Raw genomic sequence first — 72,089 nt, forward strand, 5'->3', positions numbered from 1 at the left:
TAATAGAGCGTCGTTGTCCGTTGTTCCATTTACTTCATGATCATCTCCAACATCACTGCCGTAGCCACTCTCTGTTTCGCTGTCCCTACGGTTGTGGGTAAAACAATATCTGCTATTGTCAGTAATTTTAGAAATTACTTGCTTTTTTGTTTCATTTGATATTTTTTTCGATCGTTCTATTGCTTTATCTAGCACTGGAAGGAAGCATTGGACATAATACCTATAATATTTTTCTTGTTCTCTAAGTGATTCTTCTAATTTAGTTAATACTTCAGGACTAGCATCTTTTTCAAATAACCTTTTACACTTCTTGAGGGTTCCATCTTGACCTCTTGGTTTTTCACGCTTGTGTTCTTCTTTTTTTACCTTTCTCTCTATAATGCCATACAATTGCTCGTCTTTTCTATCCTGCTCTTGCTTTTTATTTTTATCTATGCATTCACCTAATTTATCTGCATTAGTAGTTAGTGCAGTTATATCTATACCCATACTAAAACCTCAATATTAAAAGCTATTTAAGTTGTCAGCACTAAACTAACAACCAAGAAGTTTGACTTTTAAATTGAGCTAAACGTTGTATATGTATAGGTGGAAAGGCAGAAAACTAGTTTCTATTAGAAAATCTGTTATCATAGTCAAATCCTCACTTGAACAGTTGCTACTATTTTAACCATTTAATCTTAAAAAATAATAAATATAGCTAAACTGCGAAACGTGCTACTGGCTAAAATAGGATAAGAAACTATAGCTGCAAATATCCAAATTGATGTTTTTATCAGTCTTCCAGACTTGGTTTTTCTTTTAGTTTTTTAAGTCTTTCTTTATTTAGTATGGAGCTTATCTCTTCTACACTTTTATCAATATCATCATTGATTATTACATAATCATATTTATCACGTTTGCTTATCTCTTTTTGAGCTTCGGCTAATCTGCGCTCTATTTCGCTTGCATCATCACTATTACGCTTTTGCAAACGCAACCTAAGCTCTTCCATTGAAGGGGGAAGTATAAAAACACTTACAACTTTTTTTCTCATGAGCTTGAATAAGTGAAATGCTCCTTGCCAGTCTATGCTGAGTAAAACGCTTATTCCATTGCTTAAGTTTTGCTCTATAAAATTTCTTGGTATACCATAAAAATTCTCAAAAACTTTGGCGTATTCAAGCATTTGGCCAGCTTTGCATAACTCGTGAAATTTTTCTTCGGTAACGAAAAAATAGTCTTTTCCATTTATTTCGCCGGGGCGAGGCTTGCGCGTAGTCATAGAAACAGACCTAACTAAATTAGTTGATCGCTCAAGTAATTTTGCTGATATAGTAGTTTTTCCAGCTCCAGAAGGGGAGGATAGAACCAATAATACGCCCTCACTTTTTACGGTCATTTTTCTTTGCATTTTTTAACATGGTGCTTTTTGGATCAGAGTTTAAAAAGCTAGAACCTTCTAAATTAGAATTTGATAAGTTGGTGCCAATGAGAGAAGAGTTATCAAAGACAGTATAGCGCAAATCGGTCTTTTCAAAATTTGCCTTATTCAAATTAACGTTTACAAACTTTGCTCTACTCAATGTTGAATTAGAAAAATCGGCATTTTCTAAATTCATATCCTTAAATTCAAAGTAAGAATAATTTACATTAAATTTTTCACCCTGTGATATTTTCTCTTGCAAATCTTTAATCGAAGTTATAGCATTTTCTGAACCTGTGAGTTTCTCCTGCCCTTGATTGTCAATCAAAATTGAATTATCAAATTTGCAACCTGTTAAGTGAGCATCAACAACTGAACTTTTATATATGCTTGAAGAGAGAAAAGACATATCACTAATTGTTGAATTACTCAAATTGCTAAGAAAAAAACTAGTTTTCCTAAAGGCATTAGCGTGAAGCAAAGAAGATCTGAAATCGCTTTCAATAAAATTTGAATTAGTTACTTTTAAATTGGACCAACTCGAATTATCAGCTAATAAATTAAAGAATGTTGAATTTTCTATTTCACTGGAATCAATATTATGGCGAGAAAGCGTACTGTTATAAACTTGAGAGTCTTGGATTTTTATCTTATACATTGAAGTTGTAGAAAGGTCTGAATCTTCTATCTTTGCAGAGGTAAATAGTGAATGGTCAAAAAATGAGCCATTCATGTTAGAATTTGCAACTTTAGTATTATGAAACTTTCCGTGACGAATGTCAGCATTAGAGACATTAACTTGATGCAGTTCACTAAAACTAAAATCAATATTGGATAAATCAGCATCATGAAGATTTGCTTCAGAAACATATGCATGTTTTATCTTGGAACCATTTAGTATAGATTGAACAAAACTTGAATTATCGTCATTCACATAGGAAATTTGTGTGTTGCTTAAATTAGTTTCGTCGAAGTTACTGTCAATTATGATAGAAGAATTAAGGCAGGCATCGGAAAGATTGCTACCTGTAAAGTCTGATTCTTTTAACTCTGCACCATATATGTTAGCATTTTTTAATGAAGAAAATTGTATCTTTAATTTATATGCATCCACTCCAAAGAAACTTGCATTATTAAGGTTGTTTTTCTGCATAACAGTATCGTTTATTTCACTATCACTAAAATTTACGTGGCTAACATTCGAGTTTGATAAGTTGGAGAAATTCATTTTCACATTCGAGAAATTAGTATGCAAACCAATTACGTTGTGCATACTTACTTTTTTGAGATCGGAACTGATAAAATCAGCATAACTAACATTAGACTGATCAAATACGATATCTGTTAAGTTTGCAGAAACAAATTTTGTAAAACTCAAATTTGTACCTTTTATTTTAATGCCATGTAAATTAGCATTGGAAAAATTAGCACCACGTAAATCAACATCAATGAAAGACACATCGGATAAATCGGTGTTAGAAAAATCGGCACCAATCAGACTTACTCCATCAAAAACAGATTTACTTAGGTACAGTTGGTTAAAATTAGCTCCATTTAAGTTAGAACCAAAACCTTTCTTAAAATCTTCTGGCACGCCCTCTTTGTGGCACTGCACCAAAAATTCAGCAAAGTCTTTTTTACTGTAAGATACGTATTTTACATCATGCAGAGCGTTTAAAAAATCACTAATCTGATTTTTTTCATCATTTGTTTCGTTTCCATAACATAAATGACCAACTAAAATTAATATCAAAAATCTAATCATCTTGCTTATCACACTGCAACTCATTGTTTTCTTTCGTTTTCACAGCCCAATCGTACATTGCTGAGCTTTCTTTATTGTCTATTTTTCTATCCTCCAAAAGGTGTGGCATCATTTCGGCAATCGCATTTATTATCTTGACCTGCTTTCTTTCGATTGCTATATCAATTGGGGATTGAAAATTATTATTAACTACTCTAAGATCAGCACCTTGTAATAAGAGAAAGCGCACTATGTCTACCTCACCTTGTTTAACTGAATAAATGAGAGGAGTATCACCCAATTTATTTCTAAACCTTAGTATCTCTTGAATTGTTAATCCAATTTTTTCTAGCTTACTTATTACTCCTCTTAAGCAAGTTAAGTTGTTCTTCTTAATGCAGTAAAAAAATTGCTTACTGTAATCATCAATAAACACAGTTGTAGGAAGATGCTCATTAAGGCTATCATATTGTCGTTTATATATTGACTTGCTTTGTATGTCTTTATGACCCCATTCTTTTATTGGTTCTCTGTTTAGCTTTGTCCATTTTTGTAAACTTTTCTTTTCACTTTGCTCTTCTTCATCTTTTTTAGTTATAGGTTTTACTCTATTGCGGTCCTTGGAATTACTGTTTGTTTCTTTCACTTTTTTTTCTTCAGACTGATTCTCTACTTTTTCTTTTTTTCCCTCTAATAATTGACTCGCATCACTTTTTGAAAGTTCATTATCTTTTATATCAATCTTCTGATCAGCTTGTAGATTTTTTTGCGGGTTAGCTGTATTCTCATTTAAATCAGCACTTAAAGGCAAAGGCTCTGGTTTCAAATCTTTATTCACTTCTTTATTGACCACATTTGGTAAATTTTGAGCAAATTTGTCTGTGCTTCCTTCTAGCTGGTCATTTGGCAAACCTTTATCAATCCTTTCACCTTCACTTGTAGTTTTTTCAACCACGGAAGCTTTATTCTCGTTGTGTTGCAGCTTCTCTTTATCGGTAGTGTCGTCTAATCTTTTGCTCTCAGCCTCTTGTGTTTGTTTAGCATCGACGTTGCTTTTTAACTCATCTTTTTGATTTGTGCTATCTTGCTTCCTTACACCTACATTTTCGTTTTTATGAACTGATTCAATTTTCTTTTCTTCAAATTGCTCTACAGCAAATAGGCTCAGTGATCCGAATACAACAGCTAATAATATAAAATATAAAATATTTTTCATAAATATCCCAAGCATAAGCTTAATTAAAATGATACTATAATCAAATGATTAATCTACAGTAAAAAATGCCTTAGATAAAAAACCAATAGAAAGGATAAATTACTACACATTAAACCTAAAGTGCATTATATCACCATCTTGCATGATATAATCTCTGCCTTCAAAGCGAATTTTTCCTGCGTCTTTGCAAGCTGATTCACTTCCATACTTTATGTAGTCTGCAAAGCTTATTGTCTCTGCTTTTATAAAGCCTTTCTCAAAATCAGTGTGGATTACACCTGCTGCTTTATCGGCTGTTGACCCTATTTTTACTGGCCATGCCCGTGCTTCTTTGGGGCCCACAGTAAAGAAAGTTATCATACTCAGCACTTCATACATAATACGCGCTACTCCATCAAGGCCTGATTCTTGTAAGCCAAATTCCGATAAAAAACTCTGTTTTTCCTCTTCACTATCAAGATTTGCAATATCTGCTTCGAGTTTTGCTGAAATACAATAAAATTTACTTTTATTTTCCTCCGCCATTCTCTCTACCTTTTTAGATAATTCATTGCCAGTTATAACATTTGTATCTTCAACATTGCAAACGTACATAACGGGCTTTGTTGTCAGCAATTGAAGCGACTTCATCTCATCTTCATCGATATTCTCCAAACTTCTTGCAGGTTTACCTAATTTTAAAGTAGCCAGTACCTCTTGCATTAATTCAAGTTGTCTCTTTAGCTCTTTATCACCTTGCTTTGCTTTCTTTTCCAATTGAGGAAGCCTTTTTTCTATGCTATCAATATCAGCTAGGATTAATCATATAAAAAAACCTCTTGACGAGGTAAAGTACCGGTGACGAACCTGCATGCGAAACCCAAAATATCTGATATCAATTTTAGTGACGAAAATATGCTATATAGGTGTACAAAATTGCATATAAAAAATATTCTTGTTCGGCACGTGACTGATTTGTTTTTGTTTTTCTTGCACGTGCCGAACAAGAATATTTTTTATATGCAATTTTGTACACCTATATAGCATATTTTCGTCACTAAAATTGATATCAGATATTTTGGGTTTCGCATGCAGGTTCGTCACCGGTACTTTACCTCGTCAAGAGGTTTTTTTATATGATATCAGTTGTTTTTTTGTATATATTGATCTTCAATTATTTAAAACAGAACGCATAATATATAGAATATATGTATATGGAAGTAACCTCTGGACAGGCGATTCACATAGTTAGCAATACTTTAATTGTAAGGATAAACATCAAAACTCTTTTTTTCTTAACTCTATAGATTTTGACATTCAAGAAGGTGGAATAATTAAAAACCTTTCCAAAGACGTAAAGAATTTTTCGATAGCTTCAGTGGCTCTGAAGTTATACGTATTTTTAATTTACAAAGGTTTTGGAATTTGGTTAGTTTAAAAATTTTAATTAAAAATTTGCTCAAAAATGTATTTAAAATCCAAAATTGTTTTATAGTTGTGGGAAACCAAATTGTTTTAACAAATTAACAGATGAGAGGCCTATCCTTATGAGATTTCCACTATATAATAAATTATAAAAAAAAAACTAGAAAGGAAAGCTAACTTCAAGCGGAGCCGAATTTGATATACCCTTGCAGTTAAGCAGAAGCTTATATTATTATTATATATATCGGATCCTATAGAGTTGTCCGATCCTTATGAGAATTTCACCATCAACAAAATTTCTAATAACAAGAAAGGAAAGCTAACTTCGGACGGAGCCGAAGTTTATATACCCTTGCAGTTCAGTCGCAGTCCGCTAGGTGGCGCCACGCATCTTGTATTATTAGATATGTAGCGGATCGTATATAGTCGGCCGATTCTTATGAAATTTGGCATATTGAATTATTTTTCCCAAAATAGAATCTGTACCAAATCCCATCTTTCTAACTTAAAAAACACCAAAGTTATACCAATTTCGATCGTTCTATGACAGCTATAGGATATAGTCGGCCGATCCTTATGAAATTTTGTACATAAGATATTTTGGTCAAATATAACATGTGTGGAAAGTCCCAACCCTCTAACTTAAAAAACACCAAAGTTATGGCATTTCCGATCAATCAGTTATATGGCAGCTATAGGATATAGTCGACCGATCCCGGCCGTTCCGACTTATATACTACCTGCAAAGGAAAGAAGGGTGTGTGCAAAGTTTCAACTCGATAGCTCCAAAACTGAGAGACTAGTTTGCGTAGAAACCGACAGACAGACAGACAGACAGACGGACAGACGGACATGCTCATATCGACTCAGGAGGTGATCCTGATCAAGAATATATATACTTTATAGGGTCGGAGATGTCTCCTTCACTGCGTTGCACACTTTTGACCAAAATTATAATACCCTCTGCAAGGGTATAAAAATATAGACAAACAGACCCACTGGCTTCATTTTGAAAAAACTGTAAAAATCGAATTTCTTGAATAACTTCTGAAAGAAATGTCGGACCGGGTCGGTTGAAGTACCAATCTTCTGAGTCTTCTCATTAAGACATGAGACACTGAAACACAAAGCAGAATTACAACAAAAGTTGCCATCAAGCAAGACAGTTCTAGGTTAGTCGAGTGGAGAGCGTCGTGGTTCCTAACACAGAGGGCCTGGGTTCGAGACCAAGTTGAGTCAATGTTTACGTTTTGCTTTTCAAGCCCTTTTTTATTTGGATTTTATTTTTTAATAAATAAACTAAAATCTGAAAAGATATACATACTCCATATTTTTTAGGGTATTGACCAAATATAAGCAGACTCCAAAAAGCAAAGATGCCAATCAAATACATACACATGTACATATAAGTAAATGCAAGCTTCACAAGAGGCTGGACAAAATGGGTAGCTGCACTTACAGGACTATATCTTGAGTTAACGGATTTTGCCAGATATAAGCGATATATCGAAAGTTGCGTCATCTCAAAAGCTATCTACACGTGCAATAAAAAAAAAGGATCAGTCGAGTCAATTTTGAAAAATAATTTTTTTTCTAAAAAAAAAAGTTTATTTTCAGTGTATTTTTGTTTTTTTACTATATAGACGTTTGGTCTCAAAGAAAGTGAAATTGATATTTAAAAAACCATTTCAACGGTGTAAAGCTTTTTTTAATATCTTTCTTAATTATAAAGTTATGAATTTTTTCATTAACAAAGTTTTTTTAATTTTTTGACGTAAGCTAAAGGTATTTCAAAAAGTTGTAGAACAATAGTTGCTCATATGATAGTAACAAACATTTTCCAATTTTTTTCAGGATTTTTAAGATAAAAATAGTGCAAACAGACAAACCGACAAACCGACGCAAACTGGCTTCATTTTGAAGAAGAAGAAAAAATCGAATTTTTTGAATAACTTCTGAATGAAATGTCGGATCGGGTCGATTGAGGTACCAATCGACGCGTATTTAGCTCTAGAATGCGAATATATAAAAATATTCTATCTGGGGACTAAAATGTGTCCACCAGCCCCACTTTAGTGATAAAATTTTTTTTTACTTTCACCCTAATTTCTCCCAAACCAAATAACTTTTGGAATATGTTTCGACAAAAATTATCTAATTGAAACAATACCTTTCGATTGGTATATCATTCATTTAGATCGGTTGCCTACAGAAAATTTTTAATTCTTCGGCTATATATAGAGTTTCCTCGCGCACGCCTAGGCATGCAGGTCGTCACCTCGTGGACTTCCGTCCACAGTGATTCCATTTCTACCACTTCAGCATCTGATATTGGATCTATTTTACTGTGTACATGGCTGATATCGTCATCCGTAAAGCACCTGAGCAGATGAACGATGGCATCAACTTCTCTGATATGGCTTAAAAATTTATTGCCGAGCCCTTCACCTTTGCTCGCACCCTTTACCAGGCCTGCAATATCTACAACTTCTAATTGATTATAAATTATCTTCTCTGAACCGGCAATTGCTGCGATTTGTTTCAAACGCTGATCTTTTATCGAAATCTTGCCTATATTTGGCTCGATTGTGCAAAAAGGATAATTTGCAGCTTCGGCTGCACTTGACTCTGTAAGCGCATTAAATAAGGTTGATTTTCCTATGTTTGGTAACCCAACTATACCGCAGTTAAAACTCATATTTGCTATTTAAAGCTACAACTATTGCATAATTTAAAAATTTCTGCTATACTTAATTAGTTGCTTATTAATAATTTTGTTGGTATAGTAACATATAGCTCAAATTAAGGTAAAAACTATGGCTGAACCTAGGAAACGGAAGCTACCAAGTGATTTTCATGATGTTGAGGTTGGAATAAAAAGGCCCAGGATCTCAGGGCAAGAAATAACTCTTTTAAATAGTAACCCTTACCCTGACAATTTCTATGTAGGACAAGCAATTGGTAATGGAAGCTGTTTTTTTGACTCTTTCAGGCAAAGTCTAGAACAACAGACAGGAGAGCAAGTTACTGCCGAAAAATTAAGAAATGATTGTAGGGAATTTGCACAAAAGAATCCACCAAAGTGGTTTACAGATGCAATTGCCAATGGTTATGATAACAATGGCCAGCACCGTAGTGAAACTGTAGATGATTATACAGCAAACATTATGCGTAACGATAGGTGGGGTGATCCTGACGTTGAAGGCAGAATACTTTGTGAAAAGTATAAGGTAAAGCTACATGTTATAGAGAACCAGACTGTTGATAACCAAGATTTGTTTTTGCATGAATTAATAGACAATTCAGGTTCAAAAAGTGCAGGTGAATACAATAAAGTTAATTATGACGACAGTAGTGTTTTGCATGTAATAAACAAAGGACATGCTCATTTTGAACCATTGCTTGATAGAAATAAAAGTTTAGCAAAACAAGAGCAAGAGGAAACCAAACTTAAACAAGAGCAAGAACAAGAAGATTGCCTATTAGCAAAAAAACTGCAGCTAGACGAGATCTTAGAGTATTGTAACCTTTCAAAGGATATCTCTGAGAGAGCAGAGGTTGAGAAGAGGTTTGATGAGTTATTGGCAGAAAATGCTGATGGAAAAATTTGTGATGTTGTAGAGCAGTGCGTTAGTGATATAAAGCAACACATTCAACGCTCTGAGAAGCAGAAGTCTTTGAGTCCGTCATGTAGCATGGAAGAAGCAAAAATAGAAAGACTATCTCATCAACAGCAACAGCAACAAATACCTGCACAGTAAATTTTCATAGCCCTGTATATTTTTATATAGGGGTTTGTGCAAGCATTTCATATAATATGAACTTGCAGTATGTACTAACCTAAATGCAAGTTGACCAGGAGACTAGTTTAATTATTGATGCCATAGAGGAATTTGGTGGTGAGGCTAGGCTTGTCGGCGGATGTGTGAGAGACTCAATTTTGCAACGTGATGTCCACGACATCGATTTAGCTACTAATTTGCTTCCCAATCAAACAATTAAAGCGCTAAAACTCCGTAATATAAAAACTATTCCAACTGGCTTAAACCATGGAACTATTACTGCAATCTTAAATCAGAGGTCTTTTGAAATTACGACACTAAGGCATGATGTGAAATGTGATGGTAGGCATGCAAAAGTAGAATTTACTAATAATTGGCAAGCTGATGCTTCAAGGCGTGACTTTACATTTAACGCTCTATATGCAGATAAGCATGGCCATATATATGACTACTTTGGTGGCATTGAGGATTTAAAGGCGCGAAGGTTAAACTTTATAGGCAACGCTGAAGATAGAATTAAAGAAGACTATCTACGTATTTTAAGAGCATTTCGTTTTCATGCAAAAATATGTGTCGGAGATTTGAGTGATGAAATACTAAACGTATGCAAAGCTTATGTTGTGGTGGTACGTTCCCCCCTTTGTCTAGTAAAATGTTAAAAGCGGTAGAGCGAATAGCAAAAGAAGGGTTATTACCTAATTTTATAAAAGCTGCTCCAACAGCAAATAAAAAGATTAGTAAATTACCTGTCTTAACATATCCTGAGGAGCTCAATCCATTTCGATCAGCTTTATGCAAGATAAGGCTAAGTGAATATGAAAATGTGAAATTAAATGAATTCTTGGAAAAAGCTATTGCAGCTGAAAATCTAGACAAATTAAGTAAAATCGTCGATGAAGCTTTGGATTTAGGAATAAGAGTAAACGCTCGCAACGAAGATGGCTTTAGCTTCACTAACGTTACAATGTTTAAGATGTATCGTGATGAATTCAAAGAAAATAAACAAGAAGATATAATCAGAAAGTTAGCCTTACATGGAGCAGATTTTAATGTACAAGTTGATAAGAAAATAGCTGAAATGTATCAAAAAGTGCAAAAAGAAATTGAGCCACAAATATATAGTAGGCTCAAGAAACTTAGGGAAGTTGGAGAAGACGCTACTATAGAAGGAACTGTTGAAGATGTAGAAATCGATAATAAGACCTTCTATATTGAATTTTCACATAGCTGCATAGTTGATGTTGCCAAAGTTGTAGAAGGTGCAAAAAATTTGGGCTTAAGTAAAGGAGACTTAAACCTTGGCGGTAGTATCATAAAAATAGGTGATGGTGAAGTTGAGGTCAAAACTGGGAAAGACGGTAAAAGAAATTACGTAGATATATCCGATAACAGCGCTTTTACAGTAACACTTTGCACTAGCCTAGGAGAGCTAAATTTAATGGTATATCATGACACAGAAGACTATCATCAAGTACAAGTTGAGGTAGAAGATGAAGAAATGTGGAACGAGTTGCAAGAAATAGGAGAAATCGTAGGAAAGGGTTGTTTATTTGGTGGAATGTCTGTTAAAGAAGTAGTGGAAAAAGGCAGCTTTACTAGATGTGGAAGGTGGGGCGACCAAAATTCTAAAAGTAGTGAGACCTTTTCTTGGGTGAGCAAATTAAAAGATACCAAAACGACATCTGTAGGACGTTCTTGATTGGTGGCTATGTTTTTACATAGCCATAATTATTGCAAAGTAAAGTAGTTCTTGAAATTTAATCAAAATTACCATAAAAAATTTACCTTAACTAGCATTGCTTGTAGAAGTGGATTGAAGATATATTCAGGCAATATTATTTATTGGCAAGCGCTTTTATCACTGAATGCACAATATCACGCAACGTTTCATCCTTAATTTTCCTGTATTCCCTCACTAGCCTTGATATTTCTTCACTACCCACATCGCTACAAAAGGCCTTATCGTGTAAGTCTTCAGAAGCTTTGGTAAAAAAATATGACATATCAACGGACAAAGCTTCTGCCAAATTATACAATCTATCAATTACAAGCCTTACCTCTCCAGTTTCATATCCTTGTATATGCTGAAATGAAATTCCGAGCTTTTTTCCTAAGTCTCTTTGGCTAAAACCGCATATTAACCTTCTCTTCCTTATTCTTTCACCTATTTGTTTATCAATAGGATGTTGTTCATCTTGTACAATCATTTATTAATATATTAACTGAGGTATTGAAGCAATACTAACTCTCATTGTAACTTTGAGAAAAAGATTTTACCAATATATAAACTACGCTACGTAACCTTTTGCTTTTAATTTCATTATATCCTTTGACTAATTTTAGTATTTCTTCATCATAAGTTTCATGTGAGTCGACATGCACATCAGTAAAAAAATCAGCCACATTAATCGATAGTGCTTTTGCTAAGTCGTATAGCCTACTGGCCAAAATTTGGTTTGAACTATTTTCGTACCTTTGTATTTGTCTATACGAAACGCCTATTTTCTTTCCCAACTCAGTTTGTGTTAAACCACAGTATAATCTAAGTTCTTTTATTTTTTTGCCTAATTCCACCTTTCATTACTAATTTTAGCTGCTCAAGCTTATATTGAATTTTTTAATTTATGAAGTAGAAAAAAAGAAGGAAAGTTGGAGAACTTTCCTTCCGGTCTACAGATTACAATAAACCACTATCATAAAAACTAAAGTGGCTCTTCTGTGTTACGATTATGTGATCTATTAATTTCATTCCTACATTTTCGCAGGTTGCAGCTAATGTAAGTGTGTTATCCTCATCCTCCTTTGATGGTTCTGTATCTCCACTTGGATGATTATGTGAAATTGCAATAGATGATGCATCGATCAGTAATCCCTGTTTGATTATTTCTCTCACATATAGAGGTACTCTGTCTATAGTTCCACAGTCTTGAATATACTCGTATATCAAATGACCACTTCGATCTAAGTATATTACTCGCAAGCTTTCCTTTCGTGACTGCCCTATTGCTGTTTTAAAGTATTTTAGTAGCTCTTCTCTGTTATCAAGAATCGACAGCTTTTTTAACTTACCTTTCAGTATCCTATCGAAAATCTCTTTCAGACAAAAGATACTTGCTATTGCTCCATCATTCATTCCTGTAACATTTTTTAGCTCATGAAAGTCAGCGTTAATTACCCTTCCTAAACTACTAAAGAGCTCTATTAGCTTTTTGGCCACTTCTCTTCCTTCTTCACATTCAGATAGAGTACGTTCCAGTAGCTCATGGTCAAGTAAAGACCTTCCTCTACTTGATAAAATGCGAGTTTCCAATTTTTCTTTTCTCTCACTATTATTCATAAAAACCTCCAAGGTCAACATTATATACAAATTCAACGCCAGCTTTCTGACGCAGTAGTTCTCGAGGAATAACCCTTTTGAACTCTAAATTTGCAATGTTGTCCTTGTTGCTTTAAAAGCTGGAATACCATTTGCCATATGAATTTGTGCATTGACATTTACTGTGCTAATTCCCTGAAGCGCAACGGTATTTATATTTGCAATCATAATATATTATATAAAATTGTTAATATAATATATTAAAGAAGCGATGAAGTAAAGGCTACAGCAATTAAAGATGGCTTAACTTAGCAAAAAAGTGTAGTATTCTATCACTTTGCTGATTACAAATGTTTATAAGGATAATCACTTTTTTCTTACTATATTCAAGTACGGCTTTTTGTAGTGATTGTAATTTTAATTTACCATACTGTGGGCTCAGTTGTAATCTAGATCTATCATATAGAAATTTAAGTAATATAAAAAAATTATTGAATAACTACGATAAGTTTGTTGCGCTTACGTTTGATGATGGACCTTCCAACAATAGAATAAACGATATTATTAATGTTCTGGAAAGCTATGAAGCAAAAGCAACATTTTTTGTGCTTGGTGAACGTATAAATGAAAAAACGTCTGAAATAGTAAAGAAAATTCATGAATCAGGTCATGAGTTAGGCAATCACTCTTGGTCGCATAGGAAGTTGACATCACTTTCAAGTGAGGAACAATTGCAAGAATTGGAAAAGACAAATACAGCAATTAAAAATGCAATAAAACAAGATGTAAAATGGTTTCGTCCGCCATATGGATGTTATGACGATAATCTGATTGAAAATACTGATCAATTAAATATGTATTCAATATTATGGACAGTTGATTCGCTAGATTGGCAAGGTGATAAGCCAGAAACTTTAGTTGAAAGAGTTTTAAGTAATGTACATAATGGAGCAGTTATACTGTTTCATGATCACAATAACAGGTCAAACACAATTGAAGCTTTACCTCATATTATTAAAATACTAAAAAAATCAGGTTATAAGTTTGTGACCTTAAGTGAGTGGGAAAAAAGGGTTTGTAATACGGTAAAAGCCAGAAGTGTAACAATAAAAGAGGGGAAAAAAGTGCGTTTTGAAGGAATGTTATGTGGACAAAAAATAAAGTCTTTAACCGCAGAGCATTCATATTAGGTGGTATTCAGCTTACCATTTCCGCGGTTTTTAGTTGCAGGTTATATAATTTACAAATACGAAACAGACAAAAGTACGAAGCACTATCTAATAGTAATAGAATAAGAGTTGCTACTATTATGCCTAAGCGGAGCAAAATTTTAGATAGGAATAGCATTGAACTTGCGGTAAACAAAATTTCGTATGTTGTTTTGTTTGATGGTTCTGGTAAGGAAGTTGATTTGCAGACATTATCAGAAGTCGAGTCTAAAATAGCAAAATCGTCAGAAAAAATAACTGCTCTTTATAAACGTTATTACCCGTTTGGTTCAATGTGTTCTCATGTAATCGGATATACAAAAAGACAGCAAGGCATAAGCGAAGTAGGAATCAGCGGTATTGAATATACATATGATCATATATTGAAAGGCAAGTCAGGAAAATCTGAGCAGGAAATAAATTCTAAAAAACGCGTCATAAAAGAATTATCAAGCATACCACAACAAGACGGACAAGATGTACAACTGACAATTGATATTAATCTGCAAGAGAAAACCGCAGAGGTATTTAAAGATCACCAAGGCTCCGCAGTGGTAATTGATGTAAATAATGGAGAAATTTTAGCATTATATAATTCACCTTCTTACGATAATAATCTTTTTGCTAGCAGGCTATCAAATGAGACTTGGGAGAGCTTGAATGCTCCTTCATTACCGCTTGTGAATCGTGCGTTATCATATCAAATTCCACCTGGTTCAATATTTAAAGTAATAGTTGCGCTTGCGGGTTTAAAAGACGGGATAATAACACCAGAAGAGAAATTCTCGTGCAAGGGCTATATGAAAATAGGTGAGCGGAAATTTCGTTGTCTGAAAAGCAAAGTCCATGGGTATGTATCTTTAAATGAGGCAATGGCATTATCATGCAACACTTACTTTTATAATATAGGGAAAAAAATAAGTGTAGACTCTCTAGTAGAAATGGCCAGAAAATTTGGTATTGGAAGTGGGCCACTGATTGGAACGTTTAAAGAAGAAGCTCCAGGGTTGTTGCCAGATAGAGATTGGCGTACACGAAAGCTATATTCGCAGTGGTATTTAGGTGACACTATCAACTTAGTTATAGGACAAGGGTATATGCTTACAACATTCATGCGACAAGTTTTTTGGCGTTGGAGATGCTGCTACAGATAGTAAAGCAATAAATGAACCACTTGATAGCCTATATTTGATTGCTGGGCAGAAGCCTTTATCAACTTTTGCAAAAAAATCTATTTCTGGCTTCAAGATCAGAAAAGGTGCTACAGTAGGTTGCAAAGTAACTTTGCGTAGAGATAAAATGTATGAGTTTTTAGAAAGATTGATATATATTGCTTTGCCAAGGGAAAAAGATTTTAGAGGATTTAGTGTGAAGCAATTTGACGGTAATGGTAATTTTTCCTTTGGTATAAAGGAACATATCTCGTTTTTAGAAATAGACTATGATAAAATAAGTAAAATTAGAGGTATGGATATTAATATTATAACAAGTGCAGTTAGTGATAAGGAAGCAAAGGAATTATTACTGGCTCTTAAATTTCCTTTTTTTGATTAATTGAGAGGAGAAATATATGGCAAAAAAATCTATGATAGAAAGAAATCTTCGCAGAATAAAGTTGTGCGATCAATATAAAGAAAAAAGAGAAAAATTGAAATCTATAATAAATAATAAGAATTTGTCTATTGTAGAAAGGTTTACAGCTCAAAATAAATTAATTAAAAAATTGCCTAGAAATTCTTCTAAAACCAAAATTAGAAATAGGTGTGCTTTAACTGGGAGACCAAGAGGAGTATATAGAAAATTTGGTTTATGTAGAATTGTTTTGCGTGATTTATGTTCTTTTGGGCAAATTCCAGGAGTTACAAAGTCTAGTTGGTAAATATAATATAAGGAGTATATTGTGGCGTTATCTGATAGTATTGGTGATTTTTTAACAAGGATACGTAATGCTCAATTGGCAATGCATAGGGCAACAAGGGTACTATTTTCTAAGATGAATTCTTCTATATTGGAGATTTTAAAAGAGGAAGGGTATATCCTTGATTATGAAAAGCAAGTTGTAGATAATTTACCTTCTTTCATTGTAAAATTGAAGTATTATGAGAAGTCACCTGTAATTAGTGACATAGTTAGGGTGTCAAAGCCTGGTTGTCGTCGTTATTCTAAGTATAAGGACATTTCTAAAGCATATAATGGTCTTGGTATTTTTATTATATCGACACCCAAAGGAGTGATGACTGATTATAATGCACATAAGTTAAAGGTTGGTGGAGAAGTTTTGTGTCGTGTGTTTTAAATAATAGGAGAAATTCATGTCTCGTATAGGTGCTGCTCCTATCAATATTCCTGCTGGTGTTTCAGTTGAATATAATAATGGTAGTATGTTAATAAAGAGTGCTAAGGCTGAAAAGGAAGTTAGCTTGATCAGGGATGTTGTGTGTCAGATTATTGATAATCAGCTATTGCTTTCTGTTGATCAAGATAAAGATAATTATGATAAAATAAAGCCTATGTGGGGCACTTATAGGAGTAATATTAATAATATCATTAACGGCATGGTTGATGGTTTTTCTGTTAATCTTGAGATTAACGGTGTGGGATATAAGGCAGAGTGTGATGGTAAGTATTTGACTTTGTATCTTGGTTATAGCCATAATGTTAAATATAAAGTGCCTAAAGATGTTGAGATTAAGTGCATAAAGCCAACTCACTTAGTAGTTAGTGGTATGGATAAGCAGAAGGTCTATATGGTGGCGTCTGATATATGCAAAATTAGAAAATATGATCCTTATAAAGGTAAGGGTGTTGTAATAAAAGGCAAATTTATGCTGCGTAAGGTTGTAAGTAAAAAGAAGTAATAAAAATGAAAAGATCGTATAATTTTTTAAGTAATTCTGAAAAAAGGAAGTTACGTAATAGAGCGAAGCTTGACAAGAGCGCTGAACGTTTACGTATATCCATATTTAAATCTAATAGGCATTTTTATGTCCAGTTAATTAATGATGTAAAAGGAATAACTCTCACTTCAGCTTCTACTTTGGATGCTAAAATTAAGGATGTATGTAAAGGGAAAGTCAACGCTGAAACTATAAAACAGGTTTCTTCTTTAATGGTTGAGCGTCTGTCTGGCATGAAATTAGAGCAGCAGCTTACGTTTGATCGTGGAGCGTATAAATACACAGGATTAGTTTCTCAATTTGCTGAGGCTTTAAGAAGTTCTGGATTTGAATTTTAGAAGGTTTTGAATATGGCTATAAAGAATTTACAAAATAATAATGATTTATCAGAGCTTTTAGTTTCGGTACGAAGAGTGACAACGGTTACCAAAGGTGGTAGAAGATTTTCATTTTCAATTTTGGTTGTTGTTGGCGATGAGAAGGGTAGGGTAGGGTGTGGAATAGGTAAGCACGCAGAAGTTGCTGAAGCAAGAGTCAAAGCTGTAAATGCTGCAAAGAAATCAATGATTAGAGTGTACTTGCGTGAAGGTAGAACTTTGCATCATGATATTAAAGCTAAATTTTGTTCTGGTGAGATAGTTTTAAGAACCGCAAGAGCCGGAACAGGTATTATTGCTGGTGGAGCGATTAGATCAGTTTTTGAGGTGTTAGGTATAAAGGATGTGGTAGCTAAATCCACTAGATCAAATAATCCTCATAACGTTATATGTGCGGTGTTTAAGGCTTTTGATAGTATGTTATCTCCTCGTCAGGTAGCAAGCAAAAGAGGCAAAAAGATTAGCGAGATAGTTGGAAACAGGTAAAGTATGAATAATGCTGTAAAATTAAACTCTATATTTACTAAATTATCTAAGAAAAAGAAGCCTAAGTTGCTGGGTAGAGGTATCGGTTGTGGTAAAGGTAAAACATCCGGTAGAGGGCATAAAGGGCAGAAGGCTAGAAGTGGAGTTTCTATAAATGGTTTTGAGGGTGGACAACAGTCTATATATACTCGTTTGCCTAAAAGAGGTTTTAAGCCTATACGTAGGAGCATATACTCTATAATTAATGTTGGCGATATACAGCGCTTAATGGAAGCTAAAAAAATAGTGAAAGACTCTGTTATAGATAAGGAGAGGCTGTATAAATTAGGTTTTATAAAGTCTATTAAGGATAAAATTAAACTTCTTAATAAAGGTAAGTTGAGCGAAAAATTTGTGTTTCATGTTGATTTTGCGTCAGAAGCTGCAAAAAAATCTGTAGCTTCAGTTGGTGGTAGTGTGGAAATACTATCGTAAGTCATGGGCAATAAATCAGCATTTAATAGCTTGGATCCTACGTTGTTATATAAAGGCGATTTATTAAAGCGTATATTTTTTACGCTAATAGCTTTAATTTGCTATCGCTTGGGTACTTATGTGCCTATTCCTGGAATTAATCTTGATGTAATTAATGATATATTTCCCAAAGATGGCTCAGGCGTTTTTGGAGTATTTAATTTATTTTCTGGTGGTGCATTGGCTAGAATGACAATTCTAGCATTGAACGTTATGCCATATATAATGGCTTCTATCATTATTCAGTTACTTTCTTCTGCGATTAAAGGAATGAAGGAAGTTAAGAATGATGGAGAGTCAGGCCGTAGAAAGATGAATTCTTATATACGCTATCTGACCATAGTAATTTGTGTATTTCAATCAATTCCAATTTTGGTTGGATTGGAAGGGATGAATAGGGAAGGGGTATTGGTTGTAATCGAACCTGGTGTTATGTTTCGTACAATAGGTGTTTTCAGCCTTTTAGGTGGAACTATGCTTTTAATATGGCTTGGTGAACGAATCAGCGCTAGCGGTATAGGCAATGGTATCTCATTAATCATTTTCACGGGTATAATATCAGAGTTACACAGCGCTTTGTCATCTTTGTTAACGTTAAATAAAAACGGTAGCGTATCGTTATTTATTATCCTTTTTGTTTTGGTATTGTTTTTTTTGCTGCTACTCTTAGTCATTTTTGTAGAGTCTTCTTATAGAAAGGTTATTGTTCAACATCCTAAAAAGCAATTTAAAAGATTACATAATGACGATTTTACTTATATTCCATTGAAGATTAATTTATCTGGTGTAGTACCAACCATTTTTGCTAATGCAATTTTATTGACACCTATTTCAATTGCAAATTTCTATAAGGGGCACGCTTTTTCTGATTTTATTTTGAATTACTTTATGGCAAATAAAGTAGTATATATTGTAGCCTATTTGGTGCTGATAGTATTTTTTAATTTTTTCTATACCAATTTTATATTTAATCCAGAGGAAAACGCAGATTTTCTTAAAAAAAATGGTGGTTTTATACCTGGTAGAAGGCCTGGGAAACATACTTCTGATTACCTTCAAGATATAGTTTTTAAGTTGACATTCATTGGCTCTGCGTATTTGGTAGTCATATGTACTGTACCTGAAGTTATGAGATATTATTATGATATACCATTTATTTTTGGTGGGACGAGCTTACTGATTATAGTGAACGTTATTACTGATACTATTATGCAAATACAATCTTATATTTTTTCAAATAGGTACGACAACTGGATAAAGAAATATGAGTCTAAAACGAGGAAAGTAAGATGATCATTACGATTTTTGGTCCTCCAGGTTCTGGTAAAGGTACTCAGTCAAGCTTGTTAATAGCAAAATATAATTTAAAATTAATTTCAGTAGGGGATTTATTAAGGAATATTATATCTAGCAGTAGTGAGTTAGGTAAAAAAATAAAGGGTACCGTGGAATCTGGTAATTTAATTCAAGATGAAATTATATGTGGATTATTACGTGACCAGCTTGCATTAGTGGATGATAATTGCTTATTAGATGGTTTTCCGAGAAATTTAAACCAGGCTCATTTTTTGACTCAAGTTTTGCAAGAAAAATATAATAGGGATGTTGACATTGTAGTTGAGCTACAGCTTGACGATAATATTGCAATCGATAGGTTAAAAAATCGTCTCGCGTGTTTGGACTGTAAAAGCATATATAGTGTATCTTCTTTTAAGAGTACTACTTGTGCTAAATGTAAAAGTACGAGGTTAGAGAAAAGAATTGATGATGCTGATATGTCTGCAATTAATAAGAGAATAAGTGAATATCACCTTCAAATGAAAGGTTTACGCGAGTATTATAAAGGCAAATTATTAACAATTGACGCTAATTTGAGTGTTGATGAGGTAACGCAAGAGATTGAAAGTAAAATTTCTTGTAATTTGGTTTGACTCTGAGTTGTTTTATGGTATAAATTAAGAGTTGTTATTAATAAAGTATCGAGGTACCAGTGGCACGTATTGCAGGCATAAATATTCCAGTGAGGAAATGTGTTCCTTTTGCATTAACTTATATATATGGTATAGGTATTGCTACTGCGAATGTAATTTGTCACGCTTGCGAAGTTGATAAGCGCAAACGTGTTTCAGAATTACGAGATGAAGATATAGAAAAGATCAGCAGTTTCATTAGACAAAATTATGTTATAGAAGGTGAGCTCAGAAAAGAAGTGGCTATGAACATAAAATCTTTAGTGGAAATGGGATGCTATAGAGGGGTGAGACATAGAAAAGGTTTACCTGTGAGAGGGCAAAGGACTCATACTAATGCTAAGACTCGTAAAGGTAGATCTCGGTTGCCTATTGCTGGGAAAAAATAAAATTTATTATTATTGTGAGTTTTAATGAAAAAAGTCAAAACGGTTGGTAAGAGTAAGAAGGAGTTTATTACTGGTGTTGTCCATATTCGTGCAACTTTTAATAATACTTTTGTAAATGTAACTGATGTTCATGGTAATACGCTATGTCAAACTTCTGTGGGTGCATGTGGTTTTTCAGGTTCGAGAAAATCCACACCTTATGCTGCAGGTAAGGCTGCGGAGGCTGCTGCGAAGAATGCAATAGAGAGATTTGGTATGAAGGTTGTCTCTGTAATAATTCGTGGTCCTGGCTTTGGTACCGAAGCTGCGGTTAAAGCACTTCAGAGCTGTGGGTTGACTGTGACTTCAATTGCAGATAAAACCGCAATTCCTCATAATGGGTGCAGGTTAAGAAAAAAAAGAAGAGTATAGGATATTTGAAAAGGTTGTTTTATGTATTATAATAATGATGTTTCTCTCTGTAGCAATTTAGATAAATTGATTAAACCTAGTTCAGTTAAGGTAATATCAGATGATTCAAGTGAAAAAAGTGATATAGTGCTAGAACCGTTGGAAAGTGGTTTTGCTTTAACATTAGGTAATGCATTAAGACGTGTAATGTTATCTTCTCTTAAAGGTAGTGCTGTTTATGGAATAAAAATTGAAGGTGTAACTCATGAGTTCACTTCAATTCAAGGGGTGAGAGAAGACGTAACTGATATAGTATTAAATATGGGTATGTTGAGGTGTAAATTAAATGGTGCTTCTAATAAATGCTTAAATTTAAACGCTAAAGGGCCTTGCCAGGTATTAGCTGGGATGATAGAAACTGATGATCAATGCTCTATTGTTAATAAAGATTTGTTAATATGTACGCTGGGGCAAAATGTGGAGCTTAACATGACCATATACGTGGCTAGCGGAAAAGGTTATCTTCCTGTAACTAAATATAAAGAAAATGAACTTTTGAAGCTTATGAGTGAACAGGATTTAATTGGTTTTATTCCAGTTAATGCTTTGTATAGCCCTGTCAACAGGGTTTCGTACAGGGTAGAGAACAGTCGTGTTGGCCAAGTGACTGATAAGGATAAGCTGATATTGTCAATTGAAACTGATGGTACAATTTCTCCGAGTCAAGCTGTTGACTCTGCTGCAAGAATATTACAGGAGCAACTTCAGCCCTTTATTAGTTCTGATGTAAGTTATAAAAAATCGCAGGTTTCTTCGTCTAGTGGTGCTAAAGATTTGGGTTATGACCCTGTCTTATTGCGTAAGGTAGATGAAATGGAATTATCTGTCAGGTCTCATAACTGTCTGAAAAACGAAAACATCACTTATATAGGTGATCTTGTGCAAAAGACAGAAGGTGAAATGTTAAGAACTGCTAATTTTGACAGAAAGTCTTTGAATGAGATTAAGGCAGTTTTGACTAATTTTGGCTTGTCTTTGGGTATGAATGTGCTAAACTGGCCACCTAAGGATATAGATGAGTTGGCTAAACAACATACTGATGAAGATTAGGTGATATATGAAACATGGAATAAAAAAACGTAAACTATCTCGTTGTACTGAACATAGATTATCGACGTTAAAGAATCTATCTATCTCATTAATTAACCATGAGCAGATTGTAACTACTTTACCAAAAGCTAAGGAACTTCGTCCATATGTCGAAAAGTTTATTACAATTGCTAAGAATAAGAATACTTTACATGGTAGAAGACTTTTGCTTTCACGCCTTCATAATAGTAAGTTAGCAGTTGATAAGTTATTAAACGTCTTAGCCAGCCGTTATCAAGATCGTAAAGGTGGGTATTCTAGAATAATAAAATTTAGCACTCGAAAGGGTGATTGCGCTTCAATGGCAGTGATAGAACTGGTTGATAGGGATATTGCAGCAAGAGGTAAGGTTTATAGTAAAAATAAAGAAGGAGGCAAAGTAGTTACACAAAGTTAATTGTTATCATAATTGTTCTTCTTGTGGTAAGTAGGTTACGCTACTTTGTAGGTTACTTTGGCGAGTTATTAGTTTTAGTATATTTAAAACTGAAATGGTATAATGTTATAAAACGCCGTTACCGTTGTAAGTTCGGTGAAATTGACTTAATTGTATCTAAAAAAAAGGAGCTGATTTTTATAGAAGTTAAAACAAGTTTACTTGGAAAAGAAATACCGATATCTCATCTTCAATGTCAGTCTATTATAAATTCTTCTAAGTATTTCTTAAGTAAAAACCTTAGTTTTTTAGATTATTCAGTCAGATATGATTTATATTTTCTTTCCTTAAAGAGAAGACCTGTTTATATAAAAAATGCTTGGATTGAAGAATGAAAGATTTGTAGCTGAATTAATTTAGATTTACTGGATTTAATATGAAAAAGACCCAATACAATAATTTAGTTTCATCTTACGCTAGAGTGCTATTTCATGTCTCAGGAAGCAGGTTAGGTATTATAAGGGAAGAAGTAGAATTTTTGTTGGCTTTTTTTAAGGATCAACGTGATGTTTTTGTGTACCTATCTCATCCTATGATTTCTTTTGCACACAAAAAAGAAGTGATGCTTTCTATAAATGAGCACTTGAGTGAGAATTTAGTAAAATTTATTATGGTTATATTTGCAAATAAACGCTCTAGTTTATTGATCCTTATATTAGAAAAATTCTTAAGTCTTGCAAGAGAAAATGAAAATGAATTCGAAATTACTATAAAGTCAGCAGAAACTTTAAAGGAATCTGATATAAAAATAATTACTGAATCTTTGAGCTTTCTTGGTAAAATAATAAAAGTAAGCAATGTGGTTGACCCTTCTATACTAGGTGGCTTCGTAGTTAGGTATGGTTTTAATTTGATCGATGCTTCGCTAAAAAGTTACTTGGATAGGTTAGTTGACTTAAGTAAAATGGAAATATTAAAAGTAAGGAATTTTGTATGAAGAACAGTATGAATGTTTCTGAGATAGCAAGTATAATAAGAGAAAAGGTTGAGACGTTTGATAATCCTATAAAGCGGGAAAATATAGGTGAAGTAATTTCAGTAACAGATGGTATCGCATTGGTTTATGGGCTGGAAAAAGCAAAATTCGGTGAAAAGGTATTTTTTGCAAGTGGTGTAGAAGGAATAGTTCTCGATTTAGATCATGATACGGCTGGAATAGTTGTGCTTGGTAATGACCGTGATGTGAAAGAAGGGGACGTTGTAAAATGTAGTGGTGATGTTGTGCAGGTGCCTGTAGGACATGAATTGTTAGGGAGAGTTGTAAATGCGTTGGGCCATCCTATGGACGACGGTGGGGAAATTAGAGCCAAAAACAGAATGGATATAGAATCTAAAGCGCCAGGCATTATTGATCGTAAGTCTGTGCATGAGCCACTGCAAACAGGAATTAAAATTATAGATTTGCTAATTCCAATAGGTAGAGGGCAGCGTGAATTAATTATTGGTGATAGACAAATTGGTAAAACTACTATTGCGCTTGATACTATTATCAATCAGAAGAAGATTAACGATGAGGTAAACGAAAATCAAAAAGTTTACTGTGTTTATGTTGCTATTGGGCAAAAAATTTCAACAGTAGCAAAAGTGGTAAATAAGCTGAAAGAAAGTGGAGCATTAGAGTATACAACTGTAGTTGTGGCTAGTGCATCTGACTGCGCGCCTATGCAATTTTTAGCACCTTATGCTGGTTGTACTATTGGGGAATTTTTCCGTGACAATGGAATGCATTGTTTGATTATATATGATGATTTATCTAAGCATGCTGTGGCATATAGGCAGATGTCTTTATTGCTCAGACGTCCTCCTGGTCGTGAAGCTTACCCTGGAGATATATTCTATGTACATTCTCGCTTGCTTGAAAGAGCTGCTAAAATGTCTGATAAAAAAGGGCAGGGTTCTTTAACTGCTTTGCCAATTGTCGAAACTCAAGCTGGTGATGTATCTGCATATGTGCCAACAAATGTTATTTCAATTACCGATGGGCAGATCTTTCTTGAGTCTGAATTATTTTATAAAGGATTTCGACCTGCAGTAAATATAGGTTTGTCAGTTTCACGGGTTGGTTCTGCTGCACAACTAAAGTCTGTGAAGAAAGTTGCTGGTTCTATAAAGCTAAGCTTAGCTCAGTATAGAGAATTAGAAGATTTTGCAAAATTTGGTTCTGATCTTGATGCTAGTGTTCAATTATCCTTGAATAAGGGTAAATATCTTGTCGAGTTATTAAAGCAGAAACAACATTTACCTATGTCAATAGAAGAGCAAGTAGTGCTGATGTATATTTTTTCTAACCTATATAATCAGTTAAGTAAAATACAAATAAGTTACATTAATAAATTTGAACATGATCTTATTAATTATTTTCATACTGTACACCCTGGGGTTTTAAAAAAGTTGTCAAATGACATGAGTGATGATATAAAAGGTGATATTTTTAACATTGTGAGTAATTTCGTTACTCAATTTAATTGCGTTTAGGTGGTGATTATGGCTTCATCCATTATTAATAAATTTCCTATGACGAGGGAAGGTTTTGAGAATATGCAAGCCGAACTTGAAAAATTAAAGGAAGAAAAACCTTCTGTGATACAGGCTATTTCTGATGCTCGTGATCAAGGTGATTTGTCTGAAAACGCAGAGTATCATGCAGCACGGGAAAGGTTAGGTTTTATTGAAGGCCGTATAATGGAGATAGAAAGTAAGCTCTCACATGCGGAAGTAATAGAAGTAAAAAATTTGTCTGGTGATTCAGTAATGTTTGGTGCAACTGTGACATTAAGCATGTTAAGTGATAATAACGGTGAAGTGGAATATGTTTATAAGGTTGTAGGCGAATATGAAGCTGATGTTTCAAAGCAGTTAATATCTACTAGTTCACCACTTGGGAGTGCCTTAATCGGCAAAAAAGTCGGTGAATATGTGGAAGTGACAGTGCCAAATGGAGAGAAATTGTATAAAATAGTTAAGATTGAATTTAAGTAAATTATTATGGTACAGGCCACTTATGCTTCAATGAGTCTACCAGGTATTTCTTCTGTGGAAGATGTATTAGAGGATGCTCGTTCCGGTAAATTATTCATTTTAGTTGATGATGAAAATAGAGAAAATGAAGGCGATTTGATTGTCTTAGCTGAGAAAATAAAGCCGGAACATATGGCTTTTATGGTTAGGTACGGTACAGGGGTTGTTTGCTTAGCAATGACTAAATTTCACATGAAAAGGTTGGGCCTTAATTTCATGGAAAAGAAAAATATTGGTGAAAATCATACCGCATTTACTACATCAATTGATGCACGTTATGGCATTACAACCGGTGTTTCAGCAGAGGATAGAACGAAAACTATACATGCTGCTATCAACAAGGATGGTACTCAGGATGACATCATAACTCCAGGTCATGTTTTTCCTGTAATTGCACATAAAGGTGGGGTGGCACAACGTGCTGGTCATACTGAAGCGAGTGTTGAAATGGCGAAGTTAGTAGGGTTTGATCATTCAGCAGTTATTTGTGAATTAGTGAATGATGATGGCTCTATGATGCGCTTACCTCAGTTACTTAAATTTGCTGAACAACATAAAATTAAGTTAACTACCATCGACAAACTTATCAGTTACGTTAAAAATTTAAACTAGCGTTTATAAATTTGTATAATTTAAGTGTTAAAATATAGAATTTCTATAAATTATACAAGCACAGAATTTTCATGTTTAGAGTTGCTAAGTTTTTGACCTTATTGTTCTTTTTTGCATATTGTAATAATGCTTACTCTATTAACATTATTAGAGATAGTGAAGTGGAAGCAATAGTGAAAGAGCTAGCGCAACCTTTATTTTCTGCTGCGGATATTGATCATGAGCAAATAAAAGTTTTTATAATTAATGACAATTCGATTAATGCTTTTGTAATTAACAATAACAGTATTTTCATTCATTTAGGACTTTTACAATATTCGGCTAAACCTTATGTCCTGCTTGGTATATTAGCACATGAGATTGCTCACATATCTGCTGGTCATATATTGCAAATGAGTAGTGCTATGGGTTATTTTCAATCGATAGCAATGATTAGTTATATGGTAGGATTAGTTTCTAGTATTATCATTAACCCTCAGGTTGCTGGTGCAATTTTGCTTAGTGGTGTAGCGTTTAGTTCAAGGCTATTTTTTAACTATTCTCAAGAGCAAGAAAGTGTAGCAGATAGCTATGCTTTAAGGTATCTTGATGAATCTGGCTATGATAATTCAGGTATGAAAGAGATTTTTGATTATTTTAAAAGTATTGAGCATGAGAACACCGAGGAATATTTCCGCACTCACCCACTTAGTGAGAAACGCATATTTGCTGTACAAAATTATAAGGTTAAAAACAACGTAAAACCAATTTTTGCGGATAAGTTACTAAAGTTTGAGCGTGTGGTTGCAAAGCTAGACTCTTTCTTTGCTCCTATTCATGTGTTATCTAATAAATATGAAGATAATTCTGAGTATGTAAATGCTATAGTTTGCTATAGGCAAGGAAAGATAGAAGAGGCTATTGCTAAAGTTAACTCATTGATTCAAGAATCACACAGTGATCCATACCTATATGAATTAAAAGCAGAAATGCTATACAAGGCTGGAAATTTAAGTGAAGCAATAAAAATGTATGAGGAATCGCTTAGGTATTTATCTGAGAAAAACAGTTATTTAGTGAAACTTGCATTATCTCATACTTTATTATTACACGGTGATGCAAAAAAGGCGATTTTTTACCTGGAGCAGATTTTGAATGTAGAACCAAATAACGCTTTTGTCTGGAAATATTTAAGCATTGCATATAAATGTAAAGCTGATACGGCAATGCATTATTTTGCCTTGACAAAAAAGGCTTGTATTGAAGGTGATTTAAAGCAATTTATGAAATACGCTGAGTTAGCTGTTAAAACTCTACCAAAAGATAGCCCTTATTTGTTGCAAGTTGAAGATATGAAGCGGTTTAATGGATAACAAAAAAGCATTTCTGCACTTTTTGGATTATTTTTGTCCACACTTTTCCAACATAGTTTTTGCTTCATCGCTTACGTTGGGCATAATTTTCGTTATGATAGTTTTAGCGCCAAAAAATACACCACAGAACATGCCAAGAGCAAAGAGGGCTGGCCACGGCATCCTGCCAAATATTGCAAGCAAAGCTGCACCAATTATTACTACCGTCATAAGTGGACCGCCTATCCCCCAAACATAACCAATAATATTGCATATTACTTTAGTTGTGTCATCCATATCAACACCAGGGTTATCTGCATAACCTGAGAAAGAGAAAAGCAATACTACACACAAAACACCAAAAAATCCTATTATAGAGCTCATTTTTTTGCCTCTAAATAATAAATTAACGCAAACCTAAACCTACACATATTTTTATTTTAAAGTAAAAATTATAATTTGTCCATACATAAGTGTTGCTACATAAATAACCCACCATTAATGTTAAGCACATGCCCTGTTATATATTTTGCTTCATCACTTGCTAAAAATAAGACCCCTGCTGCTATTTCTTCCCCTGTTCCCATTCTTTTCATTGGAATATTATCTAATATTTTTCCCTTTTGCACTTCATTTAAAACTTCAGTCATTTTAGTATCTATAAACCCAGGAGCAATACAATTTACTGTTATATTACGACTTGCAACTTCTTTTGCTATAGATTTGCTCATAGCTATTATTCCAGCTTTAGACGCCGCATAATTTGCTTGCCCGGCGTTTCCTGTCAGCCCTATTATTGAGGAAATATTTATAATTCTTCCCCAATTATTCTTAATTAGTCTCTTACATGCTTCTCTACTCAGCTTAAATGTAGAACTCAAGTTAATATCAATTACTTTTTGCCATATTTCATCTGTCATTCTCAGTAATAAACTGTCTCGCGTAATGCCCGCATTGCATACAAGCCCGTCAAAGCCTTCCATCAACTCACTTGCTCTATTTATTAGTTGATTTACTTCCTCAGCATTTGATAAGTCACAAGGGAGTATGTGTATGTTTTTTTCATATTGTTTAGCAACTTCTTCGAGCACTTCTTTTTTTGTGCCAGAAATACATAAAGTTGCTCCAGCTTTGTGCATAATTTTTACAATTGCTTGCCCTATTCCGCCTGATGCGCCAGTGATCAGGAACTTTCTGCTTTCCAATCCAAACATAATAACTTTATATTATCTTAATTCCTAACAGAATATCGACTGGTTGGCAATAGATTTCTTACATAATATAAGTAACTCAGATATTCACAAAATAAAGGAAAAGTTATAATAAAGTTAAACGTCAAAAAATTTTAAAAACATAATTGATGCAGGAATTGTTACTAAATAGTTTATTCTGGTGCTCTACAGTCTAAATGGAATGCTTAAATTATAGATTCTTTGTTTTTGTGTGTTATCTTGAGTTAACACAAATTCACAGTAGTATTATGATAAGTAAGTTAAAAAAGCTTAGCGCTGGATTTTCTTTGACAGGCTTGATTGGCCATGGTGATAATATAAATATGCAAGGAGCAAAAAATAAAAAGAAGAAGTACCCAAAATTTTTGGATAAGACGTTTGCATTGATTGATGCAGTGATAAATTTTATTTTAAAACGCGAAAGTAATAACGTAAATGAAGTCCTGAAAGTAACATGGGGACCACTATTTTTTGGTCTGGTAGTAATACTCATCTTTTTTGGGATAGGTGGTATTTGGTCGGCTATAGCTCCAATTGACGGTGCGGTGCATGCAAGTGGAGAAGTTATTGTATCTTCAAATAGGAAAATAGTTCAACACTTGGGTGGAGGAATAATAAGCAAAATTTTAGTAAAAGAGAGCCAAGCGGTTAAAAAAGATGAGCCTTTAGTTTTATTAAGTGATGTTAACGAGAAGGCGAATTTAAGTATCATCAAAGAGAAGCTCTTATCATTTTTAGCAACAGAAGCAAGGCTTCTTGCAATCAGAGTAGATTTGGACACACTAGAATTTTCTGATGAGGTTAAAAAATTATCTAACGATGAACTTGTAAATAAAGTGATAAAGAATCAAGTAAAGTTGTTCAACTCTCAGAGAAAGAGCATATTGGGAAAAACAGACATACTGCAACAACGTATAAAGCAGTTAAATGATGAATTAGCGGGGCTAAACTTTCAACTAAATGCAGCTCATAAGCAATATGACTTGATAACTGAGGAGTTGGAAACAAAAAGACAATTACTTGATAGTGGCCATATAAGCAAACCACACATTTTAGCTTTAGAAAAACAGTTTGCTGAAATTGAAGGCAGAGTTGGACATTACCGTTCTGCAATATCTCAAGTGCAGCAAAAAATTGGAGAGAACGAATTAGAAATTATAAACGTAAAAAATGATTCTCAAGAAAGAGCAAACGCTGAACTTAAGGAAGTTAGTACGTCTATTGCAGACTTGAAAGAGAGGCTGATGGTTGCTGAAGATTCATTGGCACGTACAATAATTAAATCGCCTCAAGATGGGATAGTTACAGATATAAGATACCATACTGAAGGTGGTGTTATACAATCTGGAGTTCCGATCATGAGCGTAGTGCCATCGGATGATGACCTAATAATAGATGCTAAAATTCAGACCAGAAACATAGAAGAGGTACTGTCAGCACAAAAGAAAGATAGCAACATAGTCTCTATTGATGGGCTAGAAGGGCTAAAGGTTAAAGTCCGGTTAAGTGCTTACAGTGCACGTCGTTTAAGTTTAATTAGTGGTATAGTAAGCCATATTTCTCCTGACGCTCTTGATGATCCAAGACTAGGGCGTTATTATTCAGTGCGCGTAGTGATACCAAAGTCAGAGCTTGCTCAATTTAAAAATGTATACCTATACCCTGGTATGCCAGCAGAAGTGTACATAGTTACTCAATCCCGTACTCTTTTATCATTCTTGTTTACGCCTATAATTGCAACAGTCGATAGGTCTTTTATAGAAAGGTAGCTCACTCGTTAAAGTAGTAGTGAAAGTGCCGTAATAAAATTTAGGTACATAATTAGACAATAGGCTTCTTGACCTTACCCAGAAAAAGTGGAGAGAAAGAAAGGAGTTTTTTCGGGTAAAATAAAATTTTGGAGGATTAGAAATGGCAAGAGAATATACGGCAGAATTCAAATTGGAAGCTGTTAAGCTGACAAATGAACAAAGAAAGGTAGGTCAACCAGTTGCAAAAGTAGCAAGAGATCTAGGAATAAGGGATAGTGTATTAGGAAAATGGATGAAGAAATATAACGAAAAAAAGTCAGCGGCAAATGCATTTCCAGATGTAGCACCTTATGACAAAGAGAGATTTGATTTACAAAGCAAGAGTAACAAGGGAAAGAGACATTTTAAAAAAAGCCCTGGCCAGTCAAAAAGAGTAAAATATTTTTTCATAAAAGAGCATAGTAAACACTATAAAGTGCAGGAATTATGTAGGGTTTTCTGCTAGTGGCTACTATAAGTGGACTACAAGGAAAATAAGCAGTAGAGAATCAGCAAATAAAGAGTTATTAGCAGATATTCAAAAAATATATAAGCTTCTAAATGTAGATATGGAGCTCCTAAAATTCATGCTGAATTAAAGGCTTTGGGTAAAAGTTGCAACTTAAAAACAGTGCAAAGTATTATGCAGAAAAATGGTATTCAGGCTATATTGAGAAGAAAATTTAAAATTAAGAAACAACAAACGGACAGTAGCTCCCAATATATTAGACCAAAACTTTATTGTCGATCAACCAAATAAAGTATGGGATTACTTATATAAAAACCAAAGAAGGATGGCTATATTTGGCAACAATAATCGATCTATATTCCCGCATGGTAGTTAATGAGCAGTTCAATAAATAAACAATTGGTTATGGACTCTTTATTAATGGCCGTTAACAAGCGTAAACCTGTTAAAAATCTACTGCTGCACAGTGACCAAGGTTCACAATATACTGCGCAAGGGTATCAATATCTCTTAGCTGTAAAGAATATAGATGAGTAATAAAGGTTGTTGTTACGACAATTCTGTTGTGGAAAGCTTCTTCAGTTCTCTAAAAAGGGAGTTACCAATAGACACCTCTCGGCACTCTAAACAGCATACCAAAACTGCTATATTTGAATATATAGAAATTTTTTATAACAAACAACGTCACTATTAACTATTGCATTCCAGAACAATTTGATGCATCATTCTTTTTGTAAAAAACATTCCAAACTTTCTCTCCACTTTTTCTGGGTAAGGTCATCATAGCATTAGTTAGATGCATTAGAATTGATCATGATGATGTACATATAATGTTTAGGTTTCAAGAACTTGCTCTGGAAATGCAAAAAAAAATGTTCAACATTATGTCGCGAGTCAAACTTAGGGTATTTGGCGTCTCATGTTTAATTTTTCGCACTACGTGCATCGCATGTCTTTAAAAATTTCTGGGTTTTTACCTATATAAGCCGAAACGCGCTTATAAAGCGTTACAAGACATCAAAAAATGCCAATACTCGACAGAGATAGTAAAAGACTAGCTAACACGGGGATTCTTTGTCTTTTTTTCTGCTTAGTAAACTTCTTAAACATTTGCAGCGTAAGTTAGTTGCAATTAAAAGCAGCTTAATCTTGCTTGTCAAGCGTTTAAAACATAAAAAACGCCAATATTTTAAAGCGGATAATAACCCCAGGGCTTCTTTTGCCTTTTTTTTTATTTGGTAAATTTCTTAATATTTATAGCTAAACGACAATCGTCATCCCGCTACTTGTTAGCGGGATCTAGAGATACCGCGAATGAATCGCGGTATGACGGTTTGTGGCGGCATGACGATAAGGTTTATACCTTGTCATCCCAGTGCTTGACACTGGGATGACAGCTAGCCTGACAATCGTCATCCCGCTACGTGTTAGCGGGATCTATGCTTTGAGATACTGCGAATGAATCGCGGTATGATGGTTAAGTAAGGGATCTATGCTAAGAGATGCCAAAGACCTTCATGAAACTTTGCCCATTTGGCTTCTCTAAAGATTTCGTTTACAGAATCTAGTAACTCAGCTATGCAGAATAAAAAAAGTTTGTATGGTATACAAATAGTGTGTTTTTTTATAATTATTTTCTATAATACATAAACCTTTGGTCCAAGCTGTAAATGCCACCATAGGCATTAAAAGTTAATTAACAAACTGCAATGTATAATGAAATAAAGACACTTGTAAGATTTTGATCTTGCAAATTATAGATAAGCAAATTTGTCATAAAGTTTAATAGTGTCTGTTACTGCTTTTAGGTGTGAGGCTAGAGGGTTATTAGCAGTAACAGACACTATTAAACTTATTATAGAATTTACTTAAAGTAAATACTTAATTTAAAATATTATAATATTTTTACTTACAATAGATTTATGTAAATGCTTTTTTACTCAAATTAGTATTGTACTATTATACTTGTTGAATGCTAAAAAATTATTAACCATCACTAATCTCTATTTGCATAGTAAGTTTATATATACTATTATACAGTATATCATTTAGTTTTACAGCAAACAAACAAAAGATATGGTGAAGTTATTTGCACTATTGATAATATTTTACTCAAATATATCTGTTGCCTCTGCTCCTACTTCCTGGCAATTTGGATTTCCTGCTCCTGCAACTGAAGTAATGGAGGCTGTAGTTAGGTCACATTCGTTTGTGATGCTTGTGATGGTTACAATAATGCTTTTTGTGTGGGCGCTGCTTGCTTATATAGCGTTTCGCTTTCGTAAAAGCAAAGTAACAAACATAAGTAAAACTACCCATAGTGTTCCTTTAGAAATTATTTGGTTTGTTATACCAACTATCATTGTTGGAATATTAGCCTTTGAAAACGCTAAATTACTGAAGCTACAGGAAGAAATACCGAAAGCTGATATAACACTGAAAGTTATTGGCCATCAATGGTATTGGAGTTACCAATATCCAGAATATCAAGGTGTGTCATTTGATAGTTATATTAAGGGAAAAGAAGACTTTATCGAAGGAGATTTAAAGCTATTCTCTGTTGATAACAACATCGTTTTACCCATTAATACTAATGTTCGTTTACAAGTTACAGCAGGAGATGTGATACACAGCTGGGGAGTGCCGGCTTTTGGTGTAAAAATTGATGCGATACCAGGTAGGCTGAATGAGGCGTGGTTTAATATCAAAAAGTCTGGTGTTTATTACGGGCAGTGCTATGAATTGTGTGGTCAAGGCCATGGATTTATGCCAATTGTTGTTGAAGCAGTAAGCAAAGAAGATTTTAATAAGTGGATTGAAAATAGAAAATTAGTGAGTTAAATTTGGAGTATAGATATGAGTGACGTACCAAAGGGCGTAAAGCGTTGGTTGTTTTCCACCAATCATAAAGATATAGGGACACTGTACATTATTTTTTCCATATTAGCTGGAATTATTGGTGGATTATTATCGGTGATTATTCGCACTCAGCTAATGCACATTAATATACTTAACAATAATTATCAATTATATAACGTAATGGTTACAGGGCATGCGTTGATAATGGTGTTTTTTATGATAATGCCAGCCCTCATGGGAGGATTTGGTAATTGGTTTGTGCCTCTTATGATCGGTGCACCAGATATGGCGTTTCCTCGTATGAATAATTTGAGTTTCTGGTTATTAGTGTCATCTTTTATTTTGCTCATTCTCTCAGTGTTTATTGGTGAAGGTCCAGGTACAGGTTGGACTTTATATCCACCTTTATCACAGGTAATGTCCCATCCAAGTGCAGGAGTTGACATTGCTATACTTGCACTTCATGTTGCTGGTATGTCGTCAATTGTTGGGGCGATCAACTTTATAGTTACTATATTTAACATGCGCGCAAAAGGCATGTCATTAACTAAGATGCCACTGTTTGTTTGGTCTGTCTTGCTAACAGCATTTATGTTGATTGTTGCCTTACCAGTGCTTGCCGGTGCTATAACTATGCTTCTTACTGATCGCAATATTGGTACTTCCTTTTTTGATCCTGCCGGTGGTGGCGATCCTGTGTTATTTCAACATCTATTTTGGTTTTTTGGTCATCCAGAAGTTTACGTAATTATTTTTCCTGCATTTGGCATCATAAGTCAGGTTGTATCAACTTTTTCTCACAGACCTGTATTTGGTTACATAGGGATGGTTTATGCAATGATAGGTATAGCAGTATTTGGCTTTATGGTTTGGGCTCACCATATGTTCACTGTTGGGCTTAGTGCTGACGCTGCTGCATTTTTTAGCACTACCACAATTTTTATCGGTGTTATAACTGGTGTAAAAGTCTTTAGCTGGATTGCAACTATGTGGGGCGGAGCAATTGAGTTTAAAACCCCTATGCTATTTGCACTAGGTTTTATTTTTATGTTTGTTGGCGGTGGCATAACGGGAATAATTCTTTCTCATGGTGGAATAGATAAGCTCCTGCACGACACCTATTATGTTCTTGCTCACTTCCATTATGTCATGTCACTTGCTGCATTATTTGGAGCTTTTGCTGGCTTTTATTATTGGATTGGTAAAATGTCGGGTAAACAATATAATGAGCGCTTAGGTCAAATCCACTTTTGGCTTACTTTTATTAGCACCAATATCACTTTTTTACCTCAACATTTCTTAGGATTAGCTGGTATGCCAAGGCGTATACCTGATTATCCTGATGCGTTTATCCCTTGGAATTATATATCCTCAATTGGTTCGTATATGTCCTTTGTTTCAGTTATGTTTTTTGTGTTTATAGTTATACATCTTTTTAAATGGGGCAAGAAAGCTGGAGATAATCCTTGGGGAGGTGACACCTTGGAATGGACGGTATCTTCACCACCGCCTTTTCATACTTTCGAAAAACCACCAGTGGTAAAATAGAATGTACACAAGTGTTTTGCTAAATGTTGAATCAACAATACTGGATTTTTGGCGTTTGCTGAAGCCAAGGATAATGTATCTTGTGGTATTTACTGCAGTTGCTGGTATGGTTACTGCACCAGGTAGTATGCACCCTTTTCTAGCACTAATATCTCTTATATGTGTTGCTCTTGGCTCAGGATCTGCAGGTGCTATAAATATGTGGTATGACAGAGACATAGATCTGCTCATGGAAAGGACAAAAAACCGCCCTATACCCTCAGGTAGAGTTTCTGCAGAAAGTGCGCTTGAATTTGGTATAACTCTTGGAATATTGTCAGTATTTATCATGGCAATAGCAGTAAACTATATTTCTGCTGCTTTGCTTGCTGTTAGCATATTATTTTACGTTTTCATATATACAATTTGGCTAAAAAGGCGTACTCCGCAGAATATCGTTATCGGTGGTGCAGCAGGTGCTTTCCCTCCAATGATTGGCTGGGCAGCTGTGACTAATTCTGTAAGTTGGGAAAGTTTCATTTTATTTTTAGTAATTTTTATGTGGACTCCACCACACTTTTGGGCCCTATCTTTAAATAAGTCTGAAGACTATGCAAAGGCATCAATTCCAATGTTCAATATTGTTTATGGTCCGGAAAAAACAAGAAAATATATATTAATTTATAGTGTTTTGCTGGTGCTAACTAGCTTGCTTCCGGCTCTATTTTTGAAAAAGGCTTTACTTTATCTAAGCATGGCAATTTTTGCAGGTTGCATCTTTATTTGGTACGCTATATCAATTCTCAGATTCAAGAACCACAACTCACAGAAACAAATGTTTTCTTACTCAATTTCTTATCTATTTTCCCTATTCGCCAGTATTATTTTTTGTTCTATTGATTTATTTTAATTATGAAAGAACGGCAGAAGCATAAAAACTGTTTTTTACTTTTCCTTTTGGTAATGCTCGTTGTCACACTTTTTTTTGTTTCTATAATAAAATTTAAAGGTGCAGCTTAAACTACCTTTAGAAATTGTGCTTTCATAGAAGCAACTATATACTTTATTAATTCATTACAGTTAAAGATGAGCAAAAAGGAAGTGGCAATATATACGGATGGGGCGTGTTCTGGTAATCCTGGAGCGGGAGGATGGGCAGCTATCATATTATTTCAAGATTATAGAAAAGACATTTATGGTAGAGAAGAAAATACCACAAACAATAAAATGGAGTTAACAGCGGTGATCAATGGGCTGAAAGTATTGAAATTTTCTTGTAATATTAATTTATATACGGATAGTCTTTATGTTAAACATGGCATAACAGAGTGGATAAATAAGTGGAAAATGAATGGCTGGAAAACAAGTAATAAAAAATCAGTAAAAAATATGGAATTGTGGAAAGAGCTAGACAACGTTGCTTCACAACACGAAATTGATTGGAAGTGGGTTAAAGCACACAGTGGCGATAAGTATAATGAGGAGGCTGATAGTTTAGCGAGAAAAGCAATAATCGATGCTTAAAAAAATTACTGTATTATTTTCCGTAGCTTTATTGTTCATATTGTGCTTCTTTATTTTTTTAAAGCCTTTAGAAATCAATATTAATTATATTAATTTTTATGTTAAACATAAAATATCAAAAATATTTGTTGGCTCAAGCGTTAATATGGAGAATACCTCAGTTGTTTGGCAGAAAGATGGCAAAGATCCGTATTTAGTCATTACAGATTTGGCAATAGCAAACCCTAATTTTACTATAAAAGTTCCTGAGCTTTTTGTACATTTTAAGTTAAGTTCCTTATTTAAAGCTAGCACAAATCTCTCTCAGGTTTCGGCTGATAATGTGCATGTATGTATCAATCAGAAAGAAGCTGACTTTAAAACAGTAAATTTTAATCTGCAAAACTCAGTAAAAACAATAAGGGAATTTTTTTTTGACTTAAATGCGGATTCAAAAATTGAATTTACTAACATCGCTATTGATAAAAGCACAGAAGATGAATTTTTTATTGATAGATTATATATAGGGAAGGGGGAAGATTTTAATGTTTTAGATATTCATGTGAATACAAAAGATGAAAAGGGATTTTTGGATGATTTATCAATTACGATAAAAAATCGCAACAATTTGCTAAATGTGTACGGGACATTTTATGATCTAAAATTGGGACTATTAAGCGAGTTTTCTACATTAGTTAAAAGCTACAATTTGGACAAAAATATAGGATTCAAAGGAAGCTTCTCAGTGAAAATTAATAAAAAGGATGAAATTGTAGATGGAAATATATACGTATTGAATACAGAAAATTATTTGAACAAAAATTTGGCCTTAACTAATGTAAATATAAATTTAACATATAGTGATGGAATTATTAGTGTAAAAAACTTTCATTTTAAGTTAAATGGCACGTATCTCTCTTTAATAGGCAAAATGAACTTTAGTACAAGTCATGCTTTGCTTAGAATTAATATTAGTAAGTTTGCTGCAAAAGATTTATGTACTTATGTACCAGATGGTGTAGTGAATAGTAAATTTAAAAGCTGGTATTGTGATAATATTGATGGGGATGTTTTAAATACCATTGTAAGTTTCAATGGCAAATTGGTTGATGACGATCTGTCAGACATTGTAATTGTTGCTGATATAGAAAACGGTAGCGTAAAATTTGATGAAGATTTTGAGCAAGTAAAGGAATTAAAGGGTGATTTGATTATCAAGAATAACGATCTTGAAATTACTGTAAATAGCGCTAAGTTTCAGAATTTCACTGTTAATGGTGGTGATATTGAAATGAAATCTCTAAATAAGGAAAATTCAGTTCTAACCATTAATGGCCAAGCTGTAAGTGATGCGTATGGTTTATATGAGCCTATAAGATTTAAGCTGGATGATGTGGTGAAGGTTGAAAGGGATAAAGTAAGTGGAATGGCAAAATCCGTATTTAATTTTCGCATTTTTAATCTAAATGCTGATGACAAAAAAGTAGACTTCTCAGCAAATTTTCATTCTGAAATTGACAATTTGGCCGTCTATAATGCAAGTCTTGGTAAATATGATATTAAGCTTAGTTTTGGCAGTGACTTTATAGATTTAAATGGTAGTGGTATGGTGAATAACACACAGCTATTATTTGACCTGAAAAGTAGCAATAGGAATGAAAGTTTCGCCTGGAATTTGACCGGAGATTTACCCGCTCAAATATTTAATTTTGATAGTGGCTATGTCAGTGCAAATTTAGAGTCAGTGATAAATCAAGATAAGACGGGGTATGTTAATGGTGATATAGATTTATCAGAATTTGAATCACATTCAAGCTACTTAGGGTGGAAAAATCGCTTTGAAGATCACAATAAAATTTTGTTTTCTACAAGGTTAAAAGGAGCAGGTGAATTGTTAGTAGATAAATTAGACATTGTAGGAAATGACCTAGATATAAAATTCAGCGGAAGAGTAGAAAATGGAAATTTATATTTAAATTCTAGTAGCTTTAAATTGCCTGATAATGATTTTAGTATAGAAATTGAATCAGGTAAGGAGAAAAATGCCATAACTATTTATGGTGAGGAAATTAACTTAAGTGATATTTTAGGCTTGCTTGGCAAAAACAGTAATGGATTAAATAAAGATATAGAGATTAGTATGAATGTTGACAATGTAATTATGAAAGAAGGCATCGTTATCAAAAATGCTAAGCTGAATGTAACCTGTACTAAAGGTAATTGCAAAGGAAGTCAATTTACAGGGCAGTTTCTGGAAGATAGCAGCAACATACTAGCAGAATACAGTGGAATAGGGCTCGAAATATATGCGGATAATTCAGGTATGCTTTTGCGTTCCTTAGGCATTAGTAAATCAATTAAAAACGGCAAATTGTCTTTTTATCTCTCTCCTCAGAGAGAAAGTGGAGAACATTATGGTACGTTATCCATTAGCAATTTCTACATCAAAGATGCTCCACTACTTACTACTTTATTGTCGATGTCTTCATTGCCTGGCATTGTAAATGCCATAAAAAATGAAGGTGTATACTTTTACAAATGTAATGCACCTTTTTCATACAAAGATGGCACTATTGAAATTGAAGAATCTTGGCTTGAAGGGGCGGAGTTAGGTATTAGCACTGGTGGTAAGCTCGATATTAGAAATTATAAATTCCAGGTTGCAGGACAAGTAATACCAGCATATTCAATTAATAAATCTTTGTTAAAAATTCCTATAATTGGAAAACTTCTTACTGGTGGGAAAAGTAGGGGAATCGTTTCAATAGACTATAAAGCAAGTGGTGATGACAAAAACAATAACGTATCTGTTGATCTTATCTCTTCGCTAACTCCAAACCTATTAAAGAGGTTATTGGGAGTGTTTGATCGCATTATGACAAAAACTAACGAAAGTGGCTTAAAAGGTGGTGTGAAAAAGAAATTTGGTTCGATATGACCAAAAGGGAAGTTATTTAACAAAATTATGGACAAAAATGCAAGAATTTCAGAATGATCTACCTGGTTTTTTATTTAGTTGTTTAAGTAATACCACTCCCTTTAACCTCTCTATATTTGCTGAACAACTAAAAAGGGTAGGGGGGTGGTTGTAAATTGTATCTGTTCAGCAGAGTGGCAAAATAAGGTAGACGAGAAAAGACAACTATAGGAACAAATGGGTGTCATCCCAGTGCTTGACACTGGGATGGCTTTGTTGCATCACACTTTATGAGATGATGATTTATGGTAAATTCATGTAACTATCTCAAATTTAGCCATACCAATATCAGTGAATTTATTAAGCAAATAACATTTGAGTAGCAGTTCCCTCTCACGATTCATTTCAGATTTGTTCCTAAAACTAAATCCAAATGTTTGTTTCAGTCGCGAGAAAAAACTTTCTATATAAGATCTTTTTCCATAACTCATCTCTTTTTTCCACTTCTTTATACCATCTTCATCATATGACTTTATGAGCTTGACTGCAGAATTTCTCTCAGCCATATAGTCTAACTTTGGATGCTCTGCTGCGTTGTTTTTCGGAGGAATTTTCGTTTTTATACCATATTGATTACACAGCTTATAGAGCTTTTCTCTGTCATATGCTCTATCTGCATATAGTGCTTTTATGGCATGCTGAAAATCAACTTCTTTTAGCAAATCACAAGCTCCATAGTGATCAGAGTAGACACCGTTACTGTATTTTACAGCTATGGCTTTTTTGTTGTTTATATTCAACATTACGTGCAATTTTCTCGTTTGCTCATAGCCACGATATTTTCTGTCAGTGCTATTTTCCTTGCTGTGTGTTGTTGTATATACTAATTCCTGTACTGTCTATAGCAATTTCGATATCTTCCATATTATTTTTATCAATTCTGCAATCATTTATCTTAATATTAAGTTTCTTTTGATGCTTGTGAATAGCTGCAAATCTCTTCCTATTTGTTGCAAATACCCTTTTATAAACCCGACTGTTTGTCTTAAACCAATTCTAAAGAAACTGACGATTATATGCACCAAAATCACAACTTTATCACTATAAATATAGTTGCCGCCCTGCATTTTTGGACAATTCTCGTACCAATTTTCTATGGCGTCATTGATATAACAAAAAATGCTTCCTCTTTCTTGGAGAAATTTGTTATATTCATGGCAGTTACTGACTCTCATTTTTTGTGGCATATTTTTTCTTCAACAGTTAAATGGCTATTTATAATGAATTTTGTCAGTAACTGCCAGTTCTTTTCACTTGAGCGATGCAATAAAGCCCACTGGGATCCAGAAAATTTGATTGTGTACTATACAACATTTTCGATTAAAAGCTGGATTCCAGTGTCAAGCACTGGAATGACATCACAGGGGCACTGGAATTTTTGTTTCAATATTTGTACATTAGCCATGCATCTGAACAGATACTGTAAATTAGCTATATTACATTAGCCCATCAGATGAGTTGTAATGGTTATAATTGTCTGATAAGTGATCTCTAACATCGTGACCTAACTCATTGGCATCAGGCTTAACTTCGTGATCTAACTCATTAGCATCGAGCTTAAACAAAGAAGGATTATCATCAGATTGTTGATTAGACTCTTTCTCTTTCGACCCAAATAACCATGAAAAGAGTGATGAGATAGAATCAATAATGGATTTAATTGTTGAAAAAATATTGGATAAGAAATTACTGGGTTGCTGAGTATCCTCTTCGGCTGATTCTGGTTCAGGCTCTTTTCCTGCTGTGTCATCCACATCTTCTTCAGGTTTACTTCTGCTTATAAGTGTCTTATCTAACCATTTGAATATATTCTTGTCTAGATTATGAAAATACATTTGACTTATCTCCTTATTTTCATCAACGTAAATCACTAAAGTTGTATTCTCATTCCCCAATCCATCACATTCACTAACGAGCGATTCATGAGAGTTCTTAATGTCTTTGATAAATTGAAGTTTTTCTTCTTCTGCTGAAAGATAATCTCTGTGTTCTGCTCTATAAGTGGTGCCTTTGTATTTAAAACTAAACATTGATTCACGATCTTCATATTCATCTAGTCCAGAATTCTTGACACGTTGTATAATTTGAAATTTCTCTGCTTCTGAAAGGTCCTTGAGGTATATACTACCAGTTGTATCTTTATATTTAAATTTAAACATCCATCCATGGTCTTCATATTCATCTAGTCCAGAACTCTTGACACGTTGTATAATTTGAAATTTCTCTTCTTCTGAAAGGTTTAGGCGGTATACACTACCAGTTGTACCTATGTATTTAAAAATAAAACTCCATCCATCGTATTTATATTCATCTACACCCATCTGCTTGCAAATAGCTTTATAATTTTTTTCTTCTACTTCTCGTCCAACAACATTTGCTATGAGTTCAGTATCCTGAGTACTCAAATCTTTGACTGTTGCCGATGGTGAAAAACGCAATTGAAATATGTGGCCTAGCTCATGACCTAGAACAAAATCCATGGCACTTTGCTTATATGTCAGAATATTCTGACAATCTGTTACTCCTCGTGTAATATATCCTGGACCACCATCTTCATCTATGCCGAGAAGATTGTTATACTTTGTATAATCGCTTCTATTATTAAAAATGTAAACCGTTATATCTTTAATTATGCTACTATCTTTGAAGCAAAACTTTTCTTTAAATGCCTCATAGGCAGTTTTAATGTCTGTTTCTATTTGGTTTTGTTCTTGCTCAGATAAGTTGTCGTATTTTATAGTACAATTTATATACCCGTATTTAACGGTAAAGCTGTTAGACAAAACATCATGTATATTTGTGGAAAAATAATTGAACTGCTTTGACTCAGCTTCCTTATACAATTGATGCCCATATTTATCCCTAGAATACTTTGGTAGTTTAGGTACTTTGGCAATTAAGTTTTTGTTACTATCAAAAAAAGAAATGTCTGTATTACCAATCCTAAAATCCGTTATAGATTGCCCGCAAGTACCATCGTTTGCACAATCATGATTATCTTTCTTATTAAACCATGCGTTGGTGTATTTTTCCATTTTGATACTTCACTACCAAATCTTACTATATTATTATCTTGGTAAAAATCATAATAATTCGTTAACTTGTGTTTTAAATTTATGTATCAAGTATATCCCATAAAGTGCCAATTGTGAGGCTAATGAACTTTATTTGTTTGAAACTTTGCTGAAATAGCTCTTTTTATACTATGTTTTATATAGCTAAACTGACTTACGACAATTTGAAAAACAAAAATTCGTCATTCCGCTACTATAGTATTTTCTAAAACGAATGATAAACGTCTAAAATGGTATTACCAACTAAAAGGTGTAAGTCTGTACATTGATGCATTAGAGGTCTGAGGCGACTTTTGATGGTGTGCCAACAATGCTCTATCGGATTTAGATCTTACTATTACCCACAAATATAAATGTTTGTTGCATAGCTCTTAATGGCATAACTTTTGCTTGAAATAACTGTTTATATGGTGCAATTTACAGCTTTTAGTTGCTAAAATTATAACTCTTAGTTTAATAATTTTAATCTAATAAGCTTTCAGGTTAATAAAATTAAATTATTTGAGTAAATACAATACTATGTTTTTATTTGTGGGTAATAGTAAGCGCTAACAAGCAGCGGGATGACGATTGTCAGGGTGTCATCCAAGTAGCCTCCCTCTCCTGTCATCCCAGTGCCCTCTTCTTGTCATCCCAGTGCCCCTATAATGTCATCCCAGTGCGTGACACTGGGATCTCATTTTACTTTATGATGATGTCATGAAAGTAGCTAACACTGGGATCCAGAAGACTTAATTTCAACCAAATAATAAAGGCTAGATCCCAGTGTCTGGGCACTGGGATGACAGCAGTCCTACGTCATACCGCGATTCATTCGCGGTATCTCAGCCGCTAACAAGAGATCCCGCTAACAAGCAGCGGGATGACGATTGTCAGGGTGTCATCCCAGTGCCCCTATGATGTCATCCCAGTGCCCAGACACTGGGATCCAGAAAACTTAATTGCAAGTAATGCATTGGGTTTGGTGAGTATGGGTTTTGCGTTATAGAATGAAACATTTTTGGTGAATTTGTAAAGAAAACTGGATCCCAGTGTCTGGGCACTGGGATAACAGCAGTCCTACGTCATACCGCGATTCATTCGCGGTATCTCAGCCGCTAACAAGAGATCCCGCTAACAAGTAGCGGGATGACGGTTGTTGTTTAGCTACAAACGTTAAGAAATTTACCAAGTGAAAAAAAAGGCAAAAGAAGCCCTGGGGTTATTATCCGCTTTAAAATATTGGCGTTTTTTATGTTTTAAACGCTTGACAAGCGAAATTCAGCTGCTTTTAATTGCAACTAACCTACGCTGCAAATGTTTAAGAAATTTACCAAGCAGAAAAAAAGACAAAGAATCCCCGAGTTAGCTAGTCTTTTACTATCTCTGTCGAGTATTGGCATTTTTTGATGTCTTGTAACGCTTTATAAGCGCGTTCAGCTTATTTAGATAAAAATCTAGATGTAGATGAAGTTTTGTAAAGACATACAGTATCTATATACTGCAAAAAATTGAACATAAGACGCCGATACATTAAGTAATCCTTACCTTTTAATCTGCAGATTGGCGAAAGCAAATACAATAGCTTCAGTTTCATGATACGGGGGCTGGCGGAGTTTGTCAAGTAAGTTTTTCGTTTCTATGTTGTCAGCTACCTGAATATTGATCATACGGGTTCCATCTGTTATATATAATCTTTTTGAATACGAAGAAAACTGATGAATGAGTATGATATTACGGTTATAGGCAGCGGTCCTGGTGGTTATATAGCGGCAATTAGGGCGGCACAGCTTGGGTTTAAAACTGCAATTGTAGAAAAAGAAAAAAATTTAGGCGGTATATGCTTAAATTGGGGATGTATACCAACAAAATCACTGCTTAGAGCATCTGAGGTTTATAGGCTAATAAAAAGATCAAAAGAGTTTGGTATAGAAGTAAAGGGAGCGAATTTTGATATACAATCAATAGTGAAATATTCAAGAAACGTTGTTGATAAATTGTCAAGCGGTGTTGCTTATTTGATGAAGAAGAATAACATCAAAGTTCATCAGGGCTTTGGTAAACTTGCAGGCAATGGTACTATAAAAGTTGCTGGCGATAAGGAAGAACAAGAAATTGTTTCCAAGCATATCATTTTAGCAACAGGCGTGAGGGCACGGAATCTGCCTGGAATAGAGGCAGATGGAGATTTAATATGGAATGCGCAGCACGCTATGACTCCAGAGAGATTACCAAAATCGTTACTAATTATAGGGTCTGGTGCAATTGGAATAGAATTTGCAAGTTTTTATAGTACTTTGGGTGTTGATGTAACAATCATAGAGATAAAGAGCACTATTTTGCCGCTGGAGGATAAGGACATTTCAGATTTAGCACAAGAAATATTCACAAAACAGGGGATAGAAATATATACAAGCAGTAGCGTAAAAGCTCTTACTAAAAGTAAAGACTCTGCTCAAGTGCTACTAAGTAGTGGTGAGAGCAAAGAATTTGAGAGGGTGATTGTTGCGGTTGGAATTCAAGCAAATATTGAAAATATAGGTTTAGAAAATACAAAAATTAAATTAAGCCCTTCTGGCTTTATTGAAACGAATGAATGGTATGAAACTAGTGAATCAAATGTGTATGCAATAGGTGATGTAGCTGGCCCACCATGTTTAGCACATAAAGCGAGCCATGAAGCCGTGATCTGCATTGAAAAGATTGCTGGTAAAAATGCTCATGCGTTAAAAAAAGAATGCATACCAAATTGCACTTATTCTCATCCACAAATAGCGAGCATCGGCCTTACTGAGGAACAGGCAATAAAAGGTGGGTATGATATAAAAATAGGAAAATTTCACTCTAATTTTAATGGTACACAACAAGAGTTTATACAAGTGGATACTAGTAACATACTGTTTATTTGTGGAGGAGCTTTTGAAGGCCTCGATAAAATTATTGAAGCGAGAAAAAAGGGAACGTCAGTTGGCTTTGGAGCAGATATAAGTCAGTCTAAAGAGCAAAAGAAAAAGAATGCTTTACATGATGTTCAACCTGAAGATTTAATCAAATTCGGTTTAATACCCGAATTTGTAGGGCGGGTTCCAATAACTGCTGTTTTAGATGAGCTGGATCATGAAGATTTAATACATGTGTTGACAGAGCCAAGGAATGCACTAATAAAACAGTACAAAGCATTGCTTGCGTTTAGCAAAGTAAACCTTGAGTTTTCAGATGAAGCAATATCAGCTATTGCTAAAAAGGCTATAAGCTACAAAACAGGTGCAAGAATGTTACGTGCTATCTTGGAGTCACTTTTGCTTGACATTATGTATACATCTGGAAACGGAGGCTTTGAAGGTAGCACTATAGTAATCACTAAGAAAATGGTAGAATTAGGAAAAGCAACGGTTAATCATAATAACAATGGCAATGTTATAACGGTTAATGATTAATTTGAGGCATATATTATGAACATTGAACGTGCTGTAAGCTCTAGTTTTACTGCATTGCCAGTATTACCTTTAAGAGATGTAGTAATTTTTCCAAATATAATGGTGCCTTTATTCATAGGCAGAGAAAAATCTGTTAATGCACTAGAGTATGCAATAAGTAGTAGTAATCACCAAAATGAGATTTTTCTTGTAGCACAGAAAGATGGCTCTGTTGATAATCCAGAGCCTGAAGATCTTTATGAAGTAGGTGTGTTAGCAAGCATTGTACAACCGTTAATAAAATTACCTGACAATGCAGTAAAAGTTATAATCCGGGGGATAAGAAGGGGAAGAGTTGTAGAATATATTAGCTCTCATACTTTATTACAAGCCAGGGTAGAGTTAGACAATTATTATAAAGAAGATGAAGACAATATTGATTTAGAAGCTTTAAGGCGGTCTGTTGTAGACGCGTTCGATAGCTGGTGTAAGCTAAACAAGAAAAATCAACCCGAGGTTGCCATTAACTCCATTGATCAAATCAAAGAAGTTGATCAACTTGTAGACACGGTAGCTTCACATTTAAATATAAAAGTATCAGATAAACAAAGTATACTTGAGGCTTATGACCCAGAAGAGCGTTTAAAAAAAGCTTTTGCTTTTATTGAGAGAGAAATGAGTATTTTGAACGCACAAAACCGTTTATATAAGACAATTAAATCGCAAGTTGAAAGCACTCAGAAAGTTTACTACCTTAACGAGCAATTGAAAGCTATACAGAAAGAATTAGGCGAATTTGAGAATGGTGATGAAGGGAATATACTCAATGAATTTGAAAAAAAGATAAATGAAACAAAGCTTTCTCAGGAAGCAAGAGAGAAAGCTATAACTGATTTGAAGAGATACAAGAAAATGAATCCCATTTCTCCTGAAGCTACAGTTATATCTAGTTACTTGCATTGGTTGCTTGAGTTGCCATGGGGAAAGTACAAAGATGCAAAAATTAACTTAAATGCAGCTAAGAAAATCTTAGATGAAAATCATTATGGCATAGAGAAAGTAAAAGATAGAATAATAGAATTTTTAGCGGTATTAAAAAGAGTAAAAGAGATAAAAGGTCCTATACTTTGCTTAGTTGGACCGCCAGGTGTTGGTAAAACTTCTTTAGCTAAGTCTATGGCAAGAGCAGTAGGAAGAGATTTTGTTCGCATAGCTCTTGGTGGTGTGCGTGATGAGTCTGAGATACGAGGGCATAGGAAAACTTATATTGGCTCAATGCCTGGTAAAATCATTCAACACATGAAAAAAGCTAATTCATGCAACCCGCTTTTTCTGCTTGATGAAATAGATAAGATGGGTTCTGATTCGCGTGGCGATCCTGCATCTGCATTACTTGAGGTTTTAGATACTGAGCACAATAAACACTTTACGGATCATTACTTGGAAGTTGAGTTTGATCTTTCAAGTGTAATGTTTGTAGCTACGGCAAACAGCTTAAATTTACCACATCCTTTGCGTGATAGGATGGAAATTATACAATTGTCTGGTTATACTGAAGATGAAAAAATCAGTATTGCTACACATCACCTTATTCCGAAGTTAAAGAAGGAGCATGGTTTGTATCAGAAGGAATGGGACATAACTAATGAGGCGTTATACGAGTTGATACGTTTATATACACGTGAAAGTGGTGTGCGGAGTATGGAAAGGGAGCTTGCAAAGCTCATGAGAAAGGCAGTTAAAGAAATATTGACTGATAAAAATAAGAAAATATCCGTAGGGGTTGACAATTTACAAGATTATTTAGGGGTACGTAAATATACCTTTGGCATTGCGGAAAATGAGAGTTTAGTAGGAATAGTAACTGGGCTCGCCTATACTGAAACAGGTGGTGATATTTTGATGATAGAATCAGTCCTAATTCCGGGCAAGGGAGAAATAAAATACACAGGAAAGCTTGGAGAGGTTATGCAAGAATCTATAAAAGCTGCGTATAGTTATATTCGATCGAATTGTTTATTTTTTGGTATAAAGCCCGAAAAATTCCAAAATAATGATATACATTTGCATGTACCTGAGGGTGCTGTACCAAAAGATGGCCCTTCTGCTGGCGGCGCGGTATGTACGTCTATTGTTTCTCTTATGACGAATATACCAGTTAACAAAAATGTTGCTATGACAGGCGAAGTGACATTGCGTGGTAGAGTTTTAGCTATTGGGGGCTTAAGAGAAAAATTGCTTGCAGCGCTCAGAGGATCAATCAAAACTGTGATTATACCAAGTGAAAATGAGAAAGATATGCAAGAGATTCCGGCAAGCATCAAAGAGGGGATCAACGTAGTTTTTGCTAAGAATATTGATGAAGTTATGAAAGTTGCTTTAATGCACCCTACTACTCCAATTGATGGTGATGATAATCAAAATAGTGTGCCTTCCTCTATAGAAAATAAAGATGATACTTTTCCTATGTCGGAAACATTGAAGCATTAGATTAAGAAAATATTATACAATCTCCACTTCTTTTTTATCCGGCAAAAACCCACCAACTTGCGCATTCCATAGGGTCTTATACATTCCGTTTTTATCAAGAAGTTCCTGATGCGTGCCATCTTCTAAAATCTTACCTTGATCAAACACTAAAATGCGATCCATATGCAAAAGCGTAGATAGGCGGTGGGCTATTACTATTGTAGTTTTATCTTGCATCAACTCCCATAGAGATTCTTGAATATTACTTTCAGTCACAGAATCAAGCTGTGAAGTTGCTTCATCCAGAATTAATATAGGAGCATTTTTTAAGATAGCTCTGGCAATTGCGATACGTTGCCTTTGTCCACCAGAAAGTTTCACACCTCTTTCACCAACGAGTGAATCATAACCTTGGGGTAATTTTGAAATAAACTCATGAACATGTGCTTTTTTTGCCGCTTCAATTACTTCATCATCGCTAGCATTTGTTTTTCCATAGCGAATATTCTCCATCAAAGTCCTATGAAAAAGCGATGGATCTTGTGGGATCATTGCGATTTTTGCACGCAAAGAATCCTGCGTAACATTACAAATATCTTGATCATCTATGAGAATTGCACCATCAGTTACATCGTAAAGCCTTAATATCAGGTTCACAAAAGTAGATTTACCACCACCTGAATAGCCAACAAGTCCTACCTTCTGTCCAGCTTTGATAGCGATTGATTTATTCTGGAAAAGAGGTTCGGTACCATCGTAATGGAATTTGACATTATTAAAAGTGATTTGCCCACTATTACATTTGAGAGAAACTGCATCAAGTTTATCCTGAATTTCGCAATGTATCATTAATGAAATTAAACTTTGCTTACATCTACCGACTGCTTTATTGAATTCATCGACCTCTGACATGGTGAACCACATCATATGTCCTGTTTCCATCGATAAACCTAATATTAAAGCAAAATCACCTATAGCCACTAAGTTTTTGCTGTAAAGATAAATTAGAAAACAAGCAGAAGAAGCCATCATAATGGCTATTAATCCTCCTTGTATGGAGTGCATGATAAATGAGTAAAAATGGGTTGCTGTATACGCTTTTTGCTGATTACACAAAAATGGAATCATTCTTGAATTTTCATAAGACTTTCTAGAAAAATTTCTGACATTACTTTGATTAGATAGAGAATCAACCAGCTCACCTATCACTATCGATTCTTCTTTAGCTTGAACATCAGACAGCGAAATAAGCTTTCGTGACATCATAATGCTTGCACTTGCAAAGAATATGAACCAGACAACCAATATGAAATAAAATATAGAATTTACAGAGTAAGCAGCTATAAAAGCAGCCAACAACAATGAAGCTCCTCTTAAGAAATTCGGTGCAACTCTGCTTATCAGAATTTCAATTCCATCTGCTAGATTAGTAATTTGTCTTGAAATTTTTCCTGATAAATTATCCTGATAAAATTTATTAGATTTTCCGAGTACATGATCCATCACTTTTCCAATGACACTATTAATAACAACAGGAATAAATCTACAGCGTATATAACCAATTCCTCTCCAAGTGAAATTATCAAATACGATAAAATTCACGACAATCAGGCTTGATGGTAATATTAAAATTGAAATATCTCCATTCTGCACATGTGGTAGAAGGTTGATGATGTTCTTAATCAGTATGCTGTTCAACGGTCCCCAAAATCCCGCAAAGATTGCAAGGGAAACAAAAATCGAGACCGATAATTTGTATGGTTTCAAAAAATGCCAGATGAAAGAATATAAAGTTTTAGGTAGCTGATGATTCATTTGAACACTCAATTTCTTCACCTTCCTTTCTATCTGGCAAAAACCCACCAACTTGCGCATCCCATAAGGATATGACTTGCTTTGTTGTTATGTCATTCATATTTTTTACTTATTCTATCTCCCAGTTTAATTCAAGTAGATGATAACAATCATATTATAATAGTCCTTTTCATGGAAACCTTTTCTGGTAGATTGCTTTCTAGAAAAACATTGGTCAAGATGCTAACTGTGGTTTATAATAATATAAATTATATCATAGTTGATTTGCATTTATCAGAGCTGAGGTATGTTTTATCTTACAAATTTTTTGCCTATTTTACTGTTCCTCTTTCTTTTTGTAGGAAGTGGTATATATTTTACTATTCTTGGCGTGTCAAATGCTTTTTATCAGTTATCTCCACTGGTAGCCATTGTTCCTGCCATAGCTCTGGGTTGGGTTTTATACAAGGGCAATACTGAAGAAAAAATGTATGCCTTTCTAGATGGGGTAAGAGATCGTAATATTATCACTATGTGCATCATTTTTTTACTTGCAGGTGCATTCAGTGAAGTAACTAAAGCAATCGGTAGTGCTGATGCCACAGTTAATTTGGCTCTTTCATTTATACCAACACAATTTTTACTCATAGGATTATTTTTTGTAGCAGCTTTCATCTCCACTGCTATTGGTACATCAATGGGCACCATTGCAACAATTGCTCCTATTGCAGTTGAACTGACACAAGCTGGGATTTCTCCTTCCTTAGGAGTTGCAACTGTTGTAGGAGGAGCAATGTTTGGCGACAATTTATCTATTATCTCTGATACTACAATTGCATCTGTGATGTCTCAAAAGGCTGATATAAAGAAACAATTAAAACTGAATGCAAAAGTGGCACTAATTGCTTCTATATTCACAATAATTATATTATTTTATAGCTCAAGCAATAGTGCTGCTATTTCAGTTAAGGAGTATTCTTTATTGCTTGTGGCTCCTTACATCATACTTATATTGCTTGCAAACTTTGGAATCAATGTATTTACGGCATTGGTTTTAAGCATAACTTTTGCTGGAATCATTGGATTTATAAATAACAACAATTATGGGTTATTGTTTTTAAGCCAAAACATCACCAAAGGGTTTATGAGTATGCATGAAATTATGCTACTGTCATTGATGGTTGGCGGACTTTCAGGACTGGTAGGTAAAAATTCTAAGGAGTTTGCAGATAAACTTTCATCTTGGGTTATGATACAACGTGGTGGACAAAAAACTGCGCAGTTATTTATTGCAAAAATAGTCAGTATATTTGATATTTTACTTGCAAATAACACCATCGCTATAATTTTTAGTGGTGAAATTGCTAGAGATATTGCTAAGAAATATGAAATACCGCCTCACTATAGTGCAGCATGGCTAGGCATATTTTCTTGTGTATTTCAAGGATTAATACCGTATGGCGCTCAATTGCTTTTGGCTAGCACTATTGCTGGAGTTTCACCTTTGGCAGTCGTGCCACACGTATACTATTGCTATGTTTTAGGTATTATTGCAGTGTTATATATTGTATTGAACAAAATTGAGAAAAAAGATTGTGCTTAATATACAAGACAACGCTCCGCTCTGTAGAAAATGGATGTTCTTAGCAGTATGTGCCCTTGCTTGCTCTGGGTTACTGTCAATAATTGTTATTTTTCTACGATTGCCTTTTATCTCCTCTCTCGTTCCTTCTGCACAATATATTTTTGATAATGCGCTGGTAATACACGTGAACTTGTCAATTTTAGTGTGGATGTGCTCTATAATATCTCTGCTCTTTATCATAAACCTACAAAATACCAATAGTTGGTTTAACTTTTCATGGGTTCTATCAACCCTTTCGATGCTGCTCATATTTATATCCGCATTCGTTCCAAACACTGAAGTTATCAAAAGTAACTATATTCCCGTATTACAAAACAAATTATTTTTACTTGGACTCAGTTTATTTATTGCCAGTATATTAGTAAATACAATGCTAGCATACACATCAAAAAAAGAGGTTTCATTTCTCTCTGTTGGGCAAATTGGGCTAGTTATTATACTTGTATCGTCATTTCTTTGCTTTGTTTTAGCATATAATAATATGCCTCCAGGTCTATATCACTCAGATAATAATTTATTTTACGAATATCTCTTTTGGGGAGGCGGACATTTATTGCAGTTTGCTTTTACTCAAGGAATGTTTTTAGTCTATTTAATGATCAGTGATGTTAGTTTAGCTTCAAGCAATAAAATTACTATTTTACCACTATTTATAAACACGATTTTAGCTGTAGGCGCACCGTTTGTATATTTTGTTTATCCAGTTGATAGTGCCAAGTTAATACAGTTTTTTACTTGGCATATGAGGATTGCTGGAGCAGTTTTGCCGTGCTTTTTGATAATATTAGTGTTTAGGAACTATCGATACATAGTTTATAAGTTATCCTATATTGTCATCTTTATATTTTCTATACCAACTAGCTTTACAATCCACAACATGTATGCACACACACACCTATCGTTAAGTTCCACAAATGTAAAATTTTCTTAGTACCAATTAGACAGCGAAACTGACAAGAACATATTACTCTACAGTCCACTACTCATTCGTCTTGCCGGTTGGGGATCATTGTTTGGTCCTTCGCATCCGGATTTGTTTTGTAGTTTTCTGTGCATTGGTTCTCATTTGTAATTGTTTCTCGGCATGGAGCAATTAAAAGCATTGACAAAAGGGCGCGCCAGACTCAAGGCCAATATCACACGGAGCTTGGCTTGGGCTGAGGACGCGCAACATTCGAACGCCACACGGGCAGAGGTGTCTTCGCGGCTGGAGCATCTCAACACAACATGGAAAGACTTCAATAGATTTGGTGATGAAATAGCTATGCTCGACGAAGTAGATGGCTATGTGGATCCGGAGCATGACAACATATTCTACGAGGAAAAATATCTAAGGGCGCATGCATTACTTTCGGCGATGGTAGGTACAAGACCTAGTCCATCAATTGGGAACAGTGAAAACGGCAGCGGCGTGCTGCAAAACAACGACGCAATAATAAGTTTGCTACAACAACAACAACAACTCTTCGAGCAGTTGGCGGCAAATCGAGCCACTGCAAACATGTCGAGACCTGAAGGAGGAGACGCCTACGCGGCGAATTCAGGTAGTGCTCAAATGGTAGGGGCATCAGCTCAAAGCGAATTGCCTAAAATTCAAATTAAACGGTTCGCTGGCAATTATTCAGAGTGGCCAGCTTTCAAAGACATATATGAGAGCACAATTCACAACAAGGCGAATTTGACAAATACGCACAAATTTCATCATTTGAAATCTCTTCTGATCGACGAAGCTGCAAATCTGGTACGACATTTGGCTATTACGGATTCAGCTTACAACACTGCGTGGGAGCGACTTAATGAAAGATATAATCGTCCACGGCATATCGTGAATTCACTATTGGAGCAGTTTATGAAGCTGCCAACAACAACAAGGTCGGATACAGCAACATTACGGAAGGTGTCAGACGGCGCCAATGAAATAGTGCGTGGTTTGGATGCCATAGAGGAAACAGGACGAGACTGTTGGATCATCTACTTGACGCTGGAGAAGCTGGATGCAGATACTCGACGCAGGTGGATCGAGCGCAGTGTGGAGACAGACTCACCCACACTGGAGGAATTCTTCAAATTTTTGGATGCACGTTGCGAGGAACTAGAGCTCAGCAAGCGTGAAACAATCGGAGGCAAGACTACAGCCTCAATCGGTGACAAGGGAAGGAAGGTCACACATTCGCTGGTTGTACTTGAAGGAAACAAGTGCAGCAAATGTCATTCTACAGAGCATCGTCTGTATGGATGCCAACAATTCTTGGATATGTCAGCAGGACAGAGGTTTTCGTTTGCCAAGGAAAACGCTCTATGTTACAATTGTCTGAATCCTGGTCATGGGGTCAGAAAATGCAAATCTACGTTCAAGTGCAGACAATGTAAAGGTCAGCATCACTCACTGTTGCACCTGCAACGCACGCAACAGGCTATTGGAACAATCTCTCAAACTGGTGAGGATCAGGAGGATCCTAGCGCACACATCTCAACGGTGACTACGAGTCACATCGCACAAGCAGAAGGTTCTGCAGCAATGGTATGTGCACAAGGCACTGCAAATTCACAACAATCAACTGGATGGAACAGGAGCACCTTGCCGACGGCCATGGTCAACGTTCGCAACGCAAAGGGAGATTTGGTTGCATGCCGACTCCTATTGGACACGGGTTCAGAACTGTCGTACATATCTGAACGCTGTATACAAACACTTGGTTTGGCTCGTACGCCATCACGCATACTGGTTACGGGAATTTCATCAACCAAAGCAGACACTACAAGGGGATGCAGCACTATAAGCATCCAATCCCGTATTTCGCAAGATCAGCTGGTAGTCCAGGCTCACGTGCTTGGAAAGATTACGTCATCATTGGAAAGGCAGACCATCGACGCGTCTGTACTTCGAGTTTTCAACGATTTGCAATTGGCAGATTCGCAATTTAGCACGAATGCCCCAATTGACATTCTTTTGGGCAGCGAACACGTTTGGAGTGTTATAACTGGAAGAAAAATCTACGACGACAAAGGAAAGCTCATTGCTATATCATCAATTTTCGGATGGGTAATTACATCACTGCTTTCATCACGCGCATGCAGCGCTACGGCACTCACAACGACAATAGACATCGATGCTTATCTCAGAAGGTTCTGGGAGCTGGAGAGCATACAACGCAAGGCAGAAGTTCAACCTGAAGACGAGGAGGTGGAGAAACACTTTCTTGCAACACACACTCGAGACGAACAAGGCAAGTACATAGTGGAACTTCCGTTTAAAGTATCCGAAACACAATTCGCAGATACACTTCAAGGAGCGCTGCAGAGGTTCAAATCAGTTGAACGACGTTTAGCACAGAATCAACAATTACGTAACGACTACGTAAAGTTCATGAGGGAATACCAGGAGCTAGGACATATGCGAGAAATCTCACCGACCGAAATTCCCAAGGGTAGGAATTTCTACTTGCCACATCATCCCGTATTGGGTCGGAAACTTCGAGTGGTTTTCGACGGATCATATCAAGACGCCAAAGGCATGGCGTTAAACGACACGCTCTCGATCGGACCGAGTATTCAGCGAGACCTATTTGCTGTGTGCTTGCGATTCCGTATGTACAAATACGTCTTTTCAGCGGACATAGTCAAGATGTTCCGTCAAATATGGGTGAGCGAAAAACATAGAGACTATCAAAGAATCGTATGGAGAGAGGATCCCTCAGATCCTATCAAGCACTTCCAACTATGCACGGGGACGTATGGAACATCATGCGCACCATTTCTAGCAGTCAGAGTGCTAGAGCAACTAGCTGCTGACCATAAGCACGAGTTTCCGAACGCAGCAAAAATCGTGTTGGAGGACTTCTATGTCGACGACGTTCTCACTGGAGCAAATAGTGAGGATGAGCTGCTACGCAACAGGGACGAACTGGTCCAACTGATGTCCTGTGCTAACCTAGAGCTCGGGAAATGGGTATCGAATACCAAACGCATCAAATCGGAGGATAACACGGATTCCTCACAATCACCAGTCAAAGTGCTAGGGCTGCATTGGCACCCTGGAGAGGACACATTGGCGTACAATGTAAACCTATCGAAAGACCCTCGCTGCACCAAGAGGCAAGTGTTGTCGGATGTCTCACGTATATTCGACCCTCTCGGTCTATTAGCACCAATCGTAGTTCAATTCAAAATACTATTTCAAAAACTCTGGCTGTTGAATTTGAATTGGGACGACGAACTACCGAGCAAACTAGCAAACAACTGGCTCAAATGGCGAGCTGATCTGGACAACCTTCACAAGCTCCAGATACCGCGCTTAGTTAAAAGCGACAAACAGAGAATCGAATTGCACGGATTTTCAGATGCATCCACCAAGGCGTACTCAGCGGTGGTATACAGCCGAGTGGTTAACGACGATGGAACCATTTCGGTCGCCATACTTGCTGCAAAAACCAGAGTGGCACCTTTGAAGCAGCAGTCTTTGCCGCGCCTGGAACTATGTGGCGCACTTCTATTGAGTCAACTTCTCCAATCCATAAAAGCTGGACTAATGAACAACGACGTAACGATCTACGCATGGAGTGATTCGACGATAGTCCTGTCATGGTTATCGTATTTACCAGCCCAACTCAAGACGTTTGTTGGGAACCGCACTTCAGAAATCCTCGAATCCATCCCGAAGCATGCATGGCGGCATGTAGACTCAAAATCGAACCCAGCGGATTGCGCATCCCGTGGCTTGGGAGTATCCGAGCTCATTGACTTCCAATTATGGTGGAAGGGTCCTTCATGGCTGAGGGACAAGAAACAATTCTTGGAAAGGTTGAACAATACTCATAACTGTACTTCTCTTTCAGACAAACGCATACAAGACGAAGTCAAAACTACCTGCCTAGCTGCGCAGACGAATGTCACGACGGACAACCCATGGGATAAGCTTCTCAATCGCAACTCATCTTGGCTGAAGCTTATACACACACTTGCTTACGTTTTGCGCTTCATTCATCGCATGAAGCACCCATCTTCGAAACAAACATCGAACTCTCTAACGTTCGATGAGATCAAGGCAGCAAGGATTCGGTGGCTGCAACACGCTCAAGCTGGTTTTCAACAGGAGTTCCAGTTGCTACGCGCAAACAAGGCTCTAGGAAACCAATCTCAATTGGTCAAGCTCTCACCAGCATCATGGCAACTAGCGAAGGTGATCGACACGTTCCAAGGAAAGGACAATATGGTTCGCGCAGTCAAGATCAAGACGGCAGCAGGAGAATTGACCCGGCCAATAACGAAAATTGCGAAACTACCCAGTTCAGAAACCGTGTTTCAGGGTGGCCCGGGATGTTTAGGAACTATCGATACATAGTTTATAAGTTATCCTATATTGTCATCTTTATATTTTCTATACCAACTAGCTTTACAATCCACAACATGTATGCACACACACACCTATCGTTAAGTTCCACAAATGTAAAATTTTCTTAGTACCAATTAGACAGCGAAACTGACAAGAACATATTACTCTACAGTCCACTACTCATTCGTCTTGCCGGTTGGGGATCAATTAGTGTGCTGCAACATCAGAACTTTTATTAATGATAAAAGCAACTATTTATTACATTCATTTTTGTTGTTCACTTATGGAGATGTGCTCGGAGTGTTGACTATTGAAGGTAATGTCACGATTCCCGCTCATTACCATGGTTCTGTAGTTGGGATCACTATAGCTTTTATGAACTTTGTTTATTGGCTGTTACCCAAATTAAACTTTAAAGAGATAAAAAGTTCCATGGTAAGATTACAGATTTATGCCTACAGTATAGGGCATTTTCTCCATATTACTGGCCTTGTTTGGCTTGGTGGATATGGTGCTTTAAGGAAGGTTGCAGATCTGCCAAGTATTTCATCAATGTTAGCACGCACGTGCTTCATTATAGGTGGCGCTATATCAGTTGTTGGTGGAATGTTGTTCGTAATAATTGTGCTTTTACATCTGTTAAAAGGCAAAGCGCGTACCAACTGACCCATAGAAACGAAAAAACTTCCTTGACAAACTCCGCCAGCGCCCTTATCATGAAACTGAAGCTATTTATTTATCTTCTCTGTACAGATTAAATGACAAAAAAACTCACGTATCTGGCGTCCCATGTTTAATTTTTTGCACTATGTGCATCTTATGTCTTTATAAAATTTCTAGGTTTTTACCTAATATAAGCTGAAATGCGCTTATAAAGCATTTAAAACATCAAAAAACGCCGATTTAAAAAATGGATAGTGAATAACTAGCTACCCTAGGGTTTCTTTTGCCTTTTTTTCTGTTTAGTAAATTTCTTAATGTTTATAATTTAGATTAGTTGCGGCTTAAAAGCAACTAAATCGCGGTTATTAAGCGTTTAGAATAAAAAAACGCCATACTTGAAAGTATAATGTAAGTAATTAGCCAACCACGGGGCTTCTTTTGCCTTTTTTTTCATTTGGTAAATTTCTTAATGTTTATGGCTAAAGATTGCACGAATGTTGCAATTACAAAAGCGTTTCTACTAGGAGGGTGTCATCCCAGTGCTTGACACTGGGATCCAGCCTTTCTGCAATCTCATCGGAAACGTTGTAACCACTTTCTATACTAGTTTGCTTGTGAGCAACCTGGATCCCAGTGTCAGCTACTCGGATGACACCGAAGGGGCTACTCGGATGACACCATTCTTTTTCCTGGATCCAAATAGTCAAGGCACTGGAATGACAAAAAAAGGAGGCACTGGAACGACAAAGTGGAGTGTCTGCTTCTGTCATCCTATGATAGCTAAAAAGACCTGGTCACGCGCTGGAATGACACCGAAGGGGCTACTGCCCTCTTGGATGGAGACCAGTGTCAGCTACTTAGATGATACCTTGTATCTTGAAAAAAGCATCTAGTGTTTTTAAGCTTAAGCATTAGGTGGAGAAGGGAAGAACTCTGGAAGATTCCTTAGATATAAAATCTGTAGAAAAGAAAAGAGTTCCCTTCTCAAAAGTAGAGGCTGGACGGTATCGTAGAAAGGCCTAAATGGTTCTAATTCTGTATTCACAAGGTAAGCCTTACTTTTCATTTTTAATAGTAGTATATGGAGTTATATATGATCAACAACTTTTTAGGTATAGATGTTTCAAAAGAACGCTTTGATGTTTCTCTCTCATTCATAAGTAAAAAAGGAAAGCGTGAAACTAGGAAAAGGAAATTTAAAAATGATGATACTGGGTTTCAAGGTCTACTGAACTTTCTACAAAAACATAACGTAGAAGAAGTAAAAGCTTGCATGGAATCCACTGGTTGTTATAGCGAAGCTTTGGCTGAGTTCCTCCACAACGCTGGATATTTCGTTAGTGTTGTAAACCCAGCTTGCATAAGATTTTATGCAAAAAGTAAGCTTACACGACAAAAGAATGACCAGACTGATGCAGAGATTATTGCAGATTATTGTCAAAGACAGGAACCTTCTCGTTGGACACCACCTTCTCCTGAAAAGAAAAAATTAAAACATCTTTATCGTTGCTCAAATGCGTTAAAGGATGAGTTAACATTAGCAAATAATCATTTAGAAAAGAAAGAGAGACTGCCTAAAGAAGTTGCAAATGCTTGGGAAGACCTTGCAATGAACATAGAGCAAAAAATAGAAACAATAAAAAACTCCATACGCGAACTATTAAAACAACACAAAGAATTGTTGGAAGATTTTCAACTCCTATTAACTATTCCAGGAATAGGAGAGGAAACAGCAATAGCTATTTTAGCTGAAATTCCTGGTATAAAAGCCTTTATAAATGCTAGGCAATTGGCAGCATATGCTGGAACTATACCACAAAATATAACATCAGGCTCATCCGTACATGCCAAGCCCAGATTAAGTAAAACCGGTTCACGAACATTACATAAAGCAATGTACTTTCCTGCTATAGCAGCTAAAAAGCATAATCCTATCATTATGGCTTCTTGCGAAAGATTAAAAGAGAAAGGCAAGCATGCTATGGCCATAGTTGGTGCTGCAATGCGTAAGTTACTTCATATAGTTTTTGGTGTTTTAAGTTCAAAAAAGGCCTTTGATCCAGATCATATCAAGAACTATAGGGCTAAAAGGTTAACTGAAGGTTTAGTACTTTAAAATCAAAAAATGCTTCTAATTCATCTTATGTAAAATGGCATCTTACACAAATTTATTGAATGTTGTTGGTTAGTGGATATGTTGATAAGTAAATTTCTGCTGTTTTATATGTAACTAATTTACTTATCAACATATCCACTAACTATAATCTGTATACTGCTACACAGTTGGAAGTATTTTTTGATTTTATTATGCAATTTGGAGAATTTTTATGACTTTTTTGTTGACTAACAAGACGGTATCTTTTTTCTACTTAGTTTAGGTTATGCAGAAGTCTAATACAATTATAGAACAAGCTTAAAAATTCTGGTAAAGTAGTTTTATTTACAAAGAAAGAATATGCTACTTGAAATTGAAAAGCGCAGCATAACAAATGCATTGTGGAAGTTGCAAGAAGCAGATCAAAGGCAAATCTTAACTCTTACACAGAGATTTGAGTTACCAGAAATATTAGCAAGAATATTGGTTACTCGTGGTGTTAACATAGAAAATGCAAGCGACTTCTTATATCCACTAATCAGATCGCTATTACCAGATCCCTTTCACCTTCTTGATATGGATAAAGCTGTTTCTCGTATAATACGGGCAATAAAAAATGATGAAAACCTTGCAATATTTGGTGACTATGATGTTGATGGTGCAACGTCGTCAGCATTGATTAACAGGTACCTGAGAGCAATCGATATACACTCTATAATCTACATTCCAGATCGTGTTGATGAGGGTTATGGATTAAGCACAGATGCTTTATTACAACTTAAAAAGAATGGAATTGATTTATGTATTTCCGTTGATTGTGGTACGCTTGCATATCAACCAATAGAAGATGCAAAGGCTTTTGGTCTTGATATTATAGTTGTTGACCATCACCTTGGTACGGAAAAATTACCAAGCGCCGTAGCAATTGTGAATCCAAACCGCCTTGATGAGAGCTCTCCTTATAATAACCTAGCAGCAGTTGGAGTGTCATTTCTGCTAATTGTTGCTCTTAATAAAAGCCTACGTGAGCAAGGATTTTTTACCAACAAAAAAGAACCAGATTTATTTGATCTGTTGGATTTGGTTGCCCTGGGAACTGTCTGTGATGTTATGCAGATCACAGGCCTCAATAGAGCACTTGTCTCACAAGGATTAAAAGTTATGTCAACAAGAAAAAACGTTGGCTTGCGTGTTTTATTTGATGCTTTGGGAATCCTTGAAAAACCAAGTGTTTCTCGATTAGGGTTTAGTATTGGGCCATGCATAAATGCTGGAGGAAGAATTGGAGAAGCATCGCTTGGTGCAAGGTTGCTTTCCACCGATGATGATGAAGAGGCACATTCAATCGCGCTAAAATTAATAGATTTGAATAATGCAAGAAAAGTGTTAGAAAATGAGGCTCTCTTGGAAGCTACAGCACAAGCGGAAAAGTCTGCCCAATCAGGTGCGAATTTTATAATGATAAGTGGCAATTGGCACCAGGGAATAATTGGTATAATTGCATCAAGGCTAAAGGAGCAGTTTCACTTGCCAACAGTAGTGATATCTTTAAATAATGGAATAGGAAAAGCAAGCTGTAGATCAATTTTGGGAGTTGATATCGGTGCTGCAGTCCTTTCCGCAAAGTTTATAAATTTGATTATTGAAGGTGGTGGCCATAGTATGGCGGCAGGATTTTCAATTAAAGAAGACAAAATAAATGATTTGCATGATTTTTTTACTGAAAGATTTTCAAATTCTATAAATGAGAAAACTTTAAAAGCTGATAGTATAGTAACTGCTAAAGCAATAAATTTGTCTTTATGGAATCAATTGCAACGCTTGGGACCATTTGGAGTTGGAAATCCTGAACCAAGGTTTATTATCCAAGGAGCAAAGATAAGAAAGCCTGAAGTTATAGGAGTTGACCATATAAAATGTTTTATTGCTGATGATAATGTTATGGTAAAAGCTATTGCATTTCGTTCTGCAAATACTCATCTTGGCTCTGCTATCATGCAGGGTAATGTTAAAGCTATTTTGGGTAAAATCTCTATGAATTACTGGAATGGCAATGAATTTGTACAATTTTTAATAGAAGATGTATTGACCATTAGTTGAGTGTATCTGTTCAGCAGAGTGGCAAAATAGGTAGACAAGATAAACCAAAAAATCGAGAAAAAGTGAGTTTACAACAACTGGTGTCATGAAATTATCTGACACTGATTTCCATCCAAGAGGGTGTCATCCCAGTGCTCCTATAATGTCATCCCAGTGCGTGACACTGGGATGACACCCTACTTAACCGTCATACCGCGATTCATTCGCGGTATCTCTTAGCCGCTAACAAGTAGCGGGATGACGAGCTTATCGTCATGCCACTGCGAACCGTCATACCGCCGCGAACCGTCATACCGCGATTCATTCGCGGTATCTCTAGATCCCGCTAACAAGCAGTGGGATGACGAGCTTATCGTCACGCCGCCACGAACCGTCATACCGCCGCGAACCGTCATACCGCGATTCATTCGCGGTATCTCTAGATCCCGCTAACAAGTAGCGGGATGACGGTTGTCGTTTAGCCATAAACATTAAAAAATTTACCAAATGAAAAAAAAGGCAAAAGAAACCCTAGTCATTGTCTATTTTCAGTATTGGCGTTTTTAAGTCTTAAACACTGCAATTTAGCTGCTTTTGAATGCAACTAACCTACGCTGCAAATGTTTAAGAAATTTACTAAGCAGAAAAAAAGGCAAAAGAAACCCCGTGTTAGCTAGTTGTCACTCTCTAATCCTGCAAATTGGCGTACTATACTGTCTTAAACGACTTATAAGCGCGTTTCAGCTTATATAGGTAAAAACCCAGAAATGTTGTGAAGACATAAGGTGCACATAGTGCAAAAAATTAAAAATAAGACGCCAACTACGTTGTTTTCTTGCTGTTTAATCTGCACAGATGAAGATAACTGAATACCTTCAATATCATGATAAGGGCGCTGGCGAAGGGTGTCAAGCAAGTTTTTCGTTTCTATATGGGCTACCTTAAGACTTCAACGTCTTAACGCACTTGACCCCACCAGCATATAAATTTGCATAGCTCTTTCCAGTATTAAGCAATGCAAGTCCAATGTTGTCTACACTAGAGCGCAGTTCCCCTATTTCCTCATTGTTTTCATTTGTCACTTTAGTGCCAATATCTGGAAGTGCGTTATCCCCCTCAACAAGGTAAAGTTTTCTTCTGAATATTTCTTGTCTGCTCATTCGATTTACAACTTCCTGACCTATATAACACCCCTTATTAAAGCTTATACCGTTTACCTTATCGATTAAAAATTGCAGCGGAAACGATGAATTCTGCACCATATCTTTCGCTCCATCTGGAACGAGATTTTGAATTCTAACTTTTTCATACTGAGTAAAATCCCCAACCGGCTCTTTTATTTCATCTTTATGTATGATCCTCATTCCTAGCAGCTTGTGCCTTGGATCTTGAAAAATAACTTGTGATTCACTACTACACTCCGCCAACTTAGTATTAAACAAAACTCCAACCTTATATAGTGCGCTAACGTCTTTAATTTTCACTTTCAAATAAGTTTTAAGCAAATCCAGTTTCTCGATTATTTGCTGCAAGTGCATGTTTTCGCACTCTAAGAGGGTGTATTTACCATATTCAATAAGAAAAAAATCATATAGATATTTTCCCTGAGGGCTAAGCAATAAAGAGTAAATGGCTTTTTGGCTATCCAACTTATTAATATCATTGGTTATAATACCCTGCAGAAAATCTCTAGTGTCAGGCCCATATAGCACTATCACACCACGACTTAAAAATGGTATATAACTCATGAAATCTCTATAAATAAATCTAAATTTTATTATATAACATTAGGCTCTTTTAGAAACTGCTTTTGGCGTGCATATTTTATAATGGCGTGCATATTTTACAAGCTCCAGCCCTTGAAATCTAACTTACGAGTATATATATATAAACTTATAAGTTAATTTGTTGATGAGGAAAAACAAATGTCAAGTATAAGTTTAAATGTATTAGATGATAGCGTGCTGATCAAGCCTATTAGCGAAGAAAAGCAAGGTGGAATTGTGCTTCCATCAAGTGCTGAAAAGAAACCTACTAAAGGTGAAGTTATAGCAATTGGTGAAGGTTCACGCAATTCAAGTGGCGAACGCGTAACTTTAACTGTGAAAGCTGGTGATAAAGTGTTCTATCGTCAATGGGCTGGTACAGAAATAGAACATAATGATGAAAAGCTTATCGTGATGAAAGAGTCCGATATACTTGCTGTCATTAAATAGCAGTCTTTATTTTACTAAACTTAAACAAAGCGCAACATGACGCATTGTGAATGATTTTATTATAGTTTTCTAAATTTTTTATTAACAAGAGGTGATAAAAATGACTAATGTAGTAGTATCAGGTGAGCAGTTGCAAGAAGCCTTTCGTGAAGTCGCAGCAATAGTAGACTCAACGGTGGCAATAACTGCGGGACCTAGAGGAAAAACAGTAGGGATTAATAAGCCCTATGGAGCACCAGAAATTACAAAAGATGGTTATAAGGTGATGAAGGGTATCAAGCCTGAAAAACCATTAAACGCTGCGATAGCAAGCATCTTTGCACAAAGTTGTTCTCAATGTAACGATAAAGTTGGTGATGGTACAACAACGTGCTCAATACTAACTAGCAACATGATAATGGAAGCTTCAAAATCAATTGCTGCTGGAAACGATCGTGTTGGTATTAAAAACGGAATACAGAAGGCAAAAGATGTAATATTAAAGGAAATTGCGTCAATGTCTCGTACAATTTCTCTAGAGAAAATAGACGAAGTGGCACAAGTTGCAATAATCTCTGCAAATGGTGATAAGGATATAGGTAACAGTATCGCTGATTCCGTGAAAAAAGTTGGAAAAGAGGGTGTAATAACTGTTGAAGAGAGTAAAGGTTCAAAAGAGTTAGAAGTTGAGCTGACTACTGGCATGCAATTTGATCGCGGTTATCTCTCTCCGTATTTTATTACAAATAATGAAAAAATGATCGTGGAGCTTGATAATCCTTATCTATTAATTACAGAGAAAAAATTAAATATTATTCAACCTTTACTTCCTGTTCTTGAAGCTATTGTTAAATCTGGTAAACCTTTGGTTATTATTGCAGAGGATATCGAAGGTGAAGCATTAAGCACTTTAGTTATCAATAAATTGCGTGGTGGTTTAAAAGTTGCTGCAGTAAAAGCTCCAGGTTTTGGTGACAGAAGAAAGGAGATGCTCGAAGACATAGCAACTTTGACTGGTGCTAAGTACGTCATAAAAGATGAACTTGGAATCAAGATGGAAGATCTCACGCTTGATGATCTTGGTACGGCTAAAAATGTTAAAATTACTAAAGATAATACCACAGTTGTCAGCGAAAATAGCGATTCTGACAGTGTGAAAGCTAGAATCGAGCAGATTAAATCTCAAATTGAAACTTCAACTTCTGATTATGATAAAGAAAAGCTAAGAGAACGTTTAGCGAAATTATCAGGTGGCGTTGCTGTGCTCAAAGTTGGTGGAGCAACTGAAGTGGAAGTTAAAGAACGTAGAGATAGAGTCGAAGATGCGCTGCATGCAACAAGAGCTGCAATTGAAGAAGGTATAGTTCCAGGTGGTGGGGTTGCGCTTCTTTATGCTTCATCTGTTCTCGACAAATTAAAAGGTGCAAGTGACGAGGAACAAATAGGCATAAACATTATCAAGAAAGTTCTCAGTGCTCCAATTAGAAGGTTAGTTAAAAATGCTGGTCTTGAATCTGCTGTTATAATTGACTATTTGATTAAGCAGAATGATAAAGAGCTTATATACAACGTTGAGGCTATGAATTACGCTAATGCATTTACAGCTGGTGTGATTGATCCAGCAAAAGTGGTGCGTATTGCTTTTGAAACAGCGGTATCTGTTGCGAGTGTGCTGATAACTACTGAATCTATGATAGTTGATGTACCAAGCAAAGAAAATGCTTCATCTCCTATGGGTGCAGGAGAAATGAGTGGCATGGGTGGATTCTAAGTAGAATGAAACCGTGGAGCAATTGCTCCACGGTAGTTCCAAAAAATCTCACATTTTACTATTCGTTAAAGGTAATACGTTTGGTGCAGAAATGCACTACTGTTTGCATCCGTTTCGCTCCTTTATATTGTGGTTGTCTAATAACAAAAAGGCAGCATAAGAAAACTATAACCCCTAGTATATTTATACTATAGCTGACCCAAGCAACACGTCATACCGCGATTCATTCCACAACTGTACGAACATTACAATATGGCACATAGTAAACGATGTCATGAAAGTAGCTGACACTGGAATTCAGAAAAAAGGATGATGTCATTCCAGTGCTTGACACTGGAATCCAGCATTTCCATAATCATCAAAACATTGTATTTTAACAAAAAACAGCTATTTTTATGCTTGCCAACTTAATAAAATTCCTGGATCCCAGTGTCAAGCACTGGGATGACACCCTCCTTATGGGCCAAAATCACAATGTTCGTACAGTTGTGGATTCATTCGCGGTATCTCGGCATAGATTCCGCTAACAAGTAGCGGAATGACGAATTTGTCGTTTTTCAGATTGTCGTAAGTCAGTTTAGCTATAGCATAATGCTATATTAATAAATAATCTATATAATACTATTAAATATAATAATTAAAATCTAAATTACTTTCTCTATAAAAGGAGAAATTTACCTTAATGAAAATACATATATATTTAATATTGTTTTTATTTTTTTCTTGCACTCAACTATATGCTGACGAGGAAATTGCAAAATTTGATTTACTTATTGGCGAGATAAATGAAGCAAGCTTCACTCTTAAAGGTGCAATAAAGGTTACAGTAGAACCAGGCTGGCACATATATTATAAAGATCCTGGAGATTTTGGCCTTCCCACGTCTATTAGTTACGAAGGTAATGCATCAGATATAAATATTCACTGGCCTATTCCAAAGGAACATAAAGATAAAGTAGGGAGAGAGACGTTTGTAAGTAACGTATATGAGGATATGGTATTATTTCCCTTTAAGATGAATATATTTTTAAATCAAGGGTATATTGACCTTAACTTCCATATAAATTATGCGATATGTAAAGATAGGTGCATCCCTAAAAATGTTGAGATAAAAATCAGGCAACCATTAAAGGATTTTATAGATTCTGATATCAATAAACTTATAAATGAGTGGTATGAAAAATAGAGTTCTCATGGGGTAGGTGTCATTCCAGCGCGTGACACTGGAATCTCATTTACTTTTTTGTTCACTATGTGAGGAACTTGGGCCTACAAGTATATAAACATAATGGTTTCACATAAAAAATTTAGATCCCAGATACTGTCTCTGCTGTCAAACAAATTATCCAACAAAATTACAATTAAATGGTTGATTCTTTTTAAGAATACCAAAAAAGACATGCATTAATTTTCGCATTAACGCAAGAACTATGACTTTTGGACATTTGCCTTTACTTGCTAGACGCTGACAAAACTTTTGAAAATGATTATTATGGTTTTTGACTACTATAGCTGGCATATAAAGAGCTTTTCGAATACGCTCAGATCCTATTTTGCATATGCAACTTCTCTTACTTACTGACGATCCCGATTGATAATGTCCTGGCAGCAAAAGCTGTAAATTGTTTAGCATTGTCAAAGTTATCAACTGATGGCATTTCTGCGACAACAGCAACAGCAGTAAGATATCCTATACCTTTTATAGTCTTAAGGTTTTCCACCATATTTTTTAGATGTGGATAGTTATTTATATGCTCATTAATTTCTTTTTCGAGAACAATAATTTGCTCCTCTATTGCCAAAATTACTTTAGATATAGCTTCTTTGCAACTGGAATGCATATTTTTGTTTTCCAAGCGATTTGTCTGTTGCACCTTATCATCTTTTAGCGATTGCATGCAACGCCCTCAAATGCCTCATTTCAGGTGCAATGGGCTTCCAAAGAGCAGGTTTGTTGGCGATACAAAATCTAGCTATCATAACTGCATCTGATTTATCTGTCTTATTTCTGAGCAGCTCACTTTTGCCAAAAGCTTTCTGGGTTTACTATACTGACATTATGTCCTAAATCGTGCATAAAAGTAGCCAAATCTTCTCCATACCAACTAGTTGCTTCAAGACATAAATGAGTAAGATTTGCTCCATGGCCATTGCACCAAACTACAAGTTTTGCAAAACCATCTTGATTATTTTGAAAGACTTTGTGTCGTTTTTTACTGTCCACTAACAAACAAACATCAAATTTCTTTTTTGAAATATCCACACCCAAAATAGCATTTACTTGCATAAAATTGCCTCCAAGACTATAAATAAACTGAGAGTTTAGACTAACCTTGTAATACGGGATATAATTCCAAAAGATACTGTTCAGTCTTTAACTCTATGGGAGGGAAGCAAAATCTGGCTTAATGGCATTAGTGTCGCATCAGCTTCACCCTCCCTGTGAGGTATTTTAGCTCTAATGCCTCACATCATAAAGATACAAGTGTCACGCACTAACTGTACGAACATTGAGATATAAGAGTAATTTGTACCAAGAAAAAAGATGTCATCCCAGTGCCCAGACACTGGGATCCAGATTGGACACTAAGTTGGTGAGTATAAAAGTAGCTAACCTTATGTTAAAACACAATATTTTTGGTGAGGGGTTGCATTAAAAGCTGGATTCCAGTGTCAAGCACTGGAATGACATCGTCTTAACATTGTACCATATTACAATGTTCGTACAGTTATGTGTCACGCTACTTGGATGACAAGAAAAGATACCGTCTTGTTAGTCAACAAAAAAGTCATAAAAATTCTCCAAATTGCATAATAAAATCAAAAAATACTTCCAACTGTGTAGCAGTATACAGATTATAGTTAGTGGATATGTTGATAAGTAAATTAGTTACATATAAAACAGCAGAAATTTACTTATCAACATATCCACTAACCAACAACATTCAATAAATTTGTGTAAGATGCCATTTTACATAAGATGAATTAGAAGCATTTTTTGATTTTAAAGTACTAAACCTTCAGTTAACCTTTTAGCCCTATAGTTCTTGATATGATCTGGATCAAAGGCCTTTTTTGAACTTAAAACACCAAAAACTATATGAAGTAACTTACGCATTGCAGCACCAACTATGGCCATAGCATGCTTGCCTTTCTCTTTTAATCTTTCGCAAGAAGCCATAATGATAGGATTATGCTTTTTAGCTGCTATAGCAGGAAAGTACATTGCTTTATGTAATGTTCGTGAACCGGTTTTACTTAATCTGGGCTTGGCATGTACGGATGAGCCTGATGTTATATTTTGTGGTATAGTTCCAGCATATGCTGCCAATTGCCTAGCATTTATAAAGGCTTTTATACCAGGAATTTCAGCTAAAATAGCTATTGCTGTTTCCTCTCCTATTCCTGGAATAGTTAATAGGAGTTGAAAATCTTCCAACAATTCTTTGTGTTGTTTTAATAGTTCGCGTATGGAGTTTTTTATTGTTTCTATTTTTTGCTCTATGTTCATTGCAAGGTCTTCCCAAGCATTTGCAACTTCTTTAGGCAGTCTCTCTTTCTTTTCTAAATGATTATTTGCTAATGTTAACTCATCCTTTAACGCATTTGAGCAACGATAAAGATGTTTTAATTTTTTCTTTTCAGGAGAAGGTGGTGTCCAACGAGAAGGTTCCTGTCTTTGACAATAATCTGCAATAATCTCTGCATCAGTCTGGTCATTCTTTTGTCGTGTAAGCTTACTTTTTGCATAAAATCTTATGCAAGCTGGGTTTACAACACTAACGAAATATCCAGCGTTGTGGAGGAACTCAGCCAAAGCTTCGCTATAACAACCAGTGGATTCCATGCAAGCTTTTACTTCTTCTACGTTATGTTTTTGTAGAAAGTTCAGTAGACCTTGAAACCCAGTATCATCATTTTTAAATTTCCTTTTCCTAGTTTCACGCTTTCCTTTTTTACTTATGAATGAGAGAGAAACATCAAAGCGTTCTTTTGAAACATCTATACCTAAAAAGTTGTTGATCATATATAACTCCATATACTACTATTAAAAATGAAAAGTAAGGCTTACCTTGTGAATACAGAATTAGAACCATTTAGGCCTTTCTACGATACCGTCCAGCCTCTACTTTTGAGAAGGGAACTCTTTTCTTTTCTACAGATTTTATATCTAAGGAATCTTCCAGAGTTCTTCCCTTCTCCACCTAATGCTTAAGCTTAAAAACACTAGATGCTTTTTTCAAGATACAAGGTTTCTAGAATGACGGAAACGAAGTCATACATAGAAAATAGGTTAGGTATTTTCAATTTTTGTTGTATACTCAAATAAAAATCTCACTTTTACAGATGGATACAGTAAAGTTTGTTTTATTACTGCCAACAATATTACTCATGCTAGTTGCTGGTGTTTACCTATCGATTAAACTAAAATGGCTACAGGTATTTAGATTACCATACGCCCTTTCACTCCTTGGAGCTAAAAAAGGAGAAAATAAATTTTCTTCTATAGCCGCTCTGTTTACAATTTTAGGGGGAAATTTAGGAGTAGGAAATATTTCAGGAACTGCTGTTGCTCTAAAAACCGGAGGACCGGGCTCTATTTTGTGGATGGCGATAATTATTGTTATCACTTCTGTGATAAAATATGTCACTTGTTATCTAAGTATAAAAACCAGAAAGGAAAAGAACGGACGGTTTATAGGTGGCCCTGTAGCCTACATGGCTGATGCATTTAACTCTAGAAAAGCTACAATTGTGTTTCTAGTTGTTATGATAATGGTTTCAATAACAGTTGGTAACCTTGTTCAGGTAAATTCTCTATCAATACCACTTAACATGATAGATGTGCCTGTAGTCATTGGTGGCATTGTAATGGCCATAATATTTTTTGTTGTTGCAGCTCTCAGCTTAAAAAAAATTAAAATTTTTATATCAGCTATGATACCGATAATGACGGTAAGTTACCTCACACTTTGCGGTATCATATTATTTAAATTTAGTGAAAATATTCTTCCTTCTCTAAAACTAATAACAAGCAGTTTTTTTACAACCAGTAGCTTTAACTCTGGTTTATCTCTAGGTTTGATTCTAGAAATGTTGACTATTATTCAAGTAGGAACTTTGCGAGGTATTTTTGCAACAGATATAGGGCTTGGCCTTGAAGGAATCGTACATTCTTCAATTGTTCCTAAGAAAAATAATAATAAATTTATTATTGAGCAGAGTCTAATTACGATAATATCGCCTTTTATAGTTGCGTTTATAGTGTTTATTACAACAATGGTACTGCTTGTCACAGATTCTTGGGTCACTGATTTAGAGAGCACTAACATGTGCATATTTGCTTTTAGAAAGGCAATGAATTGGCCTTATATTGACTATTTAATTATGGCCATAATGTTTTGTTTTGCTTTTACTACTATTTTTACTTGGTTTTTTTGCTCAAAACAGACAATACGCTATGTGTCTATGGATAATAAATACACTAAAATCTGGGTTGTAATTTTTACCTTGATTATTCCGCTTGGTGCGATAGGTAAAGTTCAATTGCTATGGGATGTTGCTGATATTTCGATC

At 35.4% G+C, this 72,089-nt stretch overlaps 3 protein-coding genes across 3 annotated transcripts; all 3 read left to right on the forward strand.

The window, feature by feature from the left end:
• Nucleotides 1-4,173: 4,173 nt before the first annotated feature.
• Nucleotides 4,174-15,211, forward strand: LOC123257818 (peptidoglycan-N-acetylglucosamine deacetylase-like; the record flags this gene model as incomplete). Its single annotated transcript, XM_044717801.1, has 3 exons — nt 4,174-4,197; nt 13,377-13,700; nt 13,755-15,211. Coding segments are annotated over 3 exons (651 nt in total), but the record flags the coding sequence as incomplete, so codon positions are not given.
• An 8,242-nt stretch (nt 15,212-23,453) lies between these two features.
• Nucleotides 23,454-26,366, forward strand: LOC123257803 (ATP synthase subunit alpha). The gene has a single exon (XM_044717786.1). The coding sequence runs from the start codon at nt 23,616-23,618 to the stop codon at nt 25,155-25,157; it is 1,542 nt and encodes a 513-aa protein (XP_044573721.1). The 5' UTR covers nt 23,454-23,615; the 3' UTR covers nt 25,158-26,366.
• A 7,178-nt stretch (nt 26,367-33,544) lies between these two features.
• On the forward strand, nt 33,545-35,631 carry LOC123257802 (probable cytochrome c oxidase subunit 1). Its single transcript, XM_044717785.1, has one exon. It carries the CDS (start codon nt 33,991-33,993, stop codon nt 35,539-35,541), a length of 1,551 nt encoding a protein of 516 aa, XP_044573720.1. The 5' UTR covers nt 33,545-33,990; the 3' UTR covers nt 35,542-35,631.
• Nucleotides 35,632-72,089: the final 36,458 nt, after the last annotated feature.

Source organism: Drosophila ananassae (assembly GCF_017639315.1).
Source record: "Drosophila ananassae strain 14024-0371.13 chromosome 4 unlocalized genomic scaffold, ASM1763931v2 tig00000066, whole genome shotgun sequence".
In the NCBI taxonomy this organism is placed as follows: Eukaryota; Metazoa; Arthropoda; class Insecta; order Diptera; family Drosophilidae; genus Drosophila; species Drosophila ananassae.

What these genes read in the sequence shown, in the direction of transcription:
- LOC123257803 (XM_044717786.1), top strand. Translation starts at nt 23,616, where the DNA reads ATGAAGAACAGTATGAATGTTTCTGAGATAGCAAGTATAATAAGAGAA.
- LOC123257802 (XM_044717785.1), top strand. Translation starts at nt 33,991, where the DNA reads ATGAGTGACGTACCAAAGGGCGTAAAGCGTTGGTTGTTTTCCACCAAT.